Here is a 72089-nt window from a genome sequence, read left to right on the forward strand (position 1 = left end):
TCTGTTGTGGTCATGCAAGATTAATTAAGTGCATTTGATTAGTAGCAACTGCTTGCCCATTGTCCTTTTAAATCCTGTGGAAACAGTAAAACTGCTGTTATTTTTTATAAGACTGTATAGAGTTCTGTGAAGATGTTCTTTTTCTCATTACTGTAAATTATATTTTAGTGAGTTTTCAATTTGAGCCCATTTGGTTCAGTTAAACTCATTTCCACAGTTTCATGATTTACCATGGAACCAATAACTGGTACTGGTCATCTGATTGGAGAACTCTGATTTTCCTGGTTCCTTCAACCTGCATTTCAAAATATCTTTGAGCAAGATACTTGTAGTATCAGGTAAATGATAAGAGGTAGGAACGTTTGTGCTGGGTTGTTGTTGGGAGGGTGATATAAAAATAATAAAGGACACTGACAGGAGTAATGGCGGGTCTCGTGTGTCTATGAGTTATGTCTCCAGTTAGATAGCACACACAACCTCCAAAAATGGAACAATACTGAACCCTGAGATCGTGTCTAACCAGATACTTACTCTGCTGAAAAACTAGTTAATGCATTTGTTACTTCTAAGCTGAACTATTGTAATTTATTAGTATCAGGGTTGTTTTTTTAAAAAAAACTCCCTGAAAAGCATTCAATTTATCCAAAATGCTGCAGCAAGAATACTGACAGGGACTAAAAAGACAGCCTGATAACGTCTGGTTCCCTGTTAAATCCAAAATCAAATTCAAAAGTCTTATCATCTCATATAAGGTTTTGAATAATCAGGCCCCATCTTAACTTAAGAACCTTACAGTACAGTATAACCCCAGTAGAACACGTCACTCTTTGGCTACTGGTTTACTTGTGGTTCTTAGGCTATTTAAAAGTAGAATGTGAGGCAGAGCATAGAAGACAGACATCCTCTTATCTTTTAAGATTAGGTTTAAAACTTTCCTTTTTAATATATAGTTTGGCTGGATCAGATGACCCCAAATCTTCTCTTAGTTGCAGTGTCATAGACCTAGATGCTGGAGATTTCCAGAAATGCAGTGTTTCTTCTTCACTCATCCTTGCTCACTCTCTTTGTGCTTATACACCATTCTGCATTTTATCATTAGTTATTACTATTACAAAAAAACTAAACAAAGCATGTAATACACATGCAAGTCCCGACAATGTTGTTAATGTTGTTGGTTTTTACTTTAACCATCTTTATTTATTTATTTTTTTCTAACAGTGAAACAGACAGTAGTGATTTTCGTGCAATTGTCAAATTATTTCTCAGGGTGAACTGAGTATATGGACATGATCAGTTTGTGTTTTTTGTTCTCAGTTGGATTGGTTTCATGGTGTCAGGTTGAGCCTTAAAGTGTAGAGTCTCAAAATCCCAAAGCCTTAATCTTAAAACTAGCAGTTACAGAGGATACCACATTCACCATTTTTTTGTAAATAAAATCTACATATATGCAGTGTTGGGATCCCATACAGTTGCCCTGGCATGTACCCCTAATGTGCAGTGCTAATTGCAGCTTTTTGAACCAAATCAAACTCCTCCTCTGCTGCTTCTGAGGTGACTAATTTCCCCTGTAAACCCTTGCTCCAGTCACGCATGGCTTGCTGTTTTCTCTGCAAGCCTTTGATAGTGGTGCAGTAGCATTAATTGTTTTGTACTGTTTGGTCACCACTCCCTGTAGGTGGGCTCCATTATCTATACCAACTCCAGAGATAGACCCCTGTGTCATGTCAGGGCCCCCTGCTCGGAGAAAATTGGCAATTAGGAGACTGGCATCTCAAGGCGTTTCTGAGTCATTATTATGGGTGAATTGTTATAAAATGTTCCATGGCTACTGTTGCTATACTTAAATGTCTTTAGACATGCAAAGATGTCACAGAAGTCTCAATAGGTTTGATCTAGTCACACAAGTATGAGTGCTTGCCATTACGTTAAAAGATTATGACTCTGTATGTGTCTGCTACATCTTAAGTTCCAAATTTTGGTAAAAGACAGGTTATTTTTAGAGAATGTCCTAAAATATATATATATATAAACTGAGCCCAAACTAATCTCACAGACTGCTCAGTGCTCCAGCTTGTATGTTACACAGACTATTTCTCCACAGAGTTAAGTCTTTTCTCATAGTTTATTACCAACCTGCAGCATCAGATGGGTGTTGATTCATGCCTCTCCAAAGAAAGAGAGTTACACATATTTAAGCATTTGGCAGAACAGTGTTTCTTTCATTATTTTGATTAAATTATTACAGTGACCCCTTGTGATATATTTAGTCATCTACCAGCAAATGATATGCACTACTTAAATGGCCTGTATTTGTATTTGTATAGCGCTTTTCTAGTCCCTAAGGACCCCAAAGCGCTTTACACAACCTGTCATCCACCCATTCACACACCCACTGGTGATGGCAGCTACATTGCAGCCACAGCCACCCTGGGGCGCACTGACAAAGGCGAGGCTGCCGGACACTGGCGCCACCAGGCCCTCTGACCACCACCAGTAGGCAACAGGTGAAGTGTCTTGCCCAAGGACACAACGACCGAGACTGTCCAAGCCGGGGCTCGAACCGGCAACCTTCCAATTACAAGGCGAACTCCCAACTCTTGAGCCACGATCGCCCCAGCTGAACTATCATTTGCATAGTTTTTAGTTTATCTGTTTACTAAAGTGGTGACGATGTAAATGGACTGATTCTTATATAGCGCTTTTCTACTCTCCCGGAGTACTCAAAGCGCTCTATACACATGCCTCATTCACCCATTCACACCCACTCAAACAAGCTCTTCTAAACTCAAATGCAAACTAACCAACATTCACACACATCCACACTCCAATAAACGCATCGGAGGGCAACTTGGGGTTAGTATCTTGCCCAAGGATATTTGGCATGCAGACTGGGGAAGCCAAGGATCGAACCACCAACCTTCCAATCAGTAGCTGAGCCACAGCCACCCCAAATGAGATATGTTCTCATAAATACAAACATATAACAGCCAAAATAAGAAAACTCTAACCTAATGCATGTAACTTGATGTGCTGTCAGTTCTCACAAACACATGAGTGCAAAAGTACTGTAGCTCATTCTGTAAGTGTTGCAGGAATGTCTGAATGGGAAGCGCTAACATAAAAACGACTTGTGTTTACATGGTCACTTTAAAAACTGAAGAAGCTAGAATGGATGTCAGGGTGGTGGAATAGTTAGTTGTTACTTCACAGCAACAGGGATTCATAGGGCTTTCTATGTGCAGTTTGCAGGTTCTCCCTGTGGCTGCAGGGGTTTCATCTGGGTTCTCTGGCTTCTGCCCACAAACCAATGAGTAGTGCACTGTTTTTTTAAACTGCCAGGGGCAATTTGCAGTGTCCAGGCTGTGTCAAGGATGGACAAATCAAATCAAATATGCAGATCCATCTGCTATGGTGACCCCTTGTGAATAAGAGAGAGCCGAAAGAAACTTAAGTCCCACAGTTTCTGGCACATGCAAATTTAGATTTCATAGTAAAATAGCTGGTAAATGTAAGAATTAGTGTGTTTTACTTTGTTTCCCATCTTGGTAACCCCACCATGCAGTCGACGATGTTTTGAAGCCCCTAAATAAATGACATCCACACATCTTTGAATTGGCTTTACTTTACCATATATAAAGCTCCTTGAGGTAACTGTTGTTGGTGTGATTTGGTGCTATATAAATAAAACTGAATTGAATTGAACCCTAACCTTAATTTTAATGGTCACTGTGCCATAAACACTGCATGTACAAAAATCACCAGTTTACTTTATTTTTTTTTTTCAGGTACACATACAAGTTTTAACAACATTATAGCTTCATTAATGGTGTCCTGTGTCACAAAATTATCAGAGGGATGCCAAGATCTGAAAGTGGAGTTGCTGCACATACCAAAGGCTAAAAGGAAAATGCTGTTGGGTAGGGCTGCCACAAACGATTATTTTGATAGTCGACTAGTCACCGATTATTTTTGTGATTAGTCGACTAATCAGATCATGCATCCATAGGACATAAAACGTACAGCTTATTGCACCAGCATGCATCTGCTCTTATATAACTATCATTAGCTTGGAGTAAATTCTACCATCTCACACTTCTGTTTAATCAGTTTTCTGTTTGACGTTTATTCAGCTGTGTGAAAACTATAACTTTAATCTCAGCTGATTTACTCAGGAACAAATAAAACACAGAAAAAAAGCCAAACAATAACATTTTGAGGTTATTTAAGTGACTTATATATCATGTAATGTAGCTTGCCATCACCAGTGTGTGAATGTGTGTGTGAATGGGTGGATGACTGGATGTGTAAAGCGCTTTGGGTCCTTAGGGACTAGTAAAGCGCTATACAAATACAGGCCATTTACCATTTACCATGTTTAACCTGAGTAGCGAAAGACCGCGGGGGTTTTGAAAACGATGTGCCGGGAGTTGACTGTTCTCGCCCCGGCTCTAGTGAGCCTTGAACCCCCGGCTTAGGGATGGGTACCGGTATCCGGTGCCATTATGGCAGCGGTTCTGACATAAATGGTAGTAACCAGACCGAAAAGCAGCACATATTTCGGTGCTTAATTTCAGTGCTTTTTTTTTTCCTGAGATGTCATACATCATTTTACCTTTCCAAGGATAGCAGGCGGGCCCAGGTACGTACATTCTTTTAGAGCAGAGCTACAGATTAAAAATGCCCAAGGCGAAGCGGTCAAAGTCTGGCTGTACTTCACAGCAAAAGATGCAAACTCAGCAGCCTGCAACAAGTGCTTTAAGCTGATACTGTGCAAAGGAGGTAACTCCTCAAATCTGATGAAACACCTGGCGACGCATAGCGTTTTTTTAAAAGCCGAGAAATGCACCGTATTTGATAGCTTGCTGCGAGACCTCACACCGTGCACATCTACTGCGGGTGGTTTGCCTGTTATCGGACCCGGAGTTAGCAACATCCCCCAAAAACCTGAAGAGGAGAGTCCTGGCCCCTAGCCCTGCCAGTGTAGCAGAAATGATGACGGATGATGATGGCAGCAGCAGCCGTTCTTCTCTGCGTGAGTAGCTTAATGTTGTTCGTGTGTAAGTTACGTTGAGTAGGCTAACCATGTTATTACATTAATGCATGTAAGGTGAACTAGCAAACACCGTCGTAGTTACATGCGGCCGTCTTCTTGTTTGGTGGCAGATGCTCCCTTCACCCTGGCCAAAAAGGCTAAAATGACCAAAGAAAAAGTGGAAAACAGCTAAACATGAGAGGTTTTTGGACAAAGTTTTTGTTTTCCATTCTTTAAGCACCGGTTCGAGCACCGTTTAAGCACCAGCACCGTTTCAAAAGTACCGGTTTGGCACCGGTATCGGATAAAACCTAAACGATACACTGTAAGAAGTCATCTATAGAATTTACCCAATAAATCTGAGGTAACAATTTGCATTGACTTTTTGGGGGTAGATTTAAGTCAATATATTGTGTATAAAATAGTTTCAATAAAAAGCTATGAAATACTTAATTCAATTGGGTAAAATTTACCCCACATTTACATATATATTCAACAGCTACTTACTCATTGAAATTAGGTAAAATTAATTATATAATTACTAATAAAATTTAATTATTATCAGTTGATAAACATTACCTATTCATATAAGGTAAAATGTAACCCCCAAAAAAGACATTCAGATGGTTCATCATCTCAATGTTTTTATTCCATAAAAACACAGAATAAAGTGCAACACAACAGCTAATGCAGACAACACTTTCAAAGGCAACTTAGTTCATTTTAAAAGCCAAAAGCACATACCAAAACTCTACAAGGTTGTTTCTGTGCATGTACGTTATCAAAAATATGGATACATAGAACAGAACACTAACACCAACATTCAATCTGTGCTTGCTGTCGGAAGAAAAATTACAGCTCCATCAAGCTATGTCTGGACAAAAGATTCTCTTGGAACAAGAGGGGAAATGTGTGTGCATTGCACAAGCTTATTTTTGAGGCCGTGGACCTTTTTCAGTAGTTTGGCCCCGTCAAGTTCCAAAAAAAGTTTTTGAAAAGTTCTTCAGCTCCTTCGGATATTCGAGGTTGAGGGCATATATCAGTCCCATCAGCAGTACACATGCCTTTGTTCGGCTTCCACATCCCTCCATCACTTGGTTTCCCTCAATCACAATGGACACATCTGATGGATCCTCCTCAGCCATGATGTTGTGGATCACGATCACCTTCATCTTATTGTCTGTGTAATCCTCACATTCCTACGTGTTAAAAAGAAAGACACAAAAAGCATACACATGTTTTATTTTATTTAATTCAATTCAATTCAATTCAATTCAATTCAATTTTATTTATATAGCGCCAAATCACAACAAAAGTCGCCTCAAGGCGCTTCATAGATACAGAGAAAAACCCAACAATCATATGACCCCCTATGAGCAAGCACTTTGGCGACAGTGGGAAGGAAAAACTCCCTTTTAACAGGAAGAAACCTCCGGCAGAACCAGGCTCAGGGAGGGGCGGCCATCTGCTGCGACCGGTTGGGGTGAGAGAAGGAAGACAGGATAAAAGACATGCTGTGGAAGAGAGACAGAGGTTAATAACAGATATGATTCAATGCAGAGAGGTCTATTAATACATAGTGAGTGAGAAAGGTGACTGGAAAGGAAAAACTCAATGCATCATGGGAATCCCCCAGCAGCCTACGTCTATTGCAGCATAACTAAGGGAGGATTCAGGGTCACCTGGTCCAGCCCTAACTATATGCTTTAGCAAAAAGGAAAGTTTTAAGCCTAATCTTAAAAGTAGAGATAGTTTCTGTCTCCCGAATCCAAACTGGAAGCTGGTTCCACAGAAGAGGGGCCTGAAAACTGAAGGCTCTGCCTCCCATTCTACTTTTAAATACTCTAGGAACAACAAGTAGGCCTGCAGAGCGAGAGCGAAGTGCTCTAAAAGGGTGATATGGTACTACAAGGTCATTAAGATAAGATGGGGCCTGATTATTTAAGACCTTGTATGTGAGGAGCAGGATTTTGAATTCAATTCTGGACTTAACAGGAAGCCAATGAAGGGAAGCCAAAACAGGAGAAATATGCTCTCTCTTTCTAGTCTCTGTCAGTACTCTTGCTGCAGCATTTTGGATTAGCTGAAGGCTTTTCAGTGAGTTTTTTGGACATCCTGATAATAATGAATTACAGTAGTCCAGCCTGGAAGTAATAAATGCATGAACTAGTTTTTCAGCGTCACTCTGAGACAGGATATTTCTAATTTTAGAGATGTTGCACAAATGGAAGAAAGCAGTCTTACATATTTGTTTAATATGTGCGTTGAAGGACATGTCCTGGTCAAAAATGACTCCAAGGTTCCTCACAGCGTTACTGGAGGCCAAGTAATGCCATCCAGAGTAATCTGGTTAGATACCATATTTCTAAGATTTTCAGGGCCGAGTACAATAACCTCAGTTTTATCTGAATTAAGAAGCAGAAAGTTAGCGGCCATCCAGGTCTTTATGTCTTTAAGACATTCCTGCAGTTTAACTAATTGGTGTGTGTTATCTGGCTTCATGGACAGAAAGAGCTGGGTGTCATCTGCATAGCAGTGAAAATGTATGCTATGTCTTCTAATGATGCTGCCTAAGGGAAGCATGTATAATGTAAACAGAATTGGTCCTAGCACTGAACCCTGTGGAACTCCATAATTAACCTCAGTGTGTGAAGAGGACTCTCCATTTACATGCACAAATTGGAGTCTATTAGATAGATATGATACAAACCACTGCAGTGCAGTACCTGTAATACCTACAGCATGTTCTAATCGCTCTAATAGGATATTATGGTCAACAGTATCGAACGCTGCACTGAGGTCTAGCAGGACAAGCACAGAGATGAGTCCACTGTCAGAGGCCATAAGAAGATCATTTGTAACCTTCACTAAAGCTGTTTCTGTGCTGTGATGAGCTCTGAAACCTGACTGAAACTCTTCAAATAATCCATTCCTCTGCAGATGATCTGTTAGCTGTTTGACAACTACTCTTTCAAGGATTTTTGATATGAAAGGAAGGTTGGAGATTGGCCTATAATTAGCTAAGACTGCTGGGTCTAGAGATGGCTTTTTGAGTAAAGGTTTAACTACAGCCAGCTTGAAGGCCTGTGGTACATAGCCGATTATTAGAGATAGGTTGATCATATTTAAGATCGAAGAATTAATTAATGGCAGGACTTCTTTGAGCAGTTTTGTAGGAATGGGGTCTAAAAGACACGTTGATGGTTTGGAGGAAGTAATTATTGAAGTTAACTCAGAAAGATCAATTGGAGAAAAAGAGTCTAACTTAACATCAATGGTACTAAGAGTAGCTGTAGATAATATTACATCTGTGGGATGATTACTGGTAATTTTTTCTCTAATGATAAAAATTTTATTTGTGAAGAAGTTCATGAAGTCATTACTAGTTAACGTTAAAGGGATGGTTGGCTCAACAGAGCTCTGACTGTTTGTCAGCCTGACTACAGTGCTGAAGAGAAACCTGGGGTTGTTCTTATTTTCTTCAATCAGTGATGAATAGTAAGATGTTCTGGCTTTGCGGAGGGCTTTCTTATAAAGCAGCAAACTATTTCTCCAGGCTAAATGATGATCCTCTAAATTTGTGACACGCCATTTCCTCTCCAGATTACGAGTCATCTGCTTTAGGGTACGTGTTTGAGAATTATACCACGGAGTCAGGTACTTCTGATTAGAGACCTTAGTTTTCACTGGAGCTACAGTATCCAGAGTCGTACGTAGTGAGGAGGTGAAATTATTAACAAGATAATCGACCTCTGTTGGGGTAGCGTTCAGATAGCTGCTCTGCTCTGTGTTGGTACAGGGCATTGAAGATGATAACAGTGGGTGGATTATATTCTTAAACTTAGTTACAGCGCTTTCAGAAAGACATCTACTGTGATAAAGTCTACTCTCCACTGCTGTGTAATCAATTATTGTAAATGTAAATGTTATCAGGAAATGATCAGACAGGAGAGGGTTTTCAGGAAACACTGTTAAATGTTCAGTTTCTATGCCATATGTTAAAACAAGATCTAGAGTGTGATTAAAGTGGTGGGTGGGTTCTTTTACATTTTGAGAGAAGCCAATTGAGTCTAATAACAGACTAAATGCCATGTTGAGGCTGTCATTTTTAGCATCTACATGGATGTTAAAATCACCCACAATAATTATTTTATTTGAGCTCAGAACTAAATTAGATATAAAGTCTGAGAAATCAGACAGAAACTCTGTGTAAGGCCCAGGTGGACGATAGATGATAACAAGTAAGACTGGTTTCTGAGTTTCACAGCTGGGGTGGACAATGTTAAGCATCAGGCTTTCAAATGAATTAAAAGTCTGTCTTGGTCTTTCATTAATTAATAGGCTGGTGTGAAAAATTGCTGCCACACCGCCCCCTCGGCCTGTGCTTCGAGGTTTCTGGTAGTTAGAATGACTCGGGGGTGTTGATTCATTTAAACTAACATAATCATCCTGCTGCAACCAGGTTTCTGTAAGGCAGAGTAAATCAATTTGTTGATCAATTATTAAGTCATGTACTAACAGAGACTTGGAGGAGAGAGACCTAATATTTAATAATCCACATTTCACTGTTTTACTCTTTGGTTCAGATGTGGATACTGTACTGTTCTTTCTTTGTAATTGTTTATGTTTAAGTTGTTTGTTGCTGGTTTTTAGTTTGTTTTTTGTCTTTTTGGAAGCTGACACAGTCTCTATGGAGATGGGTTTTTGGGGGGGTAGCAGGAGGAGAGAAGCTGCAGAGAGGCGTGTAAGACTGCAACTCTGCTTCCTGGTCCCAACTCTGGATAGTCATATTTTGGGGGGTTTAATAAATTTGTCCATATTTCTAGAAATGAGAGCTGCTCCATCCAAAGTCCTAACAAGACCAGGTTTCCTCCAGAAGGTTTGCCAATTATCTATGAAGCCCACATCGTTTCTGGGACACCACTCAGACAGCCAGCAATTTAAGGAGAACATGCGGCTAAACATGTCACTCCTGGTCTGATTGGGGAGGGGACCAGAGTCCGACATTGTTTTAGCAAAGTTGCACATCGATTCAATATTGATTTTAGTGACCTCCGATTGGCGTAACCGGGTGTCATTACTGCCGACGTGAATTATGATTTTACTGAATTTACGTTTACCCTTAGCCAGCAGTTTTAAAATTTAAGATGCTTTTTCAATATATTTTAGTTTATCTAAAGAGGGGAGTGGACAGAAGATGAATGGAGAAGGGGAGAACAGGGGATAGGAGAGGACAGGAGAGAAGAACATTAGGATCCCTTGAGTTAATAAGTAATCTGTTATCAATATGACCAATTAACCTAACAGTCATGTTTTCTGACTGTGGGAGGAAGCCGGAATACCTGGGGGGAACCCACACATGCACAGGGAGAACATGCAAACTCCATGCATAAAGACCCTGGGCCAGGATTCGAACCCAGGACCTTCTCGCTACCCACTGCAGCCCTCCATAATTACATATTTGTGAAAAAAGTCAAATAACATACGTCATTCAAAGTGTCCAGCAGAGGTCTCATCTTGGAACCAGCAGCTCCTCCTTTGGCACCCATAAGCTGCAAAAGACCTGGTGTGTACTCATCAAGTTTCAGCATGAATGTCTCCACCAATGAAACTGGTGATGCGTCTGAACTCTTTGATGATCTAAGAAGTAAGGGGACAAAAAAAAAATGAAATTTTAAATGACAGACCAGATCTCATAGTTATAACATGAATGTTTTTTTTATTTATCTGTTTTCCTCCTGAAAAATCTCCCTATAGCTGGAGTTCATGATGCTGCTGTGTCCCATTGTTTCCACGCAGTGCGATCATCTGAGCGGATAATGAAGCAGATACGTGAGCAAAGCTGTATCTGCATGACAGAACAAGCGACTACTGCCGCGCACATTTTTAAATACAAGCAAGCATGCTTCAGAGCTTTTCAGAAGGTTCTGGTGCTGCTAAAACAAAGCCGCCAGTTACAGCTGGGAGAAAGCTTTCAGTGAGCTCTCCGCGATGATGAGGAGCTACAGATCAATGGGGAGAGGCAGACAGAAGCAACAGCTGATTTTTAAGAGTTTAAAACACGACTGTTGGGAATGATCTGCCCAATGTTCATAGAATCTCAAAGACATACAGGATTTAAGTTTGTTTACCTGTTTTATGTGTTGACCCAGAAGCAGAGCCACCACAACTTAAGGATTGCCCCTCTCATTTCTCAAAAAAAATCATCTGACGTCCATTTTCTTTTCCATCAAGGCAGGAAAGTAGTTTGCAAAGACTGTGATTCAACTTCATGGGCTTCATCCTCCTGGGGATGCATTTGTAGACGGATTACGCCACAGCGACGCGCCGAAGGCTGTCCAAATTCGTGGACTCCTCCAAATGTAGCCGACAAATGCGTCCTTCTTTTCCTCAAATTTTAAGGATGGGTCGGGTGTGTCCTTCGTGGCCCACCATATCCCAGAATTCATAGCGTGGCCCAGCAAAACTCCAGTTTCCGGCAATGGCGGCCGCTACTAACTTTTAAAATTACTCTTTCTGGGTCACAAAATAAACTTTTAACATATTTTCAGGCGAGAATGTGGGTGTGTAAACTGCAACTATCTGCTCCGTTTATCGAGACATCGCATATTTGCAAAAGTGCTTCGACGTTTTCGGAGACATCTGTTACCCACCAGCTCAATAGCTAGCCGAGAGCTCGAGGGTTACTAGAGCCGCCGAGAAAGGCACAATCCCGGCACATCATTTTCAGATCACCGCGGTCTTTCGCTACTCTGGTTAAACATAGGTTTATATCTGGCCTACCTGACCTTCTGAGGACCGGCCCACATAGCCCGCGAAAGCTGGGTCCTCAGGACGATTCAGCCCATGAATTTGGACACAACCTCAGCGTTCCGATTACCAGTCTGGGACTGGTCATGCATGCTGACTGATAAAAAGCGCACCACGAACACATTTCATTGCAACTTACCGGCAGTTGTCTAGAGAGTTAACAGACAGCAGCAGATTCATTTTTATGTCAAGTAATGGTGCATTACACAGACGTAAGCAATACAAGTGAAGTGTAATAGCTCATTATTTCAAAAATTACCATTTGCATACGCTATTATATATTATCCACCCTGTGTAAATAGCTTACCTTCACTTCTGTGGTTCGATCGGGTTCGTTGGAAGCCGGAGAAAGGACCCAGAATTTTCTTGCTGTCCTGCTTGGTCAAAAAGCGTGGTCTGGCGCATACGCAATTAGGAACATAAGACTCATTGTTTGGGGGTATATTTTACTGCATTTTTTAATGTAATGTTATTACTGTTAGGAAAAGGGTATAATTAACCCATTACTTTATAATTCCTTGGCTGAGTGCAATAATAGAGTAAATTTTACATGATTTGCATAGATTAGCAATAGATTATAGCTTTTATCAGTGTACCCATCCCTAGCTATCGAGCTGGTGGGTAACAGACGTCTCAGAAAACGTCGGAGCACTTTTGCAAATATGTGACATCTTGATAAACCGAGCAGATATTTGAAGTGTACACAGCTACATTCTCGCCTGAAAATATGTTAAAAGTTTATTTTGTAACCCAGAAAGAGTAATAAGAGTAAAATTAAAATAAGTAGCTGCCACCATTGTTGAAAACTGGAATTGGCTGAGCCGCGCTCTCAATTATGGGATAGGTTGGGCCACAAAGGATACGCCCGACCCATCCTTCAAATCTGGGGAAAAGGAGGATGCATTTGGAGGCCGCATTTGGAGGAGTCTTCGAGTTTGGACAGCCTTTGTTGCGTCGCTGTAACATAATCGGCCTACAAATGCGGCCTCTGAAGGATGCGGCCCCTGAATTTGGACACGGCTATGAAACCGGAGACTGCTTCTTCTTCTTCTGAGTTTAACAGCATCTGGCATCCTTGTACAAACGTGGCAGCCCTACTGTTGGGACTGAATGCCCTTCCCTAAGCCTACTTGTTTAAACTGGATTACTCGCTTTAATACAGATTTTACTAACTGTCAAATCATGGGTTTTTTTGTTTTTTTAATTTGTTGTTTGTGGTTGTATTTTGCTGGTTTCTGTATTTTAATTTATTAGAATCTATTAGAATCTATTTTAATCTACTGTTTTATCTTTTTCTCTTTGTAAGGTGACCTTGGGTTTTAGAAAGGCAGCATGAAATAAAATGTATTATTATATTATTATTATTAAGCTTCTATCCCTCTTGTAACATCTGCTGTCTTTTTGCTCAGGTCACTGTTAAAAAACACAAGAAGAAGAAAAACAGTGTTAATGAGACTTCTATCAGGATAAATAAATGATATGATAACTAGCAAACCTTCAATATATGTTCTTATTTTCTTCTTACTTTTCTCAACAAATTAAGACAAGAAATTTAACTCTGTGTGTGTGTGTGTGTGTGTGTGTGTGTGTGTGTGTGTGTGTGTGTGTGTGTGTGTGTTTTGGTTGTTTTTTTAACCCTAGAAAATAAAAATGAAGCTAATGAAAAGATTCCTCGTTGTCTGTTATTCATCTAAGTAGCTGGAATTAAAATGCTTTAACTATGATTTAACTATTACTGCTCTTATTGATATTGAATGAACTATGATCCATCCATTCGCTTCCGCTTCTCCTTTTCAGGGTCGCGGGGGGCGCTGGAGCCTATCCCAGCTGTCATAGGGCGAGAGGCGGGGTACACCCTGGACAGGTCGCCAGTCTGTCGCAGGGCCAACACACAGGGACAGACAACCATTCGCGCTCACATTCACTCGCACATTCACACCTAATGGCAATTTGGATTTTCCAATTAACCTATCCCCACAAGCTGCATGTCTTTGGACGGTGGGAGGAAGCCGGAGTACCCGGAGGGAACCCACGCAAACACGGGGAGAACGTGCAAACTCCGCACAGAAAGACCCCGGCCTGATGTTAGAATTGAACTCAGGACCTTCTTGCTGTGCGGCAACAGTGGTAACCACCGTGCCACTATGATATTATTATTATTATTATTATTATTATTATTATTATTATTATTATTATTATTTAATCAGTGCTAATATTATATTATAAAATTAAGTGCTGACATTCCAGTTTGGCTACATATATAAATCATACATAAACAGTACAGCAACAAAGCACAGAGCTCCAGGGATTTATAAATAAATTACTTTTTAAGTGCATCACAATTGTTTGACTTCAACTTTTTAAATCCATTCAATGACCATTCAGTTTATGGTCATTATTATTTCCATGACTGCCCTTCTGCTAATTGGAGGGCTTTGTTTTCATAAAGTGATGATAAACAGACCGGTGATGGAGGTGGTGGGGTGTTACCGACTCATAGATGGGTCACGCTCACTGGACATTTTTCCATTTAAAGAGGCCAATTAGTCCTGCAGACGTGCCTGCTCATCAGAATGCCGATCAGGTCGAAGGCACAAACAAACACACCCAGGACCTTATTATCCTGCTGTACTCTTCGGAAGCCATGAAGCAATTTCTGCCCTTAAAATGAAATTTCCGCGAAAAATGTATGCTATAGGCCTTTGTAAATGTCTGTGTACCACTGGGGTAATGATATAGTTGGCTGTACTGACCAAAATCACCAAAATCTGTGTTTTGCTTATGGTACGCAAATTTTTGCACATTGTAATGTTAGTTACAGTGTATTAAGTACTCACAGACTGCAAATTTTAAAATAGCAAATAATATTTTTAGTTGGGCTAGAAAGCCAAGTGTTTACTTCCTGGAAAAACACCAAATTTTACACTGCTGCCATAATCCATATAGTTGCAGTTTAATTTCATGACACACTATTCTTACATTTTTGTACAGTTTCTTCACATGCAGGTTTAATAACTGTTAACATTACCAGATATTTTGGTGTAAATGCATTTATATGGACAATAATATTGAAACTGAAACTCTGCTCTTGTGCTTTAATTTATATTATCTTATATTTTTTTAAGTAAAAGAGCCCCATGAATGGACAGGTATATAAATCAACAGATTTTCAGAAGTTGTACATTTCTGTATTGATTTTTTTTTTTTTATTGAACTTAGAAAATATTCAAATACAGAGGGAACCCGGGAAGCTGAGAGCAAAGTCCTCTATTGGGGTGATACAGTATTATGGGGTCTGATTATTCTAGACCTCGTAAGTGGCCATAAGGCTTTTAACCCTCTCCAGGCAGACGTTGCAGATTTGCAACAGTTAAGAACTAACAACCTGATTACCCCACATACATATTTTATGAGGGTTTTTTTACTCAGAAGTACCACTGCAGGACTTGGTTGTGCATTAGCAACAAAAAACTTAATTTGGGCCTGAGAGGATTAAATTTGATTCTGGATTTAAGAGGAAGACAGTGAAATGGGTTAGTAATTATAGCTGGAAGTGGAAAACACAGCTCTGTTATCCTGCTCTGGAACACCACATCCACATACCTGAACCACCATTGGTTCAGGTATGTGGATGATACCTAGGTGAAAAACAAATCTCAGGATGTACCATAATTCACTGATAACATTAACTCATTGGACAAGCACAACAATTTCACCAGAGATGATATGAAAAGTGGCAGGTTAGCCTTCTTAGACTGTGAGATTTCCATCAGTAATAGAGGACATTTAAAAGTACATGTGTACCGTAAACAAACATACAGATCAGTATTAAGGTTTGACTCTCACCATCCACTGAATCACAAATTGGATGAGAGATACTGATCTGATCAATATGGTCTGTGTATGAAGTCATCACCTGTGGTAGCTGGAGGTACGATGTAGAGTAGGTCAGCTATTGATCAGAAGGTTGGTGATTTGATCCCTGGCTCCCCCAGTCTGTGTGCCAAAGTTGCTCTCCAGTGTGTCTACTGGAGTATGGATGCATGTGAATGTAAGGTAGAAAACACACAAGCAAAGAAGAAAGTGCTTGTGTGAATGGGTGAATGTGGTATGTTTTATAAAGCTCTTTGAGTGCTCTGGGAGAGTAGAAAGGCGCTATATAAGATTCAGTCCAGTTACCATTTACCATCCATAGCTAATATAGTCTAATATAAAGGTGTTTGGACTATGGCAGGAAGTCAGCCTCCCATAGCAAATTGGGAACATGTAAGCTCTCTACAGAAAGGCAGCAGTTAGGATTTGAAGTAACAGGTTCAATAAGTAAATTGCTTAAGCATCAAGCAACCTATAATTTAGCTTCCTCTGTGATACAAATTGCCTAAAGTCTGTGCTTCTGTTTTAGTGAGTAAAATTCTATTACTTTACTAGCTTGTTACTTCACACAAACTAGCAGATGTATCTGAGGTGCAACTTTACACTTTATAAATGCCACCTGCTACTGATCCTTGCTAGCTAGTTGATAACTTGAGTCTTCATTCTCCTTAATATTATCACCTCCTCTCCAAAAAAAAAACTAACAGCTAACATGGCAGGCCCCAAAACATTAATGCTGAATCTTCAGTACGCAGAGTTAAAAACCTAATGGGGGACTATGCCCATATGCAGTCTGTATGCCTTTTCACACTGAATAGTTGTTAACTCCCCGACATTTCTGCATTGTTTTGGCTTTCCTTTTTTATTTTTTGAAGGTTGCAAGGCTCGGGTAAAAAAATGCTATGAATGTGACAAAATAAAGAGGTGAACAACTAAGAGCTGTGTTTACCACACAGTTTTTACCCTACATTTCCCACATCAAAGTACTATTCTGATGTTTTATACACCACCCTTAAAAAAGTTGGGAGCCAATAAGATAAATTCAGAAACTTATCAGACAGCACAGAATGCATGGCTCTTCACAATATTCATGACATTTGGAAAATTTGGAAATTTAAAATGGCAGCAAATATTTTTATCTTGGTGTTCACTGAAAAAAAATACACAATCATCATCTCAATGAAGAAAATATCCATAGATTTCATGTGATGTCTGACGTTCTGGTCCATCTGGAGAGCAAAAACAGTGCTTTGGTCCACAGCCATCCACCCATCAACTCAACATCTTTGAGTTTAATCCCAGATAGTTGCTGTGCTATCAGATGTACTAATCAAAGTTTATTTATAACTGCCAGAATTGTGTTGAGTATGGCACTAACATGTGAGCACACCTCTCCTAACCCTGCCTTACAGACAGGGGCGGATCTAGATAAATTTTCTTAGGGTGGCATGAGGGTGGCAAAGAAATCAAATGGGGTGGCAAAATCAAAGCCTTTTTTTTTCAAACACATATGCAGGTGGTTACATATGGTTAAAATAATTCAAATGCAGTAAGTATACACGTTTTTCATATAAATATAGTCTATAACTTAATTATTGTCTGTAGCCCACATAATTACACACTTTAGTTACATAAAACATGTGAGTTTTGATCTTATGTACTGTATAGCCTGTATAATAAATAAATATGTAGCCCAACAAGTATAAAATCCAGAAAGCTACACAACATGGGGCGGTTCATTTACACAAGTCTAACTTAAGTTTCACACTGTTTTTTGTTAGAAAACAATCACATTGTTACATGCTTAAATTACACAAAATGTCAGAAATCTGCACCGTCATGAACAAAAATTTAAACCTAATTTTTCACGATTTGTTGGATTAACCCACTGAGGTCTGAAATACAACTGGTCATTTTTGATTCCTTTTGAGTTTACGCTTGTAGTTCACCCTCAAATTGTTTCATTTTGTTTTTTTCCCCTTGCCTTGTTTGGTATCATTCTTTTCAGCTCAACTGAATTTAGTTGTTTTTTTCACTGACATACTGCATTAGCATTACTGATCTGAAATCACACAAAGAACTTAAAATCCTAGTAGTATTTTGTTACTGTAAAAAAAACCACAGACATGTTGAGTAAAATTTTATAACTTGAAATGCAAATATAAAATGTACATTTTGTAAACATATACAACTATTTATCTAAAAATGCAGCCAATACACCTGCCGTGTTTTTCATTTTGTACAACCATTTAAAAATATTACTAAAACTAAAATGAGAGAACAATCAGGTGTTGCAATAAGATGCCCCACAAATGATGTGTGGCAGTAAAAAAAAAAGTTTGTCCACCAAAAGACAGATGAGAACAGCACAGGGATAAACCTGCCGGCCTGACAACAGGAGGTGTATCATTCCGCTGGTTTTCTACTTAGTGACAGTGTTTACGTTGCAAATGTGCCTCTGTGACATTCATTAGTGCCCTCACTGACACACAAAACAAACCGACTACACAACAGAACAACTACACAAGACAACACAACACACTAAGTATACACACTAAACGTCACAAATCTCCCACATCTAAAAACTCTCTCGCTCTCTCTCACTCGATATCAGTCATGTGATTTGGAGGTGCAGCGTGTCCGTGGAACACAGAGGGTTAATAACACTCACCTTCCTTCCATTTCCAGAGTGTAACATCCAACCACCTGTGTAAAAAGCGAAATTCCCATGGTGTTGTTCAAAATGTGCTCTGGCACAATCATAAACATCACTTGCTACTGAAAACAAGAAAAAAGCCGGTCCTGCTATGGGCTGAACCATTTGTTAATGGTGGAGGGGGGAAACACTATGCAATATATCCAGTTTTAGCATTTATATTCAGTGTTGACTGTAACTACGCTCAAACTGTTAATGCTATCTTATTTTAATAAACAACACTGTCATATGGAAAACTGGGGTGGCACTTGGGGTGGCAAGGGATCATTTTAGGGTGGCGCTTGCCACCCTTCTAGATCCGCCCCTGCTTACAGACCATATCGCACTACTCTGTGCTTCTCCACAGCAACCCTGGCTGTCAGTGGTGGCTCATTTAACTTGTAGGACGACATTAGAAAAATACTCGGTCAACTTAACTGTTATTACATAACATTACTGCGACACAGTAAATGCCAAGTCAGTCAACCGTAAGATTTACAATGAACAATTTTCTTGTTCTTTGCCTCTCACACCACACCATTATTTATCCATCCAGATTAAAAATATATGTAGCTGTATAACCTTTGAAAGCTTTTATCCTGGCAGAAGTGTAAGGTGAGCAATTCCCTACTAGATATACATAGATGTCACTGAACTGGTGCTCTGGGAGACACATCGCCACATTCGGGAATTGAAATTTGGGGGTGGCTGTAGCTCAGGCGGTAGTGTAGGTTCTCTATAGTGTAGGTTCTCATATTGCTGCGGGTGGTGGCGAATGGGTGAATGCACAACCCATTGAGTAAAGTGCTTTGAGTGCTCAGAAGAGTAGAAAAGCGCTATTTAAGAACCAGTCCATTTACCAAATAAAGCTGCTAGACTTTTGCTCCCAAAAAGTCATAGTTTCTCTTCATGTCTTTGCTTTTGCTCAATGCTGTCCTCGTTACAACACATTTCTTCAATAACCATTTTGGATGTATACTATAGTCTAAGTTCTCATAATGCTGTAGCTCAGGAGGTAGAGCAGGTCATCTACTGATCGGAAGGTTGGTGGTTTGATCCCTGGTTCCTCCAGTCTGCATGGAGCAAGATTGCTCTCCGATGCATCCATCGGAGTGTGAATATAGTTAGAAAGCACTAAGACTGGGTGAATGTGTCATGTTGTATAGAGCGCTTTGAGTACTCCGCAAGAGTAGAAAAGCGCTATATAAGAATCAGTCCATTTACCATTCATAATGCAAATCAGAAGAAATTATGGTGAAAAACAGAGTAATGTTAGGAATAGAAATAGTACAAATAATGTGTGTCGTAAGTTGTAACTTGCCCTTTCCTCTCTCCAATATTCATATCATCCTGACAAAGACCTTGTCCTTTGTTTCTAAGGGAGGGGGTACGTGAATTACTACAGCCTCTGTGATGTGTAAATAGGTTCCCATTAGGACAATGTGATTAGAAGCCCCTCATTAGCATTTCTTCTTATTGTCAACTCTAACAATGGACACAAACAAAACATTAACATGGAAATGGGCAAAATGTACCTAATTAGTTTTCTCTATTCGAGCCCATTTCTGCATTAGTCTTGGAAATCAGAGAAAAGAGAAGATAACAGCATTGTTATCATTGTTGTCATGTTGATATGTTAACAAGAAAAGTAAACGATGAAACATCTAAATGCTAACACTGCTGCTTACCATCCTGAAGTTTTTAGGTCTCATCTAGAAGTAAGAAAGAAAGTAAGAAAGAAAAAAGTAGATAAACTCTCTAAATCACCAATATCGCAACTGGCAAAAAGGTTAAAAGTGAGGGTTAAATAGAAGTTAAATACAAGTTATTTTGTTTTGGTCTGTTTCATCAGCTGTTTTATCACCTTCTCCATGTCCACCTACTCCACTAACCATCACACGGATCTATTACTAATTGTGCATTTTCCTAGGAGCCAATAAACATAATTCATAAAGCACTGAGCAAGAACTACACTGATTATACACAAGGTGCTTCCACAGGCTACAAAACTTACCTGTCCAATTGGCTATTAGCCAAAACAGTAAGACTGGATTAATGATTAAATGCAGAGTGATGTATGTACAGACCATCTCTTCACTTTCAACATACTTTCAGGGAATTAAAAGTTTTAAGCCTAATCTAAAAAACAGAGAATGTCTGTCTCTAGCAGAACATTCAGACTTCAATGAGCACATTAAAAAATATTCAGGACTGCTTTCCTTAATTTGTGCAATATCTCTAAAATTTAAAACATCCTGTCTCATGGTGATCCTGCAAAAAATAGTTCATGCAGTTATTGCTTCTAGGCTGGACTATGAACATTATTATCAGGTTGTCTTAAAAAATTCTTTGAAAAGCCTTCAGTTCATCCAAAGTGATGCAACAAGAGTACTGAAGGGTGCTAGAAAGTGAGAGCATATTTTGCCTATATTGGCTTCTCTTCATTAGCTTCCAGGATCGAATTTAAAATCCTTCCCATAATAAACATGTTCGTGAAAAATCTGGCCCCATCTTATCTTAAAGACCTTGTGGTACCATATCACCTCAATAGAGCAGTTTGCACTTAGTAGTGGTTTCTAGGGTATTTAAAAGTGTAAATATATACTGTATATATATATATATATATATATATATACTGTATATATATATACTGTATATATATATATATATATATATATATATATATATGTATGTGTGTGTGTGTGTGTGTGTGTGTGTGTGTGTTGAGAGAGAGAGAGAGAGAGAGAGAGAGATCTCAGATGTTGTTCCTGGGATCTGCTGGCACCACTCACCTAGCTTGGGAGTCACTGCACCTAGTGCTCCAATTACCACTGGGACGACTGTTACCTTCACCTTTCACATCTTCTCCAGCTCTTCTCTGAACCCTTGGTATTTCTCACATTTCTCGTGTTCCTTCTTCCTGATGTTGCTGTCATTCGGAATCGCTACATCTATCACTACAGCCATCTTCTTCTGTTTGTCTACCACCACTATGTCCGGTTGGTTAGCCACCACCATTTTGTCCGTCTGTATCTGGAAGTCCCACAGGATCTTAGCTCGGTCATTCTCCACCACCCTAGGGGGCATCTCCCATTTTGACATCGGGACTTCCAGGCCATACTCAGCACAGATGTTTCTGTATGCTACTTCCAGCCACTTTGTTCCATGTATACCATGGTCTTGCCTGGTGTGCTAGACCCCAGCCTCTATGGATCTTGTGCTCAGAGCTTGTTCCTGTGCTGCCATGATTAGTGCCTCTGTGCTGTCTTTCAGTGCAGCTTTGTCCAGCCACTGGTATGATTTCTGGATGTCAGCCACCTCCTCTATCTGCTGGTGGTACATACCATGCAGGGGCATTACCGCTCAGCTCACTCCTTAGGACTTCCTGACCCTCTGCAGGTACTTGGTGGTTGCAGGCATCTTAGCGAACCCTTCATGGTCCCCATTTGCCTGTGGGATCCCCAGGTACTTGTAGCTGTCCTCTATGTCTGCAATATTGCCTTCTGGTAGATTGATCCCCTCAGTTCTGATGACCTTCCCTCTCTTCGTTATCATCCGACTACACTTCTCCCGTCCGAACGTCATTCCATGCTGTATATGCTGGTGGTGTGTGTGACAAAGTGGCTAGAATGGAATTAATTTGCCAATTGTCACTTGCATATATTGTTATTTTGTGTTCTGTTATTTTACAGTCAGCCATAATGCTTTGATTTAGACATTGCTGGTGTAACTTCTCTTAACACACAATATCCCGGGTTTTGTTTGTGGTAGCAGTAGTTACATTCTTTACATCCATGCATGTGTTTTAAAGCAAACACTACTAACCATCAGATCATCTGAATTTTCTTCTGTTTACAGGCACGTCTGGTAAATTATGTTTCTTTATGTTGCTTTGGTTATACTTACCATGGTGTCCATGTTGTGTATTCGGGTCCTATATGTGAAACAGGTGTGTGGGAAGGGCCGCCCACTACTTCCTGTTTATATAGGGTCATGAGGTCAATGAGTGCATCACTGGGTGTAACCAAATGGAGGGTTTTTCATTTTGTATAGTATTGTTTGTTTTCTTTAAAGTAGCCTTTTGAGTTATATTGTATGCAGTGTTTTACTTTACAAACTATTTAGTTGAGTAAATGAGTTTGTCAGTTTCATGCATGACTTTATTCCTGTTCTTTGTTTAGAATTGTATTATTTGGTTTGACCTATTTTGTTTCAATGGTAGGGACTAACGAGGTCAGGTGTGGGCAAAGTCTTGTATAAAGCCAGTGGGATTTTTGCATGCCTGATTGATTGTTTTATGGTAAAAGGGAGATACTAGCAATAAAATATGCTTAAAAAGAACTTCAATCGTCTGCTAATGCTATTTACTTATCACCTTCCTTGCTGCTTAAGTTATGCTACTTCACAAATGGTGGCAGCAGTGGCTCCAGGCCAATAGGTTATAGCAATGCAGAAATCAGCCAAGTCAAGGAAACCTCAAGGGCCAACAGATTTTCCCCCAGAGGAGGCCCAAGATGCTGGCAACCTGCCAGAAGCTACGGGTGAGCACAGCACGGAAGCACAAAGTCTCTCAGAGCTCTCAACTTTATTAAAAGGCCTGATGCAACAGCATGCTGACCGTGAGGCAAAATGGGAGCTCGACAGACAACGCCAGGATGAACGGTGGCGTAGAATGCAACACCAGTTCAGCCAACTGCAGCAGGAGGTCCAGTCAGAGCGCCGGGAGTATCAGATGCTGTGGGAAGGTGCAGTAGCTGATTCCGGAGTGCCTCTGAGTCCCTCAGTGCGGCAAAAGGTGCAGCAACCTGTTCAACAGCGAGGAAGCCCCCCCGAATCTTCCGCAGCACCACATTCATCCAATCTGGGCAGAGTAAGTGGTTGGAAAGGCCCGAAGATGCAGCCCTATGGTGAGGATGAAGATATTGAACATTATTTAACCACTTTTGAGAGGATTGCAACAGGATGTCAGTGGCCACAAGAAGAATGGGCACTGCATCTGGCTCCACTTCTTAGTGGTAAAGCATGTGCAGCATATGTTGCTATGGACACTGAAGAGACAATGGACTATGATAAGGTAAAAACCGCCGTTCTTGAAAAATTTGAAATAAGTGCTGAGACTTACCGAATCAGATTCCGCAACATGACGGTGAAGGACGATGAGACACCCAAAGAGCTGCGAACCCGCCTTAAAGACCTATATGAAAAGTGGATGCTTCCAAAGGAGAAGACAAAGGACCAAATAGGAGATGTCATAGTGATGGAGCAGTTTCTCAGAGTTCTTAACCCAGAGCTGAGGACCTGGGTGAAAGAGCGCAACCCCACCACTTCAAAAGAAGCTGCAGAGATGGCAGAGGCTTTTCTTGCAGCCCGACGCCCACAAAAAGGGTACATGGTAGGAAAATCCAGTTCAGCCAATGTTTTTGTGGGTAGGTCAGGGGGTGGGAATGGGTACAGAGCTAAAAGCCCTAAACAAAGTTCCCCAATCACTAGCAGTAGCCACGCTAGAGAAGTAAAGCAGAGAGGCCCATTGGTGTGTCATGCCTGTGGTCAAGCAGGTCACTTTAAGGCAGATTGCCCAGGTCAGCAAGTCAGTAAGACTTACATGTGTCTTTCACCACAGTGTTTTGACTTGCTGGAGGAAGAAACAGAGTCTCTAGTACCCTCCAGTGATCAGGAGCACACTATCTGTGTTTTCATTGAGGGAAAACCGTGTGTTGCCCTCTTGGATTCTGGCAGTAGCCGCACACTTGTCAGACAAGATTGTCTCCCTAGTGACACCACATTTTGTGGTAAAGTGAAAGTCTGGTGTGTTCACGGTGATAATGTTGATTATCCTATTGCCAACGTTTGCCTTCAAGTTAATGAAAAGGTGTACATACTTACAGTTGGAGTAATGGATAAACTTCCCTACCAGATTGTGTTGGGCCGGGACATGCCAATTCTTGGGGAGTTATTAGCAAAGACAGAGAAGGACAGAGAAGAGAAGAATCTGCATGTTCCATGCGAAGGTCTGCTAGTAGTCACTAGGTCTGGTAATAAAGCTTCTCAGTCAGAGCCAGGTTTGAGTGAGTTGCCCTATGCAGACAGTGAAATTCCAGATATTGACAGACTAAGTAGGCCGCATATAAAGAAAAGTAAAATGCAGAGAAGACAGGAAAAAGTGAGGGGGACAGAAATTGCTGAGTCACTTCCTGAACCAGAGATTGATGAGCTCCTGGTTGTCCCGAGCAATATTGTCCAACTCCAAAGGGAGGACCCCTCTTTAGCACCCCTGTTTGCTAAGAGCACCCAAGAATCAGCACAGATTACAGATAGAATACGGGAAGTATTCATTGTTAAGAACGAACGACTGTATCGTCGTAGCAAAGTAGGTGACCAGTTGATTGTTCCCAAAAGCTTAAGGCCTGTAGTCTTGCAGTTGGCTCATTCAGTTCCTTGGGCAGGCCACTTAGGACATCTTAAAACCTTTTCCAGAATGGTAACTCGTTTTTTTTGGCCACAGCAATTTTCAGACACTGTCCAGTTTTGCAAATCATGTCCACAGTGTCAGTTGACAGCCCCGAGTAGGAAAGGAGACAGAGCCCCACTCATTCCTATGCCTGTGATAGACGTCCCCTTTTCTCGTGTTGCCATGGATATTGTCGGCCCACTGGAGAGAAGTAGTTCAGGGCATAGGTACATTCTAGTGATTTGTGATTATGCAACAAGGTACCCTGAGGCTTTCCCATTGAGAAGGGTCAAAGCCCGCCAAATAGCTAATTGTCTGATACAGATGTTTTCAAGGGTGGGTATTCCCAAAGAAATCTTGACAGACCAAGGCTCAAACTTCACTTCCAACCTGTTGAAGGAAGTTTACAAACTTCTGGGAATTACCGGAATCAAAACGAGCCCTTATCATCCACAAACTGATGGACTTGTTGAGAGGTTTAATAAAACCCTGAAATCAATGCTGAGGAGGTTCGTAAGAGAATCAGGAAAAGACTGGGATCAATGGCTTCCATTTTTGCTTTTCGCCTATAGAGAGGTACCACAAGCATCAACTGGATTTTCTCCGTTTCAGCTCTTGTACGGCCATAATGTCAGAGGTCCACTGGATGTACTTAAGGAGGCTTGGGAGGAGGCTAGACCTGAAAAACAGTGCTCTTCCCTCTCTTATGTGTTAAAGATGAGGGACAAGCTTGAACAGTTTCAGGACCTGGCTCATTGTCACCTAGTAAGTGCCCAGCAACGTCAAAAACAGAACTATGATAAGACAGCTCGCAGGAGGACCTTTAAAGAAGGACAAAAAGTGTTGCTGCTTTTGCCAACCACTGAAAGCAGTCTCTTAGCCAAATGGCAGGGGCCATTTGTGATACACAGGAAGGTTGGTCCTGTCACTTATGAGCTCAACATGCCAGATCGTCGTAAAAAACACCAGGTGTTTCATGTCAACATGTTGAGGGAGTGGATTGAGAAGCCAGAGCAATCACTTCAGTTGTGGGCTCGTGTTGTACTGCAGGAAGAAGAGCCTCAAGAGCAATTCTTTCCCACCTGTACTGAAGAAAAGCTATTTCCAGATTTGAGCCATCTATCACCAGAACAGCAGGAGGAGCTCGTGGCTATAATGCCACAGGAGCTTTTCAGCACAAAACCAGGCTACACCCATCTTATTCAGCATGACATACGCCTGCGTTGTCCGAAACAACCACCCATCAGGGATACCACCTCCAGAGTTCCAGCAAAGCTAATGCCAGCATTGAAACAGGAGGTGGAAGAAATGCTTGCAACAGGGATTATAGAGCCATCTAGAGGTGAGTGGTGTAGCCCTGTGGTACTCGTCCCCAAGAAAGATGATGCAAGACAGAGATTTTGTGTTGACTTCTCAAAACTTAATGCTGTCTCCGTTTTTGATGCATATCCTATGCCAAGAGTGGATGAATTGATTGAGCGCTTGGGCAATGCTAAGTACCTCACAACACTCGACCTTTGTAAAGGTTATTGGCAAGTCCCCCTAACAGAGTCCTCAAGGGATTTAACTACATTCAGGGTCCCCAGCGGACTTTATCGTTTCAGAACTATGCCTTTCGGTCTACATGGAGCTCCAGCCACGTTCCAGAGGCTGGTGGACTTGGTTCTGAAAGGAGCTGATGGCTATGCAGCAGCGTATATTGACGACATTGTGGTGTTCAGCGAGATGTGGGAGGACCATGTGAAACATCTGGCTGATGTCCTGCAACGCATCAGAACAGCTGGACTAGTCATCAACCCTGGGAAGTGCCACATTGCACAGACCGAGGTGGAGTACCTGGGATACGTCATTGGGGGTGGGGCCATCCGCCCTCAGGTGAGTAAGGTTGAGAACCTTGCTTCTTGTCCTCCTCCAACTACAAAGAAAAAGTTGAGATCCTTCCTGGGTTTAGCTGGCTGGTATCGTCGTTTCATCCCCAATTTCTCTACCAGATCAGCTATTCTTAGTGATTTAACTCGTAAATCATGCCCCAACAAAATTAAATGGACTCCAGAGTGTGAGGCTGCATTCATGGATTTGAAAAACTGTTTGTGTAATGAGCCTGTGTTGCAGTGTCCAGACTTTACGTGTCCGTTTATTGTACAGACTGATGCTTCAGGAGTTGGGCTGGGAGCTGTGTTGCTGCAAGGTGATGGAGAGGACCAAAGACCCGTGCAGTACATAAGCCGTAAGCTCTTCCCCAGAGAAATGAAGTATTCCACAATCGAAAAGGAAGCTTTGGCAATAAAATGGGCTTTGGACACTTTGAAATATTATCTACTGGGAGGTGAATTTGTGCTTGAAACCGATCATCGGGCTCTGCAGTGGATGAGCAGAATGAGAGACACCAACGCAAGAATCACGAGGTGGTATCTTTCACTGCAGCCATATTGTTTTAAGATTCGATATAGAGCAGGGAGAAAGAATGTTGTGGCAGACTTTCTTTCCCGTTCCTATGAAGAGTAACGGACTTAAAGGGGGGGGGGAATGTGACAAAGTGGCTAGAATGGAATTAATTTGCCAATTGTCACTTGCATATATTGTTATTTTGTGTTCTGTTATTTTACAGTCAGCCATAATGCTTTGATTTAGACATTGCTGGTGTAACTTCTCTTAACACACAATATCCCGGGTTTTGTTTGTGGTAGCAGTAGTTACATTCTTTACATCCATGCATGTGTTTTAAAGCAAACACTACTAACCATCAGATCATCTGAATTTTCTTCTGTTTACAGGCACGTCTGGTAAATTATGTTTCTTTATGTTGCTTTGGTTATACTTACCATGGTGTCCATGTTGTGTATTCGGGTCCTATATGTGAAACAGGTGTGTGGGAAGGGCCGCCCACTACTTCCTGTTTATATAGGGTCATGAGGTCAATGAGTGCATCACTGGGTGTAACCAAATGGAGGGTTTTTCATTTTGTATAGTATTGTTTGTTTTCTTTAAAGTAGCCTTTTGAGTTATATTGTATGCAGTGTTTTACTTTACAAACTATTTAGTTGAGTAAATGAGTTTGTCAGTTTCATGCATGACTTTATTCCTGTTCTTTGTTTAGAATTGTATTATTTGGTTTGACCTATTTTGTTTCAATGGTAGGGACTAACGAGGTCAGGTGTGGGCAAAGTCTTGTATAAAGCCAGTGGGATTTTTGCATGCCTGATTGATTGTTTTATGGTAAAAGGGAGATACTAGCAATAAAATATGCTTAAAAAGAACTTCAATCGTCTGCTAATGCTATTTACTTATCACCTTCCTTGCTGCTTAAGTTATGCTACTTCACAAATGGTGGCAGCAGTGGCTCCAGGCCAATAGGTTATAGCAATGCAGAAATCAGCCAAGTCAAGGAAACCTCAAGGGCCAACAGATTTTCCCCCAGAGGAGGCCCAAGATGCTGGCAACCTGCCAGAAGCTACGGGTGAGCACAGCACGGAAGCACAAAGTCTCTCAGAGCTCTCAACTTTATTAAAAGGCCTGATGCAACAGCATGCTGACCGTGAGGCAAAATGGGAGCTCGACAGACAACGCCAGGATGAACGGTGGCGTAGAATGCAACACCAGTTCAGCCAACTGCAGCAGGAGGTCCAGTCAGAGCGCCGGGAGTATCAGATGCTGTGGGAAGGTGCAGTAGCTGATTCCGGAGTGCCTCTGAATCCCTCAGTGCGGCAAAAGGTGCAGCAACCTGTTCAACAGCGAGGAAGCCCCCCCGAATCTTCCGCAGCACCACATTCATCCAATCTGGGCAGAGTAAGTGGTTGGAAAGGCCCGAAGATGCAGCCCTATGGTGAGGATGAAGATATTGAACATTATTTAACCACTTTTGAGAGGATTGCAACAGGATGTCAGTGGCCACAAGAAGAATGGGCACTGCATCTGGCTCCACTTCTTAGTGGTAAAGCACGTGCAGCATATGTTGCTATGGACACTGAAGAGACAATGGACTATGATAAGGTAAAAACCGCCGTTCTTGAAAAATTTGAAATAAGTGCTGAGACTTACCGAATCAGATTCCGCAACATGGCGGTGAAGGACGATGAGACACCCAAAGAGCTGCGAACCCGCCTTAAAGACCTATATGAAAAGTGGATGCTTCCAAAGGAGAAGACAAAGGACCAAATAGGAGATGTCATAGTGATGGAGCAGTTTCTCAGAGTTCTTAACCCAGAGCTGAGGACCTGGGTGAAAGAGCGCAACCCCACCACTTCAAAAGAAGCTGCAGAGATGGCAGAGGCTTTTCTTGCAGCCCGACACCCACAAAAAGGGTACATGGTAGGAAAATCCAGTCCAGCCAATGTTTTTGTGGGTAGGTCAGGGGGTGGGAATGGGTACAGAGCTAAAAGCCCTAAACAAAGTTCCCCAATCACTAGCAGTAGCCACGCTAGAGAAGTAAAGCAGAGAGGCCCATTGGTGTGTCATGCCTGTGGTCAAGCAGGTCACTTTAAGGCAGATTGCCCAGGTCAGCAAGTCAGTAAGACTTACATGTGTCTTTCACCACAGTGTTTTGACTTGCTGGAGGAAGAAACAGAGTCTCTAGTACCCTCCAGTGATCAGGAGCACACTATCTGTGTTTTCATTGAGGGAAAACCGTGTGTTGCCCTCTTGGATTCTGGCAGTAGCCGCACACTTGTCAGACAAGATTGTCTCCCTAGTGACACCACATTTTGTGGTAAAGTGAAAGTCTGGTGTGTTCACGGTGATAATGTTGATTATCCTATTGCCAACGTTTGCCTTCAAGTTAATGAAAAGGAGTACATACTTACAGTTGGAGTAATGGATAAACTTCCCTACCAGATTGTGTTGGGCCGGGACATGCCAATTCTTGGGGAGTTATTAGCAAAGACAGAGAAGGACAGAGAAGAGAAGAATCTGCATGTTCCATGCGAAGGTCTGCTAGTAGTCACTAGGTCTGGTAATAAAGCTTCTCAGTCAGAGCCAGGTTTGAGTGAGTTGCCCTATGCAGACAGTGAAATTCCAGATATTGACAGACTAAGTAGGCCGCATATAAAGAAAAGTAAAATGCAGAGAAGACAGGAAAAAGTGAGGGGGACAGAAATTGCTGAGTCACTTCCTGAACCAGAGATTGATGAGCTCCTGGTTGTCCCGAGCAATATTGTCCAACTCCAAAGGGAGGACCCCTCTTTAGCACCCCTGTTTGCTAAGAGCACCCAAGAATCAGCACAGATTACAGATAGAATACGGGAAGTATTCATTGTTAAGAACGAACGACTGTATCGTCGTAGCAAAGTAGGTGACCAGTTGGTTGTTCCCAAAAGCTTAAGGCCTGTAGTCTTGCAGTTGGCTCATTCAGTTCCTTGGGCAGGCCACTTAGGACATCTTAAAACCTTTTCCAGAATGGTAACTCGTTTTTTTTGGCCACAGCAATTTTCAGACACTGTCCAGTTTTGCAAATCATGTCCACAGTGTCAGTTGACAGCCCCGAGTAGGAAAGGAGACAGAGCCCCACTCATTCCTATGCCTGTGATAGACGTCCCCTTTTCTCGTGTTGCCATGGATATTGTCGGCCCACTGGAGAGAAGTAGTTCAGGGCATAGGTACATTCTAGTGATTTGTGATTATGCAACAAGGTACCCTGAGGCTTTCCCATTGAGAAGGGTCAAAGCCCGCCAAATAGCTAATTGTCTGATACAGATGTTTTCAAGGGTGGGTATTCCCAAAGAAATCTTGACAGACCAAGGCTCAAACTTCACTTCCAACCTGTTGAAGGAAGTTTACAAACTTCTGGGAATTACCGGAATCAAAACGAGCCCTTATCATCCACAAACTGATGGACTTGTTGAGAGGTTTAATAAAACCCTGAAATCAATGCTGAGGAGGTTCGTAAGAGAATCAGGAAAAGACTGGGATCAATGGCTTCCATTTTTGCTTTTCGCCTATAGAGAGGTACCACAAGCATCAACTGGATTTTCTCCGTTTCAGCTCTTGTACGGCCATAATGTCAGAGGTCCACTGGATGTACTTAAGGAGGCTTGGGAGGAGGCTAGACCTGAAAAACAGTGCTCTTCCCTCTCTTATGTGTTAAAGATGAGGGACAAGCTTGAACAGTTTCAGGACCTGGCTCATTGTCACCTAGTAAGTGCCCAGCAACGTCAAAAACAGAACTATGATAAGACAGCTCGCAGGAGGACCTTTAAAGAAGGACAAAAAGTGTTGCTGCTTTTGCCAACCACTGAAAGCAGTCTCTTAGCCAAATGGCAGGGGCCATTTGTGATACACAGGAAGGTTGGTCCTGTCACTTATGAGCTCAACATGCCAGATCGTCGTAAAAAACACCAGGTGTTTCATGTCAACATGTTGAGGGAGTGGATTGAGAAGCCAGAGCAATCACTTCAGTTGTGGGCTCGTGTTGTACTGCAGGAAGAAGAGCCTCAAGAGCAATTCTTTCCCACCTGTACTGAAGAAAAGCTATTTCCAGATTTGAGCCATCTATCACCAGAACAGCAGGAGGAGCTCGTGGCTATAATGCCACAGGAGCTTTTCAGCACAAAACCAGGCTACACCCATCTTATTCAGCATGACATACGCCTGCGTTGTCCGAAACAACCACCCATCAGGGATACCACCTCCAGAGTTCCAGCAAAGCTAATGCCAGCATTGAAACAGGAGGTGGAAGAAATGCTTGCAACAGGGATTATAGAGCCATCTAGAGGTGAGTGGTGTAGCCCTGTGGTACTCGTCCCCAAGAAAGATGATGCAAGACAGAGATTTTGTGTTGACTTCTCAAAACTTAATGCTGTCTCCGTTTTTGATGCATATCCTATGCCAAGAGTGGATGAATTGATTGAGCGCTTGGGCAATGCTAAGTACCTCACAACACTCGACCTTTGTAAAGGTTATTGGCAAGTCCCCCTAACAGAGTCCTCAAGGGATTTAACTACATTCAGGGTCCCCAGCGGACTTTATCGTTTCAGAACTATGCCTTTCGGTCTACATGGAGCTCCAGCCACGTTCCAGAGGCTGGTGGACTTGGTTCTGAAAGGAGCTGATGGCTATGCAGCAGCGTATATTGACGACATTGTGGTGTTCAGCGAGATGTGGGAGGACCATGTGAAACATCTGGCTGATGTCCTGCAACGCATCAGAACAGCTGGACTAGTCATCAACCCTGGGAAGTGCCACATTGCACAGACCGAGGTGGAGTACCTGGGATACGTCATTGGGGGTGGGGCCATCCGCCCTCAGGTGAGTAAGGTTGAGAACCTTGCTTCTTGTCCTCCTCCAACTACAAAGAAAAAGTTGAGATCCTTCCTGGGTTTAGCTGGCTGGTATCGTCGTTTCATCCCCAATTTCTCTACCAGATCAGCTATTCTTAGTGATTTAACTCGTAAATCATGCCCCAACAAAATTAAATGGACTCCAGAGTGTGAGGCTGCATTCATGGATTTGAAAAACTGTTTGTGTAATGAGCCTGTGTTGCAGTGTCCAGACTTTACGTGTCCGTTTATTGTACAGACTGATGCTTCAGGAGTTGGGCTGGGAGCTGTGTTGCTGCAAGGTGATGGAGAGGACCAAAGACCCGTGCAGTACATAAGCCGTAAGCTCTTCCCCAGAGAAATGAAGTATTCCACAATCGAAAAGGAAGCTTTGGCAATAAAATGGGCTTTGGACACTTTGAAATATTATCTACTGGGAGGTGAATTTGTGCTTGAAACCGATCATCGGGCTCTGCAGTGGATGAGCAGAATGAGAGACACCAACGCAAGAATCACGAGGTGGTATCTTTCACTGCAGCCATATTGTTTTAAGATTCGATATAGAGCAGGGAGAAAGAATGTTGTGGCAGACTTTCTTTCCCGTTCCTATGAAGAGTAACGGACTTAAAGGGGGGGGGAATGTGACAAAGTGGCTAGAATGGAATTAATTTGCCAATTGTCACTTGCATATATTGTTATTTTGTGTTCTGTTATTTTACAGTCAGCCATAATGCTTTGATTTAGACATTGCTGGTGTAACTTCTCTTAACACACAATATCCCGGGTTTTGTTTGTGGTAGCAGTAGTTACATTCTTTACATCCATGCATGTGTTTTAAAGCAAACACTACTAACCATCAGATCATCTGAATTTTCTTCTGTTTACAGGCACGTCTGGTAAATTATGTTTCTTTATGTTGCTTTGGTTATACTTACCATGGTGTCCATGTTGTGTATTCGGGTCCTATATGTGAAACAGGTGTGTGGGAAGGGCCGCCCACTACTTCCTGTTTATATAGGGTCATGAGGTCAATGAGTGCATCACTGGGTGTAACCAAATGGAGGGTTTTTCATTTTGTATAGTATTGTTTGTTTTCTTTAAAGTAGCCTTTTGAGTTATATTGTATGCAGTGTTTTACTTTACAAACTATTTAGTTGAGTAAATGAGTTTGTCAGTTTCATGCATGACTTTATTCCTGTTCTTTGTTTAGAATTGTATTATTTGGTTTGACCTATTTTGTTTCAATGGTAGGGACTAACGAGGTCAGGTGTGGGCAAAGTCTTGTATAAAGCCAGTGGGATTTTTGCATGCCTGATTGATTGTTTTATGGTAAAAGGGAGATACTAGCAATAAAATATGCTTAAAAAGAACTTCAATCGTCTGCTAATGCTATTTACTTATCACCTTCCTTGCTGCTTAAGTTATGCTACTTCACAGTGTGGAGTAGTGAATCGATGTCTCGTTCACGCTTGGCATACAGCTTGATGTCATCCATGTACAGGAGGTGGCTGACAACTGCTCCATTCCGTAGTCTGTATGCTTAGCCAGTCTTGTCAATAATCTCGAAGAGGGGGTTCAGGCCTATGAAGAACAGCAGTGGGGACAGAGCATCTCCTTGGTAGATCCCCAGTTGATGGTGACTTTTGCTATGGGCTTGAGGTTGGCCTCTAGTGTTGTACGCCACATCCCCATTGAGTTCCTGATGAAGGCTCTTAGGGTCCTGTTGATCTTGTATAGTTCTAGGCACTTCAGGATCCACGTGTGTGACACTGAGTCATAGGCCTTCTTGTAATCAATCCAGGCAGTGCACAGGTTGGTTAGCCTAGTCTTGCAGCCTCGGGCAACTACTCGGTCTACCACTAGCTGGTGTTTTGCGCCTCTGATATTTTCTGTGCCCCACTCATAATAATAATAATGGATTGCATTTATAAAGCGCTTTTACAATTCCACTATTCATTCACTCTCACATTCACACACTGGTGGAGGCAAGCTACAGTTGTAGCCGCAGCTGAACTGGGGCAGACTGACAGAAGCGAGGCTGCCATATCGCGCCATCGGCTCCTCTGGCCAACACCAGTAGGCGGTAGGTGAAGTATCTTGCCCAAGGACACAACGACCAGGACAGAGAGCCCAAGGATCGAACCGGCGACCTTCCGGTTACAGATGCGCTTCCCCCTGAGCCACGGTCACCCTTATGTACTGAGTGGGACACTCATATGCTTGTTCATCTTAGTGTAGATCAGCTTGTTCTCGGTAATGGTATCGTCCATAGTGCTGCATTCACATCATCTAGCAGATCTTCTGAGGGTACGTCACGTAGTCTTGGTAACCGGCTACGGAGGATCCAGGTTTCAAGATTTGCCATGATCCTATCTTTCAGGTCAGTTCCTCTCGCACTCAACGATCCTTCTTCTATTGCACTTGAGGCTTGGTACCCAGTCTCAGGTGGGGGTGATGATATCTCCCCCCTGACCTGTCATCCTGGCTCCCCCTTGCCGTAGCATGTGTGTTCTACCTCGTCAATCTCTAGCTGTGAGAGCTATATATATATATATATATATATATATATATATATATATATATATATATATATATATATATATATATATGTATATATATATGTATATGTATGTATATGTATGTATATGTATGTATATGTATGTATATGTATGTATATGTATATGTATGTATATGTATATGTATGTATATGTATATGTATATATATGTATATGTATATATATGTATATGTATATGTATATATATATATGTATATGTATGTGTATGTATATATGTATATATGTATATGTGTATATGTGTATATGTATATATGTATATATGTATATATGTATGTGTATGTGTGTATATATGTATATGTATATATATATATATATGTATATATATATATATATGTATATATGTATATATGTGTATATGTATATGTGTATATGTATATGTGTATATGTATATGTGTATATGTATATGTGTATATGTATATGTGTATATGTATATATATGTGTGTATATGTATATATATGTGTGTATATATGTGTATATATGTATATATGTATGTATATATGTGTATATATATATGTATATATGTATATGTCAAAGGAGCGTGCAAAGAAAAGCGTCTGGACTTCTTTAAGTTACTTGAAGACGTTTCACCTCTCATCTGAGAAGCTTCTTCAGTTCTAAGGTCAAATGGTGGGGAGTCCCAGATTTAAACCTAGTGGGAGTATCCCCCCAAAGAGGGACAAAAGGACCCCCTGATGATCCTCTAATCGCCTGAGCCAAGGTGTGAAACTGGGTGTGGGTCCCAATCAGCCAGAGTTTCGGGTGAGCTCATTGTGAAACCTGGCCCCACCTTATCATGCGAATCTGGGACTCCCCACCATTTGACCTTAGAACTGAAGAAGCTTCTCGGATGAGAGGTGAAACGTCTTCAAGTAGCTTAAAGAAGTCCAGACGCTTTTCTTTGCAAGCTCCTTTGACTACGATGACCTGGATGACTGAGAACCTTCACAGACATATATAGATATGTGTTATGTGTGTGTGTGTGTGTGTGTGTATAGCCACTCACAAGTGGCTTTCTAAAAGAGGCCAAAGAATAGCTAAACATTTCACACCCTGAGCAAGAAGGTCCAAGTGAGACAGCTGGATAATTACAGGCCTTATTATTAGTGACACAATAAATAAATTTAATATGCAGATGATTCCACAGGAAGTGTGCTTTCAGAGCACACTTTGAAATAATTGAAATAATGAAATAACTTTAAAAAAAAGAAAAAAAAATGAAATTAATCAAAGCCATACAGATTAAGGAGCACAAAACATGTCTGTGTAACAGGAAGAGATGCAATGCCGCAGAAATTCCACAAAATATGTGGAAGGAGTGGTCTGTGGGCTGCTCCTCTCAGCTTAACCCATGCACTTTTTTCTGTGCTTTCTATTTGACTTTCAAACTCCGATGGTTAGAGTCTTGCCCAAGAATATTAGGGATGCAGATTGCAGACCACCAACCTTCTGATTAATAGATGACCTGCTGTACTTCCTGAGCTACACCCAAACTTTTAAGATCAATGATTCTGTAATTATTGCAGGGTTATTACCTTACAATCCCAAAAGGTTGATTCTGTTCATCTGGACGTAGCGTTTTCAGTGGAAGAAACGTTTCGTCACTCATCCAAGTGACTTCTTCAGTCTCACCTGACTGCAGGTTTCCCCAACCTTATAAACAGTTTATTGCATAATGAGGGAGGTCAGTTCCTTGATCATTAATATGCAAATTTTCATGACCATTGATCAACAACTACTGATCAACACTCATGGCCATTGAGGCCAGGACAACGACCCTAAACACACCTCCCCGCTGTGTATTTGACCAAGAAGGAGAGTGATGGAGTCCTGGCCTCCACAGTCACCTGACCTAAACCCAATTGAGATGGTTTTGGAAGAGTTGGACCGCAGATTGAAGGCAAAAAGGCAACAAGTGCTCAGCATCTTTGGGAACTCCTTCAAGACTTTTGGAAAACCATTTCAGGCGATGACCTCATGAAGCTCATCGAAAGAATGCCAAGAGTGTGCAAAGCAGTAATCAAAGCAAAAGGTGGCTATTTTGAAAAGTCTAAAATATCAAACATGTTTTGAGTTATTTCACTTTTTTTTGTTAACTACATAATTCCATATGTGTCCATTTATACTTTTGATTCTTTCAGTGAGAATCTACAATAGAAATAGTCATGAAAATAAAGAAAAATCATTAAATGAGAAGGTCCGTCCAAACTGTAAATAAACTTCAATTCAATTCAATTGTCAGCAATTAGCAGCATGCTTAGAGTCTAGTGGACTGGTTGAGAACTTTACAGTACATTACTTTTCACATTCAGAGTATTCAAGGTATTTTTAAATTGGGCTCTTAAAGGATGTCTTAATGGGTTTTTTTTAACACTAATGTCTTAATTACAGGGTTTCCATTGTTTTCATAAAGTCAAGTATCCGTTAAGTGATTGAGCAACAGGGGTTTTTTTTCTTCATCTCCTGCATATGAAAACTAGGCAGTATGCTCGGTCTGCTGCTGAGCTGTACTAAAGAGCAGGATGAGTTCCGTTCAAGGGCTTTAATGGGCTTTTTAAAATCCAAAATCATAACATACACTGCCCCTTCAGTGGCTGTGACTCGTGATACCATAAGATAAAATGGTCGCACAAACATTTAGGTGTCAGAGGCTACTCAAACAACAGCTGTTTGTTTTAAATCCCCAGTGAAATCTCCACTGGTTTAATTATTTGAGTTTGAAGTAACAACAAAGCTGGGGTGACTGTAGTTCAGGAGGTAGAGCAGGTCATCTACTTATCTAGAAGGTTGATGGTTTGATCCCAAGCATGTGACCTTACTCCACTTTGCATTTAATTATTAGTTATGATTATTAGTAGCATTCCTACATCACCCCAGCACACAACTGTAGGCTCCAGGTTGATATTTACCAACGTAAACATATTTTTAAAGAATACTGAGCTCAGAGGCTAAATGCCAACCCTTAGTTGTATTTTGCTACTGTAATAAATCAGTCATTTCAGCTTTAGTTCATTGAAATAGCTGTAATGTGACATTGTCCACCCCCCACCCTTGACATCTCAGCTCTAAAGTTTTTCAGTTGCATAAAAAGTCTGGGATTTTTTAGATGGAACTTTAATCCATGAATTTTTCTTTCTGTTGGTATATTAACAAGATTGCCAATTGTAGGGCAGGTGAATCCAGATAACAGGTATGTTGAACTTGCCTCGCTGTATGGAGTCAAACTATGTTGTTGGTACCAGATCACCATCTGCAAATATGGATGCAGCTGGTGTAGAGATTTCCATATCTCACAAAAAGAACAAACTATGATGTTGAATTTAAAAATATGAGTGATTAGCACTGTTGCCTTACAGAAAGTTATTTGTATCTAACACAAAGATAACACAACAATGGAGGACGTTGAGGCAGTGGTATACCTTGTGCTTGGCCAAATGCTTTCTGTCAGACTGAGGGAAGATGTTGGTTAGTGGTTAGTTTTGATTTTTGTGAACGAGCTGCTCTCATGACTCATTGAGTGACAAAATTAACTGGAAAAGTATTAGTATGCAGTCTGTTAACATCACCTTTTCAGATCGACATACATGGCTTTATTGTCACCTCAACCATGTTCAAATGTTCAACCATTTCTGCTTATGCTATTTGTATATGTACAGCACTTTGTGAAACCTGGTTTTATGTTAAAGTGCTTTATAAATAAAGCTGGTATGGTATGGTATGTGTGGTGGTACAGTGCACAATGAAGTGAGACAGTGCTCCTCTAAGACCGTGGTGCTACATATAACAGACAAACAACACAGGACCACATAAAGTGCAATTGGCAAAAACTGCAAAAACAGTGCAACACCAGACAGAACAGAATGACACAGACACAGGACAGTACAGACACAACAGATCCTTTCGTGATCTGCATACTGAATTCTTTAGCATTGTCTATCAATGCCATTTTGTGAGAGAACTGAATGTAGTCAGCCCTTTTTATACTTTTTAACTATTATTTGTTGTTCCTAGAGTAAAAGTAGAATGGGAGGGAGAGCCTTCAGTTTTCAGGCCCCTCTTCTGTGAAACCAGCTTCCACTTTGGATTCAGGAGACAGACACTATCTCTACTTTTAAGATTAGGCTTAAAACTTTCCTTTTTGCTAAAGCATATAGTTAGGGCTTGATCAGGTGACCCTGAATCCTCCCTTAGTTATGCTGCAATAGGCATAGGCTGCTGGGGGACTCCCATGATGCATTGAGTTTTTCCATTTCAGTCACCTTTTTCACTCACTATGTGTTAATAGACCTCTCTGCATTAAACCATACTTGTTATTAATCTCTGTCTCTCTTCCACAGCATGTCTTTTATCCTGTCTTCTTTCTCTCACCCCAACCGGTCGCAGCAGATGGCCGCCCCTCCCTGAGCCTGGTTCTGCCGGAGGTTTCTTCCTGTTAAAAGGGAGTTTTTCCTTCCCACTGTCGCCAAAGTGCTTGCTCATAGGGGGTCATATGATTGTTGGGTTTTTCTCTGTATCTATGAAGCGCCTTGAGGCGACTTTTGTTGTGATTTGGCGCTATATAAATAAAATTGAATTGAATTGAATTGAACCACCTGCCTAACATTAAAGATAAGTGGTTAGATACTTGCATTTTTGGTCCTTGTACTAAAAAGCATGGGCTTTTTAGTAATGGTCTCCACAACAGATAAGGCGCCCATAAATAATGCATCTTACAACCAATCAACTAAGTCTAAATTTGACTAATGTGAGATAATGGCAGGAGGTGAGGAGAGTAACACATATTAGTGTGCATCCTACAGTGTAGCTTGAATTGTGTGCATTAGCTAACTTCGTGTAGCATTCAAAAACATTTTGAGCTCAAGCACTTGTTTTAAAAGTATATTGATTTAAACGTAACTTTATATGTATACTGACATCTGATCAATGATCTAGGCATTTATAATTGGTATTGAAATGCTTGTTGTTTTCTGGACAAGAAGCAAAATAACAAATATTTGTTAACACCAGACGCAAAGTTTTTGCCTGTCACATTTACATATGTGGTATTCTAATTTTTACTGCTTGATGTGAATAAAGGTGAATAGATGTCCACACATGTTAAAACTATTTTGAGAAAAGTTCCCTTGATGCTGGGTTGTGAAAGCCTACCAACAAACAGAAATTTTATTGTTTATGAGTAGCCTGAGCTGAGTCCACTTCACTTTTAAAAAGTGATGTGGAAAACATGAAAAAAAAGAAGAGAGCTTTGTATTCTCACATCTAAAGCCACTTTAAAGAATCACCAGTTTTCTAACAAGCATGTCTTTGGAATATGGAAGGATTCTAGAATATTCCAAGAAAAACCAGAAACGTTTGTCGGAGTTGGTGTGACAAACCAACACGTTCTCACTTCCAACTTGTCAAATGTGTGACGCATGGTCAGGCTCCCTCTGCTTCACTTATCGACGCGCAGGGTACCCCCCTCGCGTCGAGAATTGACGTGGTGGGTCCTCTTATTGAATGCCATAGAGCTCCCTAAACGTTGTTTATTGACGACAAGAGATTTCCGCGGAAGAGCCTGTTGTCCGTATATTTATACATTTCCGAAATCACATTGTAGTGACGTATACTGAACACACTATATTATATAATGTAAACAACTACCTGAGAAACAGCAGATACAGCAGATAAATTACTTTTGTATCATTTATTGCATTTATGGAGGGAGTGGTGTATGCTGGGTAATGGCACAGCTAGCGACTGGATGACTTTATTCACTCGCTTCGGCTGTTATCAGTCCATACAATGGGCGTTATTAGCACAAATCAGTCCCATAGATATGGACCATCTCCTGCTAGATTGTTCAGAAGGTTGTTATCATCCATCCAGATGGAGGATCACTAACAGGAGCGTGGGAAGACTCCAGAATCCACTCTGGCTGGAATCCGGTGGATACAGCAGTGTTTACAGGTAAGACCATTTAACGGACAGAATGACTATTAAAAGTCAGCGAGTGTCAATAATGTTAATGTGGTTATGTTAGTAATACACCGAGTGCTAATATAACAGCTTTAAGATGCATTTGTAGATATTATTACGTGTTTTACCGTCTTTATGGTGCTAGCTTAACGTTACGGTGTAAACGTTAGCTTATATTGGAGTAAAGCTGTTACTGTTTAAATGATGTTAGCACAGAAATATTAGCTTCTGTCATGACTGATGAAGTTACTAGTTAATAAAGTTTCCAGTAAAGTGTTTAATCGCAGCCACAGATTGACAGTAAATATCTGGATTAGCTTCAGTGCATCTATAATAAATATGTGCAAGTTTCAGTGCTTCGTTTAAACTGTATGATACTTATACTGACCCAGGGTCAGTGTAAAATACAATCCTAGCTGTGTGAACAAAGTCTGGCTCCTTTAATCCTGCATGACAAACCTCAGGATGCAGGTTATTATTACTCTTTCCTGCTGGCACACCTGTCACACCTGAGAGTCAGCTAGAAACTTACAGTAACGTGGACATCATGCAAAGACTGCCAGACTCTGTAATACTGCAAATGATCAGTGACTCAAGTTAACACTAAACTTTAAACGGTACCTCTGTGTCTCTGCGTGCTGAACATTTAGGATTGAGTCAGGCTGCATTGACTGTGGGACTTTAATGTGTTAAAAGCAGGTTGAAGACGGCTCAGAAACATTTGAAGATTAAAATTTAGCATTATGGCTGCTGGTGGTTTGTAAAGCCTCCACTCAGCTGTATTTTTGTTACTAATTTATGTTTGTTGTTGTTTAACACAGATTTCAGAAGAGCAAAGATGAGCACTGTTGCTTAATCCTTAATAGTTTAACTGGATTTGAAATCAAAAAATTCCAGATTCTTCTTCCACAGAAGTTTCATTTGTCAGTGTGGGTCTGCTGAGATACCTGAAGAACTCGTTTCATTCTCCACGATGTTGATTTACAGAAATGTTTCACAGGAACTGATTCCTCCCAAAGGGTGAACTAGTGTGTTTCCATAGATTACCTCTGTATGAATGTACTTCTTAAATGAAGGCAAGTGTTTGTCTTTTTTTGTTCCTCAGGTACAGTACGTGATATTAAGGGCAGGCGGTCAACACTGGGGGTAGACAAGAAGCAGACGTACTTCCAAGAGGGAGCTGTAGTGAGGACACAGCCTGGTCACTGAGGTCAGAGGTCAGAATCTGAAACAGCTCAGGTTTATATTCTAGGGGTTATAAAAAAAATCGAAATGTATTTATAAAGAAACCTTTAAATAATATTTCAAATAATAGTCATAATTATGATTATTATTAGAAATATCAAACATTTAAGTGGATTTTCTGTTACATGTATTGTGTTAGCCCTGCGATAACTGACAGCCTGTCTTTGTCCTGTATCAGCTGGGATAGGCTTCATCCTTCCGCGACCTTGAATTGGATACATGAATTGTATTGAATTGTATTCCAATTATGTAATCTGATCATTTACAAACTCAAGGTATCTAATCAAAATGTAAGTAATAGTTATAAAATGGGAAAGCAGAAATAAGTGTGACATAAATGCAAATGTGTTAGCTGACATAGAGGACAGCTACATGTAGTCTGAAAAACCTTTGTTGTCAAGTTTTCAGGTCTATCAGCACGAGACATTCTTACATAGAAGAGTCTGTTAAAGTCTCTAACTCAGTGAAGCATTATTGGTCCAGTCTGTTTGGATAAATATAATAAGCTGATGTATGTCCATTTATTGACACATTTTCTTAAGTGCTTATCCAGTTCAGGATCACAGTGGAGCTGCAGCTGGATATGTTCAGTAAATAAACCTTACAAAAGTTAACAATAAACCTGCATCCCTGTACGTTGTTGTCCACAGGATGAGAAAATCAAACTGGAAGACTGTGGAACATGTTAATAAATGTTTGTGTTTATCCCTGTGTCTTTCACAGGAGGCGCTGGAAGGTTTCCCTAATAGTTCCTGGTGAATCAAAGCAGAACCATAAAGGTTGCTGGACTACATGATGGCCTTACCCCTGAGCAGTCATCCTGTTAAAGGAGGAAACAGTTAGAAGCTGTTTTCAAAGTAGCTGAGCAGATTTCATCTCAAGTAAGCAATTACCTGTTTGTTCATTTGTTCGGCCATTTAAAGAGCATTTAAGGACGTCTTTTGATTGTCCAGTTGAATTATTTCTACTGGCTCTCATGGTCATTTGTGATTATGGACCTTACACAGAACCAGCTTTACCTCCAATCAGCTTTGCACACTGTTAGACCTCTGAGTTACAGCCACATATAAAACAAGGGTGTCTACAGACAAAAGCATGGATGTCCCATGGGTTCCTCGGTGTTATTTCAGAAACATACACACACAGACACACACACACACAGCAAACACAGTTTACCGGTGACATCACTTCATTTCCTCCATCAACAACCTCTCCAGGATCATCAAAGGCTTTTGTTGCCTCCGCCTCCCCTGCTCTCTCTTCTGGGAGACGGTTGGGGAATTTCCCAGCTCTCCTCTTTGCTGTTGGCTGGGGTTAATAGGTGTTCAACCCTCCTATTATCCAGCGGCGCTTGTGAATTACCAACTGAGTGATGTTTACTACTGATATCATATATATGTTAATGTGTACGCTTAATTGGAGGGGAGGGCCTGTGAGAGGGAGGGCGTGGGGTTGCGATCAAGTGTAAAATTGATTTGTGAGGCTCATATTTGATCGAGGGCAAGGTCTGGAGCTGCAGGCAGGGGTCCAGTGCCACAATTTTGTCCTTTTATTGAAAAAATATACTCTGTCACTCTGTTCTTCAGTATTGGTGTGGAATTGATTGGTTTCCACTTTATAATAGCAGTTTTTTTTTCAAGTAGGTTGGAAGGATTATCTACTTTCACTTTGCTTAATTAAGCAGACTTCCATAAGTTAGAGCAGGAATTCCCGGGACAAATTCTTTGAATTACAGCAAAGCACCAACGATAGTTATTGGAGAGCTGATAGACATCAGTTTATTAAAATTACTTTAAAATAAAGACAGATTTTTCATACATACACATCCTTCATTTTGTGGAGATTAACTTGTGTTATAGGATAAAAATAAAAACACTAAATTACAGAACTCACGTCATAATATGCTTCACTAATGCATCGTAAACTAACAGTATAAAGTTGCTTTTTGTTGAAAAAATGTATTTAATAAGTTTGTGTGATGAAAAAACAGATTATGAATTATGCATTCCATTGTTTATTGTGTTATAGTCGATTAAAGGCAATACTGTTTGTTGTTTGATCTTCTTGGAACATTATTTAAAAAAAAAAAAAAAAAAGCTGATTTTGTAACTGGATTTCATGTAATTTATTTTAAAAGCAATCTATCATATTTATTCATCTAGTTTTATTAAAAAAATATTCATAAAGTTAAATACTAAATACAGCAGTTTTAAATGTGATAAAACATAAAGCCACATAATGTGGTGTAGTAAAAAGGCATCAATAACTGATATATTCAAGTGTTTTGTATGCATTTTAAATTTTAAATTTGTCTGAGCATGCTTGAATTATGACACTAGCAGTCTGCTTAATAAAATAAAGTGAATAACTAAAATGAATTTCCTTTTTGTGAAATATGCTATCATAGTTCTGTAAGGTTAGTTCATTTTTGCTATTACCATAATTTAACCTGATATGTCAACACTGAATTTAGCACAACTTGAATTTTGAGATCATGATGTGTATAGGTGGTTAAAGAGATTTATGCTGTCTTACAAACAAGTTTCAAAAGGAGCACTACACTTTTCCATGCATCCTACGACAAATCATTTGCTGTGCCAAAAACCCTGTTACTTTGCAACATTTTAATTTTTCAGAAGCAGACTGCTAGTGTCATAATTCAAGCATGCTCAGACAAATATGTTTCCATTTGATAATTCAAATTTCACTTCTGCTGCCAGCCACAGCTCGCTCATTGTAGCTTAAGCTGAAGGTTTTAAACCGTTGTACGTGAGCCGCATGGCTAAACGTCAGCTGGCTTTGAAACAAACAGCCTGCAAATGCTTTAAGTATATTATCAGCCAAGTTCTTTTTAGGGATGTATTGCTAAAGCAGCTTACCATTTAATTAATGTAACTTCAGCGAGATTACACCCGGCCCAGTCTTGTAAGCAGAGGCAGAGTCTTATTGACCTCCTATGCAAGAGCTTAAACACACAAGAATGGAGTTTTTACTCAACTTTGATGGGATAACTAGTATAATCTTTCACAGCAATGGGAGGAATAAAGTGTTTTAAACATAATACTCTTCCCAATGCTGAGTGGGCCCATGTGACACTCAAGAGTCACACTGTGACACAGAAATGTTGTTATTTTGTCAACTTGACTTTTGAGTCTTCTTTATTTTTCTTTACTGCTGACAGAAACAAGCGTGTTGACCGTGTGTAACTGTGAAAGCATCCAGATAACCTTGTTTTCAGAACTGATTTATTAATGAATAAATTGTAAAAACACCATATAGATATTGTTAGTAATATATAGTTAAGTAACAAGCATTTTATTATTATTATTATTATTATTATTATTAAGCATTTATGTATTAAGTGGACTATTAAGGTAGTAAATGCCTAGTAACACATCTGTACCCTCCTGTTTGAAACACATTAGTAAAAACAACACTAGACATTCAAAATCCATTTTCGGTTTCTTACATTTTAGAAATGTTGTTCTATTTAGTGTTTATATTCTTCTGATTTTAGGTAAATAGAAAATTAAATTTATACTAGAAAATGTATGCTTTGTTTAATGCTCACACACTTTTTTTTTTCTTTTTTTAGTGTTCAGTGTCACCCTTTCAAACATTCTTTAAAAGTGGGATAAAGGGGACGGGAGGGATTGGGGAGATTAGGCTACAGGATCCTCCAGGCATTGTCTGAGAATCTGCAGATAAAAAAGAAAGAAAGAAAGAAAGAAACGCATTGGTTTAGTTTTGATTTGGGGATGGGGGCAGGGACAGAGTGGGGGTGAGATGAGAAGGGGGAGGATGGGGATAGTACATTTGGAGGCAGGTGGTGGTGTTGGTGGTTGGCCGCCTGGTATCTGGGGATTCGGAATAAAAGGAGGTTGGATATCTGGAATTGATATGCTGCTGTTTCCTGTTTAATGGCAGAAAGAGTATTTTCTTGCTTCAATATGGTTACTCATTGAGCTTCATTATTTTTGAATAATTAGTGGCAATACTAGTTTTACTTTTTTAAAGGGCTCTGTCATTATTTGTTTTATTCAACTTTTTTATTCTTTTTTTTTAAGCAGAGGGAAATTTTCTTTATTTCAAAGACTTAGATAAGTCTCAATCTACTCTAGTTCTCTCCACAGGAAACAAAATCCACCTATTGTCATGGTATCACATTATAGAGTTATAATGATATGTATTCAGTGTTACTGCAAGACAACGTTTAAGGAGCAGGACGTGTGACTGGATGCTGTCAGAAGCACAAAGAAAATGACCAGCTTCTTTTTTTAGTTTCGTATGAAAACTGAGAAAATGAGTTTGGATGTGAGAAGCATCCCAGAAGAAGTTGAAGACTATTTTCCAGTGAGTAACTATTTGTCAATGTGTGAGGGAGCACACGCTGACAGCGTGTTGCATTTTGAGAGACAGTATATGGAGTGCAAACATCAAACTCTGGACATCATTGTTTGTCAAAATGTGCTAAAGTAGAATGGTGGTGGCTTAAGCTGACTTCAAACACAAAGTTGAGACATTTGACATTTGACTTTTCCCAGTAAAACAAGAGGGAGCAATTACAACCAACAACCACAAAAGAAAAGACATCTGAATACAAAGATAAATACCACATACTCATCTTATTTGGAAATCTTGCAGTTACACACAGATCAAGTTATTCATACACTGAAATTTGCAAGATTTAGAATCCCAGAGCAGTTACCTAACTAACAGTCAATAGTATAACAGTGACAGGAGGAAAGACTTTTGTAGAGTCTGTGACACCAAGCATGTCAAATCAAATCCACATAACCACCAAGAAAAAGGCATAGCATAGCATTAATATGCTAGAGTGCATCGCCTACAACACGTACTGGCATGAGCCCAGCCAAACTGCTCATGAGATGAAAAATCCACACCACTCTCCACTCATTAAAAATAAACTGATTCCAAATTGTTCAGATAAAGCTCTAATCAGAGGCAGAAATGCTGAAGCAAAGCAACAACAAGGCCTTTAGTTTAACAGAAGACATGGAGTGTAAGACTTTCCTCCGCTTCAGTCAGGAATCCAGTCATGGTGGAGCTACTTGAGGATACGAAATGGAAATGACTGGTGTGCTTGTATCAGTTGTACTCTCCAAGAGAGGGAGAGATGAGAAGGAAGAGACAATATTTGCAGCTGTGGATATCATCAGAAGAAGCCACTGAAACCATGGCAATGAGGTCAGAGCCGGTAAGAACAGAGACACGTCAACAGAACTCTTGTCAGAAAGACAGTAGCAGTGATGGATGTAAAACTGGAAAGTCACACTAAAAATCCTTTTGGAAAAATCCTGTAAACCTGCTGTGAGACTATGTTGGTTCAGAGAAATCAGAAAACTTAGGAATCTTTAAGTGGAAAGACATGAGATCTTTATGTCAATGCTTTTATGTTATGAGAAACTTTATTAGTTAAAGTTAAGTTACTAATTTTAAGAGAGAAATATTCAAGTATGTATTTGGTGCTTTTAAGATTTAAGGTTACAGCATTATTATTATTATTATTATTATTATTATTATTATTATTATTATTTAATTAATGTTGTTATTTGCAGATTTATATAACCAACCTTAAGACTCAGAGGGAGATCAGTTTATGGAGAACATGTCAAGGTATCAGATAGAGTGATTAGAATATTTGATATTTAATTACTGGTGTAATTGCAAGATGATTCCAAGGACCATTCAAACTTACATACACACCAAAGGACACATGTATGTAAAATAGTTGTGTATGGAGCTAACAGAGTTACATACTGAGTACAAATAAACTTTTTTTATTCTACACCTGTCAGCATCTCTGAGTTCATTGATTAGCATTTTACACCAGAGCTGTTAAATGTCTGTGAAGGTACATGTGCTTATGTAATGCACAACTAATTAATGACTCACAGTGACCCAAAGCAAGATATATGAATTTCATGCTCACAAAAAATTATCACAGGTTTATTTGATTATTATCATTTTTCCATTGACTTCAATTATTAATGACTGATAATTCATCAATTTAATCCATTAAATTGATTACATAATCTGTGTCCATCCACGGGGCAACAACATTGCAACGCTGAAACACTTAGTCAGAGAGAAACATAGCAATCAGAAAAGGAACCAACATGTCGTACTGTACCATGACTTTGACGGATGGCTGGACGGATGGATGGATGGATGGATGGATTCATTCTGTAGAACAGTAGACAGAGTGAAACTGGCATAGGATCATCTTAACTCACTTTCATCTAATAAAGGGATAATAAAAAATGATAAATTAGAAATGTTCGCTTGTTGAATGTTGATGTTCTCTTGCATCAAATGACCTTCACTGATATGTTTGAAATCTGATGGAAAAAGCCTAGAGTTCAGAAGATGTATATTTGTCAGGCCATTTATACTTGTACTATTGAAACTTGTAACACTGATCAGAGGTTAAAGACAGTTATGCAGTTAAGTGATGATTGATCAGCTCCTGTGTGGACGTCACTGAGTGAGTTCTTTCTTTCTCACCAAAATGCATTTTAAAACGTCCTGCAGAAGGTTTTAAAGATGTATAAAAGTCTACTACGCTACTTTACAAATCTTAAAGCGACTTTAGCACCCATCCCATTTTCAAAACACAATGTGGGTTTAATGTGCAAAGATTGTGGATAAGAGAAGTTCACTTGTCAAATATTTGTGCAAAGCAGGTAGATAAGTTTAAAACATAACAACAGTGCTGATGGATCAGCAGGTGGCTATCAACTGCTTGCCGACAGCCGGTCATCCTTTCCATATCAGTTAATCTGCAAAGACTGAATCTCTCCCAGTAATCTGCCTCCATTCACATGCTAAAAGTACCCATCACTGCCATTTGTCAACAGTGTTTCAGGAATTGTGATTATCACAAATGAATGATTTTGGTTTCCAATCGAACCAGTCCTTGAGCTAAATCAGATATTATTTTTTGTTTGGTATGACATGCTGAACATGAATATATAGATACTACCAACTGACTGTCTTTCAGATTCAGAAAGGTCAGCACTCAGAAAGTCACTACTAATTATGTATTTATCTATTTTGTTATAAAAATTAATCAATTAAAAAAAGAAGAAAAAACAATTAAAAAAAACAAGAAGGTAAAAATGATGTTCTTGCATCGCTATTATTTGAATGCCAAAGCCGTTGAAGTTCATTTATTTATTCCTCCAACTTGTTCATTTTATCCGTTTCCTTTATTAATAATATCATGATTTTACAGATGAGGTGAAATCTTCCTTCCCTGGTGGAATCTGACGCCTCAGACGGCTCCTTGTGCTAATGGAGTTAGATCAGCCATTAGCAAAGCAGATTGATTCATTACACTAATGTGAGTCTAACCCTGTTGGCCCTGTTGAAATGCGTGCAATATGACACTTCTCAAATTTGTTCTAACACATGCCCTGGGGAGCCAAACAGAGCTGCGCTAATGGGGGAGGTGGAGTCAATTATGCAGGGAAGAGCTGACTGTCAACATATATTAGCGCTGTGTGCTATTAGCTGGCTCAGCCCACTCAAACACAGCAACGTCTCTTCTTCTCTTAAAACTGCTGTTCTTAGTCTGCAGAAAAGCAGTTTTACAGTTTCACAGTTGATAAGAAGAACTTTTTTTTTAAGTAAAAACTACCTCAAACCCACCTGTTACTATCTTTAAAATTAATGATGATTGATGACGAGTCCGTCTGTAAGAACTGTTAGATTCAAGGCCTTTAGCTTGTATTTATTGCATACCTTTATGAAGGTCTGCATCTGCTTACATCATTTAAATAAGTCATATTCAAAAGTATATATGGCCACATATAGATTTTGGATATATCAGTTACAAAAACATATAGGCATAAGTGATTTATTTTTCATAAAAAAGTATATAAATAGGAAGTTAACTTCAGAGTATTTTAATTCTGTCTTTGCTTTTCCCTATGAGCTAGGAACTTTTTAAATGATTTGCGTTGTTTTGACTAACAAAAGTATATAAAACAAAATTCTTGTACACAAACCTACCCTTGCTGCAAAATCCATACAGCTAGCACTGATGAAGACTATCAAGTAGACTGCTAAGTAAAGTCACTGATGTCACCAAAACTGTAATTTTTATGTTATGTTCTTCCTGCAGACAAACTTATGGAGTATTTAAGTGTTAAAATCATAATCAGTCAGAATCATAATCAACAATGAAAACAGTAGCCAAAGCTGACCTGTTCCAAACATGGGTTGAGAAGAGAATATGCTAAGGCTGGGGGAGTGGAACAAACTCAATTTAATGGTATATAGTTCAATATAAATGCCAAAAAATAAGTAAGACAGAAACAAAATATAATACAGATGCAGATCTATAGATGTGTTGCTTTTGGCCAGGACTAAAATAAATATCCTATCTGCATAGGACCTTGGCAATAGTCCTGGTTCAAATGTAAAACTTTACATTTACATTGTCAGTGAATTTAAGAAAAGTCTAGTACTGAAAATAAACAAACTGGAACTAAACTCATACAAGACACACTTTCCTGCTTCAACATACATTTCAGGCGTGTTTTTCTGGGTTCTTTTACCAGTTGCAGCTTAGATAATCTGCATAAACTGTTTGCTCTTTAATAGCATGTTTGATCATCTTTTTGTAACAATTTTTGTAATAAATTAAACTTTGTAATAAACTTTCATATCTTTAGTTAAAGATCATTTTGTAACACTAAACTACAAAAGCTTAACTGTATGGTTTGGGGCATATTCCTCCATAGGTTTCCTCCACAGAATTATAGGTTGACTGACCTCATTCAAGATTCAAGATTCAAGCGTTTATTGTCATGTGTACAAAAAAGCATTTCTCTGTACAATGAAATTCTTTCTCTGCTGTCCACACACAGATGCTGGTTAATATGTACAATAGAAGTAGAATAGATACTTACAATGAGTATATGTAAGTATTTGGTTAAAGCTTTATAGTCATTCCCCATCGAATGACTGGGAAACAGATAACATTAGTAAAATGGCTGCATATGCAACAGCCACAATCTTTTAGCTCAACAGTCACTGGTGTGATTCCATTATTGAGGTTGATACTAGTGTCTGAAAACAAACCTTGGGTTCAGCAAACCACAGATTGTTGTTTGTTTTGTTTTTGTTTTTTATTTTTTTATTTTATTCTGTAGGGAAACGGTGTCTGCGGCAAGTGGAGATAAGGCCAGTTCTTGTGGATGTGAGGGTGGGTGGTCTCTATTTACCTGTAACTGAAGGGGATTTCAGCTCCCTGCAGGTCACTGCTTTACATTGTGTCCCCCTTTTGTGCTTCGTCAGCACTCACGGCAAGCACTGCAGAGTCAACGGACTCATACACAAGAGAGCAAGGAACATATGGTCACCTCGTGAACGCTTTCACGCAAACAATGACAGGGATCAAAACATGGTGAAATGAGCTCAAAGTTTGCAATTGAGACTATAATATTTGGCTGTGGTGTATTCATAGTAGTAACTGACTATGGGACCGCACTGGTCTTCAAAAAATCCCAATGTGTGTTAAATAATAACTAATAGTAGTATGTTTTTAATTATAATTTTATTCTGATGTTTTTCACAATAACTGTTTTCAGTAATAAAATATAGAACACTGGGTCTAATTTGGGTACTAAAGTAGATTTTCTGATAGGTAGTTACAGTATGCTTAATTGTAGAATAGTCACTATGCAAACACACTGGATATATTAATAATGTAGTATAATCCTAATGAAATTATATAAAAGCAAATTTTTTACATAGTAGTTTTTAATTTTGTTGTTTCTTATTGTACCATTTATTATATTTCTTGTGGAAGTAAAGTGTATTTTAAGACACTTGGACAATATGACTGCCAAATTAATGTAAAGCAGTGTTTATTAGTTGTTGTTGTTTTTTTAAATTTACTGATTTCTCATTCTTTGTGTGTTTGCTTACTGAGAGGATTTTTAAATTAAAGAGGTTTTTTTTGTAAAACACTATAAAACATCCTGACTCTTCATTTATAGTCAGTTTCTTTAAATGGGTAGACAAAAAAAATCTGGTGGCATTTGTGTTTAAACCCATCTATTTAAAATCTTTTATGACAGAGCTTGCATCTTTGTTTACATTTATATCTATATATTTAACAACTTGTATGAAACACTCCAATCCAATCCATTATGTCTGCTTTAATTTTTGTAAGGGTTACAATATTTTTTGGTCGTGAACTTCATGAATTAATTTTGAATCATGAAAAGTGTAATTGTTTTTGTTATATTACTGCTGCAGAGCAGTGTAGTATCAAAATCTAAACAAAATTATTTTGAAAAAAAATGGCACCTGTGACATTTCCTATGAATTAGCAACAAGTGCAGTTTGTTGAAATGATTTTCATAGTTTAAGAAAGTCAAATCCAAAATGTAAATTCTGCAATTTCCACACTGTGTTAAACTTATTGTAGCAGTTATTAAAAATCTTGTGCAAATTTCAGGAGAATCTGAGAAAATCAAACCACTTCAGTTCGTCACCCCAGCTCCAAATTTATAAATTTTTGGCCAAGCAGTTCCTGCACTGTTTGTTCATTTATGTGAATGGGGAGGTGTCCGTATTGCAGTACATCTGCTGTTTTAATAGCATAGCAAGGTCTGGCTGCTATGCCACGCAGGTGCGGCTCCTTCCCCCCAGAAGGCCAAATTCTTCTATAGCCATGTGCTGCCTGAGCAAACTGTGCTTCTAAGCAGGCCTATCCCATCGCTGACTGCCCACTGCCCTAGCAACATGCATTGTTGCTCTATGCAAATCCACTCACACTGGGACAGAGGGTTGGGGAGGGGTATCCTCAGCTCAGGAGCTGAGATAGAGAACGGAGGCCGGCCAATAAATGAAAGTTTGCCTTAAATCCTTTGGATAATAGAGGCAGAGGTTGGGACTGAGCTTCGAAGCCGAGATAAACAGAGGGATTACTCCTCGGTTTTGCATCGCTCACTCTCCTCTGGGTGGCCCTTAACCATCAGGAAAGCAAAGACGGGTGTGTGTGGGGGGAGGGGGGGGGCAAGAGAAGAAAAAAATGTTTAGCTCATAGACATTCACACACCACATACGTGGAAAGAAGTGAGCCTAATTCCAACAAAGACTAAGAAATTAGCAATTAATTTATTCCAACCTCCCTGCCCTGGCTCCTTTTCTATTTTCAGCCCAATTGTTGGTTAGTTCGGCAACATCTGGTCCAGAACAGTCAGTGCGCCTGATGATGGATGCACCCTCCATTAAAGTAGAATGGCAGAGAAAATCTTCCCTTTTTCATTCATTTCTTGTCCATGGGAGATTAGTTTGGTTCGATGTGAAAAGTAATCATTAAAAATGTTGCTCTTTTTGCAGGCCATGCATATCCACCTCAGGCAGCACCTTTATTTGCAATTGTAATTTGAAGAATAATTAAAGAAGTTAAATGATTCTGTAAATGTAAAACAACTTGAGTCTTTGTGCTCAAGGGTGCATGAACCTGTGTCTTATGGCTGGTTGCTCTGATAAACTCAGTAATGAAAGAATGTCATTTGTGTCTAATGACAAATTTTGAAGTGTTTTGGATTTGCTCACTCCCCTGTCTTCAACTCATGCGCCCTCTCATGACTGACTTTAATCTGGGCAGGCTCTGGGGAAGACGAACCGCAAAGAAGCCTTTTAAGCAAAAATCGAATGATTAATCAATTAGATAAAAGAAAAATACATGACAAAATAGATGACAATAAAGCATGTGTAAAGCAACAGAATATCAATGATAATGGATCAGAGTGTAACAGCAGCAGCACTGTAAGCAAAGGCACACCATGCAGCCATTAAAGACCAATGCATCAGTCATTTCTATCAACTGGTCAATTTAGGATTTATCTGTGAAATATGTTTGTTTGTTTTTTAATTGTTCATTCATTTGCAGATTATCAACACATCTGTTTGGTTTGTTTTAAAATTTATGAAATTCATAGAGTATTAACACATTTGAATGCTTCACTTGAATAAAAGAGAAAAATTTGTTGACTCAGCACCAACAAATTAAATCTCTAGCCGCTACTTTATTCAGTAAAGTGGAGAGGTGGCTTAATATCAGTCACGTCAGTCTGCTTTTGAGCTGCATCACCAGCACTTAATATACACCTCTCCATAACAAACACTCTCCTGCACACACACACATACAAACACACACACTGAGAACGAGAAGGCCAGATCTCGTGGAAATGAGCTGTTGACATTATTTAGTGTCATTGTCTATGATAACAGGACCAACTGCTGGGATTTAGCAGATAAACCCTTTGAGTGAAACCCACATCCATTACAGTTTTCCATACGTCAGTTACTGTTGCCCCATTTAAACAGAAAGATTTTGGTAACATTTACATGGTTTTTAGGAAATTTCTATAAGGAAATATGTTGAAAATCTTCCTAACGAGTAAGTGAGGAATAAAAGAACTCATGACATTATAATGGAGTCGACCTTGAATGAAATAGTGTCTGATGCTAAAAACAGATCTTTTGCACTATTGCAGTCATCCCTGGAGAAATTTCTTTAACAGTTTGAACAATAAAATATCAGTTTTAATTTGAAATACTGGCCATTAACACACACATACACAGCTGAGTCAACAAACATGATGTTGTGACAACATTTGCAACATTTTTTACAATTACAAACAAAATAATAATAATGATACTCTCTGCTTGAGTAAAACCGCTATGCTGGATCAGAGAAAAATGATTACTGCAAGTTAGCTGCTCTTAATTTTACTTTATTTTATAATGCAAAGCCAGAAAACAGTTCATAAACCTAAAGATTTTTTTTAATCTCTGCTTTTAGCTAATTAGGGTACCAAAATCCCAGGGCTGAAGGATGTTTCCATTGTTTGTCCTCATATCCCTGATATATCCACTCATATCCTGACACCCATTATTATTTTATTTTTTAATATAACCATACCGTTTCATTTTATTTCATTTATATCACTACATCTCTGCAGCTACCTAAGCTTCATAGCCTGACACAATTCAGTGTTGGTAGTGTCACAGCAATGATGACACTATGGAAAACCAAGAGGAAATCAGTGTGTCCCATGTAACTAAAGGGCATGTAATCATACTATTTTGAGTTAATGTTCTAGGTTAACACAGTTGACTTTATTTATATGCATAAAGTCTGAGACACAAAGTCATACATTTAACACTAACCTGGAATAAAATGGGCTTATATTTAAATGTATACAAATCCAAAATAATCAAAGCTTTCTTCTGACCCACTGAGTTCACTTTGGGTACCTAATGTCTATTTGCTTTAACCAGATTTATTGCTGGAGTCTTCCTCAAAGCTCCCAGTACTTTTCCATTTGGAGATAGGACAATAATATGACTTCACTGTGTTTCATTGTGTAATTTCACTTTTATTTTGATCAATCCATTTTCCCATGATCCTATTTGCAACATCCCACCTAGAAAAGCAGCCGGACATAACAAAAAAAAAAATCTTGAAAGAACACAAAGGCACAAAGAGGAGGAGGGTACAGCAGTTGAGACAGCCGTCTCAAGCCTAACAGGGAACTTGGTCTTGCCATACAGCCGGGCCACTCCAATTCTGAGCGAATGCTAATGACATTGCTCTGATCCCTCCAGTGCTTCCCATGTTTTCAACACCTTCAAGGACCACATGGCGCTTGCAGCATAAAGACAACTAAATGAGAAATCTGAACGTTTTTTGTGACGCTAGGGGCCTCCTTGCTTTTCAACCTGGCCGCCCATTCAATGTACCTCCCCAAAAAGAAAGGATAAGAAAGAGAGTGCTGCAGGGGGTATGGATGAGTAAACTTTTCAGGGAAAATGGCAAATTTGTGAACCTGAAGTAATAATCAATTTATGGCCAAGCAAGGGCAAAGCCTTTGACGCAGGAAGAATCATGAGTTGGAAAGACTGAAAGGGATGGGAGAGAATAGGAAGAGAGATGCTCAAATTTGGAGGCTGTTTCTCACAACCGCTGTAATGAGATCACTAACATCTTGAGCTTGCCTTCACTATAGCCACCAAACAACAGGCTGCTAGATGAAAGGTGAATCCGTCTAGGTTCCTGCTGGCTGGTTCAGAAGCACTTTAATAGCTGAACGCCCTATGAAAGGTTCCTGGGCAGTAGCTCATATTAGCGGCAGAGCACACTGCTTAATGGGATGATGCCTTTTGGCTTTTGTCACGAGATGATTAAGGGCTTCGTTGTCACCGCTGCCTGTTGAGCGCAAAGGCACTAGAATCCACTTTGACTGGCTTATTGTGTGAGTCTATGTGGTAGAAAGAGCACCTTTTGATGAATACACCTCTCAGGGATCTATCAGGTGAGCTCTGCATTGGAGTCTCACATCTACTCCCCCTTCAAAATATCTTAAGTGCTTTGTTTTCCTCTAAAGACCCTTGAATCTGTCGTCATCTTTGGGCAAAGACAACTGCCTGAAAGGGGAGCAGCAAAGAGAAGAAACTTGAAGAAAAAATTAGTACATATGTGAAATCAGTTTACTTTATATAAGTTTATGTGGGTGGGAAGTATAGTTGATGTGCTTCTTCAAATGATTTTAACAGTTAAAGACAGTCATCCAATAAAATTCATTGTCTTGCTACATTAATCATGATAATTGCAACGGAACAAGTTCAACAGCCAGAAAAAAATAACAAATTTAAAGAATAAATTTGTTGTTAAGATACATCAAAGCCAGTAAGTCAGAATTAGTTTATCACAATCCTTTGTCAGCTTTAGCAGCATTCGGGAAACAGCACGGGTGAAAAGACAAAAAATTTGAAAGCTTTCAATACAAGGACAAATGTGTGTATCATACACTGCAATTTACCCCAGAAAGAAGGTTATTAAACCAGAAGACATTAAACAGAGAATGCACCATGTTCATTTTTTGCAATCAATGCAGGTCCTTTCAATTGGGAGAGCTTCATACCCGGGATTACTTTGGTGACTTAAGAAGCTAGACTACCTCTGTACCCCCACCATCTGCAACTTCACCCCCTCCACCCTTCTTCAACCTCTCCACCCCCCCCTCAAAAATAGCACAAGGATACTGCCAGCCTTTTCATTCCCTCCTAACAAGGCAGCTCCAAAGCACAGGCCCACTCCAAGTAATTAAATCAATCCCTTTGTATTGCCCAATATTCCCCTTCAGTGAGTGAATGCCCAAGATCTGATTATGGCTCTTCATGCATATTCAGGCTGAAGCTACAACTTGTCTATAGCAGCCTCTTATGTTTTATGTTCATCGTTATGAGCAGTTAACATGCAACAATTTCCTTTTTTTTCCCTTTTTCCCCAAACTTTTTTTCACATACATCAGAGAATTCAGTTTGCTCCAGCAACACTGGGAAATGAAGAGCAGTCACTGACTCTGGAGGCTCCGGCATATTTAAGAGAAAGCTGTAAGATAAGGAGAAGTTAGGGTTGGAGCCCAAAAGACAAATTGGATTAGCAAGTATTGGATTAAAGGTAAAACGGAGGGATAACAAACAAGAAAAGCTGCCTGTGATCACAGGGTTTAATATATTTCTTTTCCTCTCGGATCCCTTTCTTCTCTCCCTCCCCCTTTTTCTTTCTTTCTTTCTTTTCGAGCAAAGATCCCAGGCTTAAGACAGACTTATTAAAACTGGGATTAATTTGTAATGCTCTCCTAACCCTCGGGGTCAACGAAAGATTTGTTATCTAAAGCAAACAGGAAAAAATGTACTATAACAACACGACACGCGCTTTAGGGCAGTATCTGTGGGGCTTCTGAGAGATTGTAGCTTTGTGCGAAAGCTGTTATCCCTCAGATATTTATTTAAGCGGTGAAATAAAAGCCTTTTGGGATAATCTGTGTAAATATAATAATTGCTCCAAATCTTTGGAATATTGTATCCTTTTTTTATTTCAAATGTAACATATCAAATTGTGACTAATAAAACATTTTCATAGCTATAATATCATATATTATTATATATTAATAATCTATAATAGCAAAAAAAAAGGCTCTTCTTTTGTTCAGCAGACAACGAGACATAGCTGTTCTCATAGGCCATTCTCATTAGCCTTATCTTTTTAATGTAGCACTTGGCCAGATTGTGATCTTAATCTTATTTGCTTATGGAGGCTTTGTCCACTCAGATAAGTACTAAGTTCTTTGGGGGAAAAAATCAGCACCTCTGCAAAAAATAAATAAATATCAGCCAACTGTTTTCTGGCCTTTGGGTTTCTTCCTCAGGGTTTGCAGTTCAAGGGACCAAATCTCTTGGCCCATTGCCCATTCCTGTGTTGTTGAAATATCTAGTCTTCCTCAGTGTTGTGTTGTACAAGACTATTACTGCGCTACAAAATAAGATTTAAATAAAAAATAAAAAAATAAATCTTACAGTCTGTAAGTTACAATCTTTCACAATATATCAAGATTTTGTTATTGTCTTTGAAATTAGGGCTAAGGGCTAAAATAATATATTTATTAATAAATTATACAGCAGTGAGACATGACATTAAATGCCATTCACTGTAAATCTGATTCTATAATTTAAAAAAAAGTGTAAGTTTGTTGAGCAATTTCTTAGCACAGAGCAGAAAACCCGTCAAAGTCGAAGCACTGGACAAATAAAAAATTTGAGATACTGTTTGCTTTATATATCTGTTCTTTGTCTTCAGCTGAACTAGACTGTATGTGCAGAATTTTATAAAGTGGGTCTGGTAGATGATAGTTTCATCTACATCACTTTTGTAAATGATCAACCTGTAGAAGGGATATTTTTGTTTCTTTAACTGACAGAAAAGTGCTGAAGCCTCTGATTTTTTAGTCTAAATCTATGGCCATCGCCAAAAATATAACCTAAAAATGAAGGTTTTGTTATTGGGTGAAAAAAGGTGATATTAGGATTTTGTTTTAGCTGACCTAAAAAATGCCTCCATCCTGTTTTAAAAACAACATAAAATAATGTTGCTTTTATTAATCATTTTCTTAACCAACTTTACAGTTCAGGGTCACGTTGTCACGGTTCTGGGTCAGTTTTGACCCAGTATTTTGAGTTTCTCGTGTCTCTTGTATTTTGATTCTTTTACATTGTTGACCATTATGAGAATTATAGGTTTCTGTTTATGTTTTAGGATTTGCTCCTTGGTTGTGTTCTCATGTTTATTGCAGGTTTAGTTCAGTGTCTAGTCTGTCTCTCAGTGTTGTGTCTGCGTCTTTGTTTAGTGATTCATGTTTCCTGTTTTATTGTGAAAGTCCACGTCTTATGTTAGTGTGTGCAGCTTTGCTCCCCCTGTCTCGTTAGTCCAATCCCTCCCAGCTGTGTCTCCCTCCTGTTGCCCATTCCCTGATTACCACCCTGTGTATATTAGCCCTGTGTTTTTCTGTGCTCGGCGTCGTGTCGTACCATCAGATTATGCCTATGTGTTTCTGTTCTCAGTATTCAGTGTTCACTTCATGTTTTGTTTTCGTGCCAGCAATAAAGCTGAGGTTTTGAGTTGTATTCAGTGTCCGAGCCTTGCATTTGGATCCTCCTCTCCATCTGCCTGCACACAGAGCCCTGACACATGTGGGTTGATGGTAATACCTGAAACTAGTACACTGATGCTATAATCTAAAATGCACAATAATTGTAAAAAAAAAAAAGGACACTCAACAGCCCTCATTCTTACTTCTATTTTTATTTTTTTTACTTTCATCATTCATCTTGATATCTCAATAAAACATCTTCTAGTAAAAGTGTTCAAAATTAATATATTTAGATCATTAGGATCTTTAGTTTGTACCATCTGTGTGCAAGTGGACAGCTGCCCTGACATGTCCGGGCATAAAATGGAAGGCAAGGAATAAATCTGGCCTCAAGCACTTGTGAAGGTCTATGAGATCATAATCCAACATGTGTTAAACAAGAATGTCATAAATTTTAGAAAAGGCTAGAGAGGCAAGGTTGAGATAGTTTGGAAATAAGCAGAGAAAGGACAGTTGTTACGGTAAATATGGAGCTGCCAGACAAAAGGAAACGAGGAAGACCACAGAGGAAATTCATGAATGGCGTGAAGAAGGACATGGAGAAGGCTGGTGTGACAGAGAAGGATCCTAGGGATAGGGTGAGATGGAGGCAGATAAGCCGCTCTAGTGACCTAAAGTGAGCAGCCAAAAGACGAGGACAAAGTAAATAAATCCATCAAAACATGTTAAACATATTTACGTTAGATTTTAATACCTCAGCTCGTCCTGGGATGGCCGGCATCTGGTGGGGTCAGCTGCCCGTGGCCTCTGGGTCTCCGGGGTACTTCTGTTTTTTGTTTTGTTTTGTTTTCTGGTTAGTTATTTTTTGTCTTTTGAGGTGCTATTTATTTTTTTTAGTGTGTTTCATTAAAGATGCAGCAGTTGAAGACCTAGTGTGCTTATGTGTGCTTTGTTATTTTTTTCACTTCCCCACCTTTTATGTATCGCACTTTCTGTCCCTTTTCTTTTCCTCCTCCTTCTTCTCTTTTTTTACCACCTGTCAGCTCTGGCTTTATATAACTACACAGAAAATAATTTAAATAATTATATAAAATAGATGTATAAAGAAAAAAGAGGGACCTATAGAGAGTCTATAGCACTCCTCTTGGCAAAGCAAATGTGCTTGGTAGAACAAAGCATTCAGACCATGAGTCTGCTTGCTAAAACTACTGGATACAACAGGTTAAAAATAAATAAATAAATGATCACCTATAATTTCTGTAAATCTTACATGAAACTGGTCAGCTGTAGAAAATATGAGCTACACAAAACTGAAAGAAAGTTCCAGTCACACAGTTGTTTTCCCCACTCGCCCTGTGGACGGTCTTTACCCTTCAAGCTTGAGTCCTCTTGGCCAGGTTACTGAGTGGGAGAAGCCACAGAACAGAAAAGAGGTACAAATGTTTGAAACACACATATTTTAAAAAGTCACAAGGAAAACTCCATAAAGTTAAAATTAAAGAACTTTTTCCCACAAGCGTTTGATGAATTCTAGAGTCTTTACCTTACAATATAAATAAAATTAAACTGAAGAGAACTGAACTCAGCATGGTGGCACAGTGGTTAGCACTGTTGCTGCAGGACGGCGCTCTACTGGACAGCGATCTTGATGTTAATCCTGGGAGTAGCTGGAGCTACTCACCCAAGTAATCGAAGCACTTGGGGCAGTGCTTCGATTACCTGGGTGGGGGAGCACTGTTGCCTTCACCCTCCACATCTTCTCAAGCTTTCAGCCCTTGGTATTTCTCAAGTTTCTCATTTTCCTTCCTTGTGATGAAGGAAGGATGTATAGCTACATCTTCCTCTGCTTGTCCACCACGACTATTCTTTATTATCTCCAGTCTTGATCCATCCCTCAAGACTGTAAGACCAGACTAACCAACCTGCACTTCCTGGATTAACTACAACAAAGCCTATGACTCACAGTGCCTCACACATGGATCCTGGAATGCCTAGAACTATACAAACCTAATAGGACCCCAAGAGCCTTCATCTGGCAATGTGGTGCCAGGATAACCACCTCCAGCTGAACGTCGGCAAGACCAAGGAGCTGGTGGTGGACTTCACAAGGAGTCAGCACAGGAACTACAAGCCCATTATCATCAGCAGAGCTCCAGTGGAGAGGGTGCAGTCCTTCAAGTACCTTGGTGTCCACATCTCTTCAGATCTGACATGGTCTGCTCACATTCAGATACAGTTCAAAAAGGCTATTCAGAGCCTGCACCACCTACGACAACTGAGGAAGTTCAGGGCCTCTCCAGGGATCCTCAGGACTTTCTATACAGTTGCTGTGGAGAGCATCCTCATACAGAACATCAAGTCCTGGTATGGGAACAGCTGTGTCAAGTACAAAAAAAGAGAGTGATCCATACAGCAGAACGCTGCTGCAGGGCTGCTCCTCCCTCCCTACAGGACATTTACACCAAAAGATACGACCAGAGCCACTCAGATACTGAAGAACCTGTTCCACCCCAGCAATAAACTGTTCCAACTTCTGCAATCAGGCAGAAGGTTCTGCACCATCCGGGCAAGAACAGAGACCCTCAAGAGGAGCTTCTACCCTCAGGCCAGCCGTGTGTTACATCAGAACACCCCCCCCCCCCCCCACACACACACACACACACACACACACACACACACACTCAACCATAACAAACTGAGTCAGGACTCACATATTCCCAATCATGCCTGATCCTTCTGACTTCATTGGGGCACTTTAAGTCACTTTAACACCCCACTCACACAATGTACATTCCCAGATTTTTGAACTGTGAATTTCCAGGTTGTTTTATTCTATTTAACTTAGTGTATATAATCCACTCACTTATTGCACATAATGTCCTCTTTGTATATATCTACTTACTTACTGTAAAATGGGGTTTTTCTCTCTCTATTTTGCACAGTCGAGGAGCGTATCAGGTCACATTTCACTGCATGTTATACTTGTATAACTATGTACGTGACAAATAAAAGGATCTTGAATCTTGAATCAGGAATTCAGTGGAAAACCAACAGCACAAGTCACCATTAAGTACAGGATTGAAATGAGAACCATGAAGAGGCCACTAGGAAAACTGCAACCATCAAATCCCTGTAGAGAGTAAGTCCTGAGGAGTCAGCTGAATGGGAAGAACAGGATCTAGGAATTCAGCACCTATCCCCTGCCTGTCATCAGATACCCTGCTGGGATAATAAGCTGGCTAAAGGAGGAGACAGACGCCACTGGCATCAAGACAAGAAAGCTCCTTACCATACATGGAGGGTGTCACACCACATCCAGCAGTCTGAGACTGTACGCTAAACAGAAGAAGGGTGGCCGGGAGGGCTAGTGAGTGTCAGAACCAATATCCAGGATGAGTTAGTGAAGATGCTCTCTCATTGCGACCATCAAGATGCTAACAACTGATAGTGTGCTTAGTGAATATCTTTCCCTATGTGTTCACCTCTGAAAGTGTAAAATGTAGTTCACAGTGCTAAACATCTGTTTTATTCATTGCAGCTTTAAAAGCCAAATCCAGACCTGTTAATATTGTGACTGTAGGTGGTCTTGTTGAGGATGACACTCTTGAAAAATGATTCGATTTTTCAATAATTTGTTCTCTCTTTTAGAGAGTATCTTCCTTTTAAACTTGCTGAAATCATCAGAAAAAGTGAAGACTTAGTCATCTTTTGACAGAGTCAAACTGCCTCATTAAATTCCTGCTACTGAAAGAATGATCAGTGTCTTTCACATAATTTTTCTTTTTTAGTAATCCTGCACAAATTGCCCTGTGTTGCAGTTTGTGTATCAGCTATTTGCACTGGATTAATGTGACTTAATGGTGGCAAGTGTTCAAATCAATGTTTATTAACGGCTTCTTTAAGTGTTTAAAGATTAAGTCATTAACATATTGATGAAGTTTTCAAAGTTGCTCAGGGTGGAAAAAAAAGTGTTGGAGACCTGGAGAGGGCTTGACAATTGGTTGACCTGACACTAGCCACAGAAAAACAAGGTGGAAACAAAAAAAATCTTTCTTCAGAGGAAAGCATCAGGCAATGTTTCTTCTCTTTTATAAAATACAACATATTGCCAAAGAAAATTTCACTTTACAGTGTATACTATTCTCCCTGGCAAGATCTGGTGATCTGTTCATATTTACTGAGTAATGTCATGTTAAAAAAAAAAAAAAAACATGATTTTCAGCCTTTTTAAAAGAAAGTGTTTTAGCTGTGTTCTCCTTGGGATGTGACACACTCAGCTTAGATTGATTTTCTCATTCAGCAGTGACCTGCCGCAAACCTTTGGCTCAGAATGGTAATTCCCTCTCTTACCTGATAAGGTACCTGATCCATAATAAATCAATTGTAATTAGTTTTATGTTTGCAGGGAATGAAGGAGGGGCTGCACTTTGCTAAGGGGACCCTCTGCTTTTTCGCCCCACCCTACCCACCATCCTTATTTGTTTCTAGCCACCATCATCTGCACACCTGATATCAGTTAATCTCCTGATTATTAAGTGGGGATTATTGATGCAGGAGAAGTGGCTGTATTTGCTGTAGTCTCTTCTGTCGAGGACATGATGCTTTGTTTGCTCTTCACTGTTTGTTCTAAGGGTTTTATGTGTTTGTGTATATGCATGCATGTTTGTTTGTTTTGTTTTGTTTTGTTTTGTTTTTGTTAGTCCAATAAAAGTTTACTGTCTAACCTTATTTCACATTTTTTGGCATGACATTTATGATTTAACATCCAGTCTGTCAGCATTTTGTCTCAACTAGTCTAAAACTAGTCTAACTCCTGCAGCAGCCAGTTTGTCACATGACTTGCTTGTGTCGAGGTCTGAACATTATCCAGTACTTTCTCATTTGAAAATGGTAGGCAGTCGGCCAAATGACTGTGAGGCATACAAAGAGGAGTCCATTATTTTATATGTATTGTTTTACATCTGTATTTAGTACAAACTACATACAGAATCCTGAATCCCCCCTTAGTTATGATGCAATAGGTGTAGGTTGCTGGGGGAGTATTTCTTCTTCAGTCACCTTTTTCACTCACTATAGGGGTGTCCAAATTCATAGGCGGTCTACGTGGGCCAGGTCGGCCAGAAGTGAGCGGCTGTGAAATTGGACGGTCTAGCCTTCAGTTTTGCGTCACCAGCTGTCTCAGTGGAGTTTAATAAACTCAGCCGTTTGCTCCTTGCTATCTAAAATATAACAGGACACTGGCGTAAATTCTCGATCATCTCAGACTTCTGTTTAATCAGTTTTCCGTTTGACATTTGTTCAGCTGTAACCTCAGCCAAACCGATTTACTCAAGAACAAATAAAACACTAAACAAAAGCCAAACAATAACCTCCCCGTTCATATTCGCACTGCCGAGTCTATCCAGTCTTTTAAATTACGTCTTAAAACTTATTTTTTTACTTTGGCTTTTGATTCTGTCTAGTTGGCTGTTTTAGCTTGTTGCGTTGTTACCTATTGTTTGTTGTCCTCTTTTATTGTTTGTTTTAACTGTCTCATGTTTTTATTGACTGTGAAGCACTATGGTCAACACTGTTGTTTTAATATGTGCTATATAAATAAATTTTGATTTGATTTGATTTGAATAACAGTTTTAAGTTTAACCTAAGTAGCGAAAGACCGCAGGAGGTTTGAAAACGATGTGTGAGGAGTTCGCTGTTATCGCCCCAGCTAGCTAGCGAGCTGGTGGGTAACAGACATCTCCGAAAATGTCGGAGTAGTTTTGCAAATATGTGATGTCTTGATAAACCAAGCAGATATTTGAGGTTTACACAGTTACATTCTCACCTGAAAATATCTTAAAAGTTTATTTTGTGACCCAGAAAAAGTAATAAGAATAATATTAAAACTAAGTAGCTGTCACCATTGTTGGAAACTGGAATTGGCTGGGCCGCGCTATGAATCCTGGGATATGGTGGGCCACAAAGGATTACACCCGACCCATCCTTCAAATCTGAGGAAAAGGAGGACGCATTTGTAGGAGTCTACAAATTTGGACAGCCTTTGTCACGTCGCTGTGACGTAATCGGCCTACAAGTGCGGCGTCAGGAGGATGCAGCCTATGAATTTGGACACCCCTTATGTGTTAATAGACCTATCTGCATTGAATCATACTTGCTCTCTTCCACAGCATGTCTTTTATCCTGTGTTCCTTGTCTCACCCCAACCGGTCGCGGCAGATGGCTGTCCCTCCCTGAGCCTGGTTCTGCCGGTGGTTTCTTCCTGTTAAAAGGGAGTTTTTCCTTCCCACTGTCCCAAAGGGCTTGCTCATATGGAGGTCATATGATCGTTGGGTTTTTTCACTGTATGTATTATTGTAGGGTCTACCTTACAATATAAAGCGCCTTGAGGCGACTGTTGCTGTGATTTGGCACTGTATAAATAAAATAGCGCATATTTGATATTATATAGTTACACTGAGCAGGACTTTTGTTCCCAATATTTTTTAGTAACTCTAACACTTTTAACTAACTAAACCAATCAAACTTACAATCACCAATAAAGGACATCAGAAAACAACAGCACATTTTATAGTAATAATAATGACATACAACAGATGGTGTTGGTTTTGTACAGAATGTGACTCCTCTGTTTATCTGACAAAAATGAATTAATCCAAAGATTGCTCCTCTGGGAAATATGAACCTGTTACAGAGAATTCATCTTGTAAATCTTTGATTCAGTGAAGTGGAAATGGAAGTGGAAAAAAGTGCTTTAGTTTATTGTTTTCTTGTTTTGTTTTGTTTTGTTTTGTTTTGTTTTTTTTTGTTGGATTAAAGATTATATAACAAGTGATCAGTCCCAGGGCATTTACCCAGGACCCCCAAAAATTTAATTTGGTCACTTCTAGTGCACTTCAGTACAACACTGAATGACTAAAACTGTTTGCAAAAACCATACTCTCCTAGCGTAGGAGATGTTAATTCACTTTCTCCTTTTGTTATCATCATTTAAAATTGTTTTAAATATGAATACTATTCATGTGAGCCACATGATCACTCAATTCAATCAGTATACAGAAACATCTGTGCCGAGTATGTATGAGAAATGGAGTATGAGTTTGAGTAATTTAGCTGTTCCATTTCCATTATCGATATCACTTATTGATTCAATTTCTTAATCTATTCCCTTATCGATAGGGATGGGAATCAAGAACCGGTTTTTGTACTACTCGTTAAGTTACTTTCATGTTACTCTATAAAATGATCTGAAACTCACTGTCTCATAATTACCACTTAACAATATAAACCTACAGGCTACAGTCCCACCCACCAACACAAATCCCTATCCTAATGAGGACACACACACACACATATATATATATATATATATATATATATATATATATATATATATATATATATACCAAACTTTAAAGTGATGGTCATGTTGATTCTACTATAGAAACATGAACAGGTGGAAATGGAGGCTGCAGCCTGACTTCTCATCCCTTTTTTACCTGTTGAAGTTTAGCAGTGGCTGACTTCACCACAAATAACGGCTCACTTTATGACGATGCTGGGCTGGGGTCAGCATTCACTCAGCTTTAAGATTACTCTGTGTTCTTGGCTAGCTTAGCATTAGCATGCTGTCTTCGCCCGAAGTTGTATTATCAGCATAATTGTTTCTGTCCTGGAGCAGCCTCCACTTTACCATCATGCTCTCATCCTTTTCTGCGGTAGAAAATCAAAGTAATATCCTCCTCTTCACACACTGAGGTTAATTATGGAGTTCCACAAGGTTCAGTGCTAGGACCAGTTCTTTTCACATTATACGTGCTTCCCTTAGGCAGTATCATCAGAAGACATAGTATACATTTTCACTGCTATGCAGATGACACTTACCTCTATCTATCCATGAATCCAGATAACACACACCAATTAGTTGAACTACAGGAATGTCTTAAAGACATAAAGACCTGGATGGCCGCTAACTTTCTGCTTCTTAATTCAGACAAAACTGAGGTTATTGTACTCGGCCCTGAAAATCTTAGAAATGTGGTATCTAACCAGATTCTTACTCTGGATGCTATTACCCTGGCCTCCAGTAACGCTGTGAGGAACCTTGGAGTCATTTTTGACCAGGACATGTCCTTCAGTGCACATATTAAACAAATATGTAGGACTGCCTTTTTTCATTTGCGCAAAATCTCTAAAATTTGAAATATCCTGTCTCAGAGTGACGCTGAAAAACTAGTTCATGCATTTATTACTTCCAGGCTGGACTACTGCAATTCATTATTATCAGGATGTCCTGAAAACTCACTGAAAAGCCTTCAGTTAATCAAAAATGCTGCAGCAAGAGTACTGACAGGGACTAGAAAGAGAGAGCAGATTTCTCCTGTTTTGGCTTCCCTTCATTGGCTTCCTGTTAAATCCAGAATTGAATTCAAAATCCTGCTCCTCACATACAAGGTCTTAAATAATCAGGCCCCATCTTATCTTAATGACCTTGTAGTACCATATCACCCTATTAGAGCACTTCGCTCTCACACTGCAGGCCTACTTGTTGTTCCTAGAGTATTTAAAAGTAGAATGGGAGGGAGAGCCTTCAGTTTTCAGGCCCCTCTTCTGTGGAACCAGCTTCCAGTTTGGATTCGGGAGACAGACACTATCTCTACTTTCAAGATTAGGCTTCAAACCTTCCTTTTTGCTAAAGTATATAGTTAGGGCTGGATCAGGTGACTCTGAATCCTCGCTTATTTATGCTGCAATAGGTGTAGGCTGCTGGGGGATTCCCATGATGCATTGAGTATTTCCTTTTCAGTCACCTTTCTCACTCAACATGTGTTGATAGACCTCTCTGCTGAATCACACTTGTTATTAATCTCTGGGTCTCTCAACCAGTCACGGCAGATGGCCGTGACTGATGCGTCCTTTTCCTTCCCACTGTCGCCAAAGTGCTTGCTCATAGGGTTTGGTCATATGATTGTTGGGTTTTTTCTCTGTATATTTTATTGTAGGGTCTACCTAACAATATAAAGGCGCCTTGAGGCGACTGCTGTTGTGATTTGGCACTATATAAATAAAATTGAATTGAATTGAATTGAATATCCACGCTGTAGACTGCCCCACTACTTTCCTTCTCCAACACACGACCTGAAATCAGCTCAGCTGATTGTAGGAAGAGTGCAAGAATTGATAAGCGGATCCTGCTTATCAATCGATCCGATAGGGAGGCAGACTAACAATTCCAAGGAATTGTTCTAGTCCCAAAGTCAAAATGGGAGACACCCCCTAGGGTGGTCAAGAATGACCAAGCTAAGATCCTGTGGGACTTCCAGATACAAATGGACAAACTGGTGATGGCTAACCAACCAGACATACTGGTGGTGGACAAGCAGAGGAAGACGGCCTTAATGATAGAAATAGCGCTACAGAATGACAGCAACATCAGCAAGAAGGAAAATGAGAAGCTTGAGAAGTACCAAGGGCTCAGAGAGGAGCTCGAGAAGATGTGAAGCTAGGCCACTCGCCTAGCTTGGGAGTCACTGCACCTAGTGCGCCGAATAGCAGCTGGATAGCATAGTGGTTACTACATGCCTTTGGAGCAGAGGAGCGCAAGTTCAAATTCCGCCTGGGGCGTCTGTATCCAGTAAGGGTCCTAGGCTAGACCTTATATATATATATCACATGATGCTTTTCATTGTGAAGACCCTACAATAATACTCAATGACCAATTTGAGCAAGCAATTGGCAACAGTGGGAAGGAAAAACTTCATTTTAACAGGAAGAAACCTCTGGCAGAACCAGGCTTTACCCACGCTCCCTAAACCCAGGCTGCTAGTAGAACGTCAGTTGTGTACCACATAGTTGCTTTCTCACCCTGTGAACTAAACTGACCTTCAATCTAATTTTTTGCAACATGTTTTCACAATGGCAAATGGCCTGTATTTGTATAATGCTTTACTAGTCCCTAAGGACCCCAAAGCGCTTTACACATCCAGTCATCCACCCATTCACGCACACATTCACACAATCACTGAAAAAAGCTGCTATTTTGCTTTTTTAATCACGTAATCATTTCCAATAAAGGCCTATTTACTTCAGTACTTCCAGCCATTTATCAATTTCCTTCCACTTATCCAATTCAAGGTCATAGGGTCCTGGAGCCTATTCCAGCTGTCATAGGATGAGAGGCAGGGTACACCCTGGACTTCATACATATTTTAATCATTCATAAAACCATTAAATTGTTTAGCTGTACTTGAGTTACAAACTAGAACTCCCATAGAAACGGCCCATCGTCAAAAATAACATGTGAGAAAGTTTTAGGATTTACAATAAAGTAGTCATCACAATCAGAAGAAGCAAATATACCACCCTCTCACCTCCAACATGAAGAAGTGAGGGAGACTTGTGATTCCCCAGTTAACAATGTGCCACCATAGTTCATCCCTGCCATTGATTTCTCCTCCATTTATTTCTGTTTTGATTCATGCTCGGGGTCTCTGTATTTGAAAGTTCAAGCTCCTCTCTGAAAGACAGATTCATGAATAGAGTCCGCTACTTTTGTAGTCTGCTGCAGTTTTATACAATAAGCTTTTTTAGACGTTCAAAATCAATATTTAATCCTGTGCAGAGGCTAATCCCCAGGACTGGACCATTTGTGAGGTTCTTTGAGCTTTGTTACACATCTTCTGGCAGCTCTGTGCTTCAGATTGATTAGCTGTAGTGCCAGAATCCTATCAAATGCCCAGCCCTGATGATAGAGCAAACTCTCTCACTGCTTCTAGTTGACTGGACTACAAGATAAGGACAAATGGCAGTTCCCTTTTTCGTGTACACTAAGGGCAGGGTGGGAGTGTCATGTGCATAAGATCAGCAGTTGTTTGGGAAGGTGTAAATTCACATTTTAGACGGCTCTTTTCCAAACAGTTATACAGTGAGCAGCTAAAGCTGTTTTTTCACAGAGGGTCAAAATGAAAATACCTATTGTCAGTAAACATATTAATTGGAATAAAATGAGAATAAGCTTTTAGAACCAGCAAACCTTCAAAATCCACTCTCTCCCACTTTTCCCACTTAAGTTTGACTTTGATAAAAGTTCTCCTTAGGTTTGCATGAGATGTCAAGATTTACAGGAGTTACCACCAAATAGACAGACTTGGTGGAACAAAAGGAAAGCCTTTATTGTAGCTAACACATTCCATAATCTAAATCGAGGCAAAACGAGATTCCAAAATGCAGAGTTACTAAAATTCAGGAAAGACACAGAAACAGGCTCGCAATATGATGCAACCAAGAATACAGGCAAACTGAAGCTATGAATACATATAGATAACAAGTGGAAACAAGGGGGAGCTAAACCCAGCTGATCCCACAAAAGAAAAAGACAGACAAGAAGTCAATCCAAAGACAATATATAGATGACTATTATTACCAAAATAAAACAGCAAATAACTATGAATACTGAAAATGAGTGAACATAAAACGGTAATGAGGAAGATAGAAATTGAAACTTAGAATTACTAAGCACTGAGGAAATGCAAGAAGATAAAGATATGAACAATAACTAACTTGAGAATCAAGCAGAAAATACTTAAACAAGTATTTGAAACCAAGTATTCAAAAACCCTTAGTCCAACATCTAGGACCATGAGAAGACATATTGCTTATTTATACTTATCTGATAATCATACAAAGGTTCCAGATCGCCGCATGAATGTCCCCATTTTGTGCTGTGATGTGTCAGAACTGACAAATATTCCAACTGAAAAATCAAGTTATTGATTTGTTTCTAACATCCAAAACAACCCATGAAAGTGCCCTGAAACAATTATGTTTCCTCTGTTAAGGGTCTAATAAGGACCTTCAAAGGAAAACTATTTGGGATTTGGTTTTAAGCACCAATACTAGCTGGTTTATTCAGGGCACTTTCACTTTAAAACCGCTTAGTTTTCAGCAATGCAGACCAACTATGGACGAAAGATTTGGCCTGTCTAAGCAATGCAAAGTCCCCAGCATCCAACATCAGCATGGAGGAGAGAAAGGCATTCACATTGCTTAGTAATGACAACAACATTATCATCCATCTGGATTGTCCGGATTGAACAATTGTCTGTAATTATCAATCTGTTGGTAGGCAGCTCTAAACACCAAATCCAGAACACTTTGGATTTTTTTGAGAAAATGAGAGATGCCGTTAGGGAGGCAGATGAAACAATGGCCTCATGCGATGTTCTCCTTACTTGTGTTCGAGTCAGTGAAGCAGTTTAAGTAGTTTGTAAGAAATTACAGGACAACCCCAACCTCAGCAACAGAACCACCCTCAGTGTGTTTGCTCTTGGAACTGTGTCTTGATTCTGCATATTTCACATACAAGGGTTGGTACTACAGGCAGAAACATGGGTGTGCCATGGTTTCCCCAGTTTCACTTATTCTGGCCAACGTATAAATGTAAGAAGTGGAAAAGAGGACTCTGTTATCCAACCCTGGAGCACCAATAAGTCATCGGTTCAGGTACAGCGGCTTGCAAAAGTATTCGGCCCCCTTGAACTTTCCCACATTTTGTCACATTACAGCCACAAACATGAATCAATTTTATTGGAATTCCACGTGAAAGACCAACACAAAGTGGTGTACACGTGAGAAGTGGAACGGAAATCATACATGACTCCAAACATTTTTACAAATAAATAACTGAAAAGTGGGGTGTGCATAATTATTCAGCCCCCTTTGGTCTG

At 39.8% G+C, this 72089-nt stretch overlaps 1 protein-coding gene across 1 annotated transcript; it reads right to left on the reverse strand.

Moving 5' to 3' along the window:
• Positions 1 to 5673: 5673 nt before the first annotated feature.
• LOC146386201 (uncharacterized) lies at positions 5674 to 18476 on the reverse strand. The gene is made up of 3 exons (XM_084932277.1): positions 18387 to 18476; positions 10519 to 10672; positions 5674 to 6231 (listed from the first exon to the last, which is right to left on the reverse strand). Exons 1-3 carry the CDS (start codon positions 18443 to 18445, stop codon positions 6004 to 6006), a joined length of 441 nt encoding a protein of 146 aa, XP_084788403.1. The 5' UTR covers positions 18446 to 18476; the 3' UTR covers positions 5674 to 6003.
• Positions 18477 to 72089: the final 53613 nt, after the last annotated feature.

This window comes from Perissodus microlepis, chromosome 6 (assembly GCF_051167445.1).
Source record: "Perissodus microlepis isolate ML-2025 ecotype Zambia chromosome 6, ASM5116744v1, whole genome shotgun sequence".
Taxonomy (NCBI): domain Eukaryota; kingdom Metazoa; phylum Chordata; class Actinopteri; order Cichliformes; family Cichlidae; genus Perissodus; species Perissodus microlepis.

Coding starts and splice junctions, on each gene's coding strand:
- LOC146386201 (XM_084932277.1), bottom strand. CDS start 18,445: ATGGGAATTTCGCTTTTTACACAGGTGGTTGGATGTTACACTCTGGAA. Junction 10,673..18,386: donor ACTCTGGAAATGGAAGGAAG/GTGAGTGTTATT, acceptor CTTACTTCTTAG/ATCATCAAAGAGTTCAGACG. Junction 6,232..10,518: donor TGCTGGACACTTTGAATGAC/GTATGTTATTTG, acceptor TTTAACACGTAG/GAATGTGAGGATTACACAGA.